The following is a 72,089-nucleotide window of genomic DNA, read 5'->3' as shown; positions in this document are numbered from 1 at the left end:
CTTGGTTTTGGATGCAGGGTTCTGACTACTAAGTGCTATAGTTGGAGTATTTCCATTTTCAAATGTGTAAGCACTGTCTGACCATTAACTCCATATGATAACTTGGAAATACATGTTATCTAAAGGAATTATCTCTATCCCTATCATATCATAACCTTAATGTCACCTGATGAAGAGTTCCTCATTTTAAACATGCCTCAGAAATGTTTGTAACTTTAAAGGAGTCCACAATTAAAAAAATTCCTCTTTTAAAAAATCATAGATTATTTAGAAATTTTCATTATTTTATCACTACCATTAGTAGCAATAATGGGAGGTTTTTAGGGTAATAAAGTTTTTGCATTATTGTTTTATAATCATGTTGAATTTCACCTCCACTGAGGACACTGTCATCAAACAGCAAGAGAGATCTTCACAGGGATATCCTTCTCCAATGCTCAAACTTCTCTTGTCAAAAATCCAAATCTTCAAAACCTATAAGATTGGGAGGATGGTTGTAGCTTGAAAAAAGGGAGAATTTGACTTCTGGGGCAGAGATCAGATGGCAGTACGAATCTAACAAGCTCCTGGAACTTTTCCCTACCAAAGATAAATAAAGCTTCTACTCTGACATTCAAACTATAGATCCCCACCAAGAAAAAGAGAAAATTCAAAGAAGTTTTCAACTGTAAACATCATGGAGGATCTTCAGTGAAAGTCTGTCCCTTTGAGGGGAAAAGGGGAAGTGAAGACCTAGAGGCTAGAAAGTGGGAAAAACAGTGGGAGGCTTTTAGCCACAATTCAATGAGGTCCTGACAGCTTAACAACAGCAGAGGCTGGGCAGCTAGATAGCAAACCAGCAGGGAGGACCTCAAACCAAACCAAAATCTGAAACCCAAGAACACCAGGGTAAAAGACAGGAATAGGTCGGGAACAAACAACTGCGAAGTCAGAACCTGGACATAAAGGAAGGAAAAAACCTCTGCGATGGCAAGGCCTGGATTCCATAGGTAACATCTTGGTCAATGACAAGTCAGGGATCAGATTCCAGCCCCAGTAAAAAAAAAAAAAAAAAAAAAAAAAAAAAAAAGCTTGGATCTATACTCCCTATATCCCAGGAGCAGAACTAAAACAACAGACAAAGATGATAACAATGCCATGTCTGAAGAAGAAAGCAGTGCAAAATCACTCAGAGGAGAAGTATCAAAACAAACTAGAAATTAGACTCAAGTACAAAAGCTCATTGAAGAATTTAAAAAAAAATTGAAAACCAAAGAAGAGAGGAAGAAGGAAAATGGGAAAAAGAAATGAGAGTCATGCAGGAAAATTATGAAAAATTGCCCAAAGAAATCAACTCTGTTAAAAATAAAAATAACCAACTGGAAAAGAAAACACAAAAGCAAATTGAAGAAAATAAAACCCTAAAAAATAGAATTGAACAAAACAGAAACCAATGAATCTATAAGGCTACAAGATTCCATCAAACAAAATAAAAAGGCTGAACAAATTGAAGAAAATATAAAGTATGCTTTAGGGAAAACCGATGACCTGGAAAATAGATCCAGGAGAGACAATCTTTGAATCATAGGACTACTATAAAGCTAGATCAAAAAAAGAACCTGAGCAACATCATGCCAGAAATTATAAGGGGAAAACTGTCCAAATCTACTAGAACAAGAAAACAATAAACCATTTAAAGAATCCACAGGGGGCAGCTAGGTGGCACAGTGTATAGAGCACCAGCCCTGGTCAGGATGACCTGAGTTCAAATTTGGCCTCAGACACTTAATAATTACCTAGCTGTGTCACCTTGGGCAAGTCACTTAACCCCAATGCCTTGCAAAAACTAAAAAAAAAGAAAGAATTCACAGAACCCCTCCAGAAAGACCCCAGGAAGAAAACTTCAAGGGCCATTATAGCCAAATTCCAGAACTCTCAAAGGAGAGAATACTGAAAGTAGAAAAGAGAAATCATTTAAAATGCAAAGGAAACACAATTAGACTTACACAGGACCTATCAGTCTCAACATTAAAGGATAGGAAGACCTGGAATACCATATATCAAAGAGCAAAGGACCTGGAATTATACACAGAAATGTACTACTCTGCAAAATTCAGCATATACTGTCAGGGAAAATGATGGATGTTCGACTAAATAGAGGACTTCCAGAGTTTTATGCCACAAAGACCAGAACTGAACAGAGAATTCAATCACCAAATACATGATTCAAGAGTTGCATAACAAAGGTAAAGGAAAAGGGGAAGGGAAAAAACTCAAAACAAAACAAATGTTGGTCAAGACCATCAATTATGTACCACCCTAAAAGGGAAGATATAACACTTCTGATTCTTTAGAACTTTACTTATCTTAGGATAATTAAAGGGTCAAATATAATTCAAGAGAATGGACTCTAAGGATTTGGGTATAGTTGGGTCTTATCTCTCCAATGAAGAGGTCCAAGGTAACATCACCATGTTTGAGCCAAAAAGCCCTGAAGAAAATTTTCAGGAGTGTTAACTTTAAACTCAAATGTCTCATTATACTTTGAGCCACTTTAATTCTACTCTGCTTAGCACCTTGGCTAATGAGGACATCATAAACTGTGAAGTCCTGATCAGTGTCTCCCAGTAACTTGTGATAATTTGTAAAGTTCTCAGGTGAGACCTCCAGAGCCTCCCAGTATGTAGAGATCTTTAAGATTCTTACAGTTAATTAGATCAGGGTTAGACTTAATCCTGTGCTTCACTTAACAAGGGGTTAAGTACCCTGGGTGGGGAGGGGGTGAAGTAAAGTGTGGGAGAAAATAGGCCTGGGGGAGAGGTAAAATAGTTCAAGAAATTATATGACTTTGGATGATACTTTTACTCATGAGGAGGATTGTGTGTACTTGAAAGATACTTGAAAAGGAGGGAAGGTAAAAAATGATTATAATCATAATTTGATGTAATTCGAGACAATGCTGCTCATCAATCAATCAAGGAAAAAGACCAAATCTTGTCAATCTCTTCAATCTCTCTGGTAGGTATAACCCTTGTGGCCACAACTCATAGACCTTCACTGCAGAATCTTTTGATAGTCAGGAAATCACTGCTAGAGGAAAAGAAACACAAAAGGAGAGGTAAGGTAGTCAGGAGCATTTGGTACAAATTCACATAAAGAAGTATACACTCCACCTGGACATATTTGGATAAGGAAAGAGCCTTCCCTCTTTCACCTGCTTAGCTAGAGTTACATCTCTTCTTGAAAACTGCATCCAGGTGATATCTATCAACTGGGAAGTTCCTCTTCTACTTAGTGTGACACCTTGTATCATCAACATTTAGAGTTCAACAAGTAGTCTTTTTGTAAGTCTTGTTATCATCACACAGAAAAAACTTCTAAATCAACATGGCCAGTATAAAGCAGTCAGAGGAAATCATTACAATTCTGTAGGAAAGTGAGGAAATGTTCACAGAGGATGACCTATGGGGGTCAAACTGGGTAATAGAAAGTCACAATTTCACATTCAGTCTTCATTTTCTACTCTTCTTTTTTCATTGAAATTTTTGTTTCTTAAATTTGCAGTAAAAAAGGAAATTAAAATGAAACAAATACATTGATCTATTTATACCCAAGAACATTAGTCTTAGTTTGTCAAATGTGAGCCATCAATCTTTGGAACCAAAGAAACCATCTATTCTATCCCTCTTACCCATTTATCAGAACCAACAGCAACCAGGTCTGAAGTTCCATAAATGATTTTTTGGAAACTTGGGAATGGCATTTAATTGATAATTTATGAAATTGGGGCAGGCATACCAAGTTCTTTGTGAACTCACTAGGAAAAACCAAGGTGGCAGTAAGAAATGGGACTGCAATCACACTTTAATAAGTCATAGAAGAAACAGACAAATAATGAAGGAGATAGAAGTGGAATGGTGAAGGGAGGCAGGTAGAATGGGGAGGAGGAGAGTCAAAGAGTATTACTCATATATTTATGGATTAAAGTTGGGAGGAATAGGAAGCACAGGATCTGATGAAGATGGAAGAGTGCTGGGTCATGTTTGTGGTAGCAAAGAATTGGAAATCAAGTGAATGTCCATCAATCTGAGAATGGTTGAACACATTGTGGTATACATACATATATATATATATATATATATATATATATATATATGTGTGTGTGTGTGTGTGTGTGTGTGTGTGTGTGTGTGTGTGTGTGTGTGTTATGGAACACTATTGTTCTATTAGAAACCAAGAGGGATAGTGTGAAGTTCCTGTTAGACTAGCTGCTCAGGAAGTGTTAGGTTCTTGCTGGCTAGCTTATCCTTACCCGGGCAAAAGTTGAAGGGCAGGAGACAAGGGAGACAAGAATAACAAGTTCTCCTTAAAGTTCTCCTAGTACTCCAAGATCTCCAAGTTCTCCATTTATTAAACCAAATACAAGTGCTTAAATATCCTCCCCAGTCTCTGGTCCACTCCTACTCCCATGGCACTCTACAATCAACCTGTGAAATAAGGCCCTGGTGCTTGAGGACACCAGGTGATGAAAGTTTACAGTATTACCACACACAACAGTCCCTTACAGGAAGGAATTTCAGAGAAGACTGGAAAAACTTGCATGAACTGATGTTGGCATGAAGAGTAGAGCCAGAAGAACATTGTATACCCTAACAGCAGCATGGGGGTGATGATCAACCTTAATGGACTTGCTCATTTCATCAATGCAATGATCACGGACAATTTTAGTGTACCTATGACAGAGAATACCATCTGTATTCAGAGAAAGAACTGTGGAGTTTAAACAAAGACCAAAGTCTACTATCTTCAATTTTTAAAATGAGTGTCTTATGTACTACATAATTTTGCTATCTCTAATATTTTATTTTCTCCTCAAGGATATGATTTCTTTCTCAATATATTCAATTTTGATCACTGTATAGTATGGAAACAATTTAAAGATTATCAGACCGCCTTCTGTGGGGGGGGGGAGGGAAAAGAGGATGGGAGAAAAAGTGTAAAATTTAAAACCTTACCAAAAAATATAGGTAGAAACTACTCATGTGTGTAATTGGCAAACAAATAAAATATTTTTTTTTAAAAAAAGGAAGAGTGTTGGAGTGGAGGAGGGGGAAGTAGAGAGTAGAAATTTGAAGTCTATTTTTAAAGATTTTTTTTTTGAACATTCAGTCAGTCTTTCAGTTCTGAATGACTCTTTGTGATCCCATTTGGGTTTGATTTTTTGGTTTTTGGTGGTTTTTTTTGTTTTGTTTTGTTTTTTGACAAAGAAGCCAGAATGGTTTGCCATTTCCTTGCCAGCTTATTTTACAGATGAGGAATCCAAGGCAAACAGGATTAAGTGAGTTACCCAGGAACACACAGCTAATAAATATATCTAAAGCCAGATTCAAACTCAAAAAGATGAGTCTTCCTGATTCCAGGTCAGGCTTTATTCACTTCATCACCTACCTAGTTTACCTTTTTTGGGAAAACAGACTCTTATCTACACATTAGGATTAATTCACTGATATATCCAAATCATTTCAGAATTGTCAGTAAAACTTTAAAGTTAATATACACTCATCATCTTAAAATTATCATCACTTTTGAAACTTTTGCTAATCTTGCAGTGGATGTCTGAAACTTGTCAGAGATTTAAATAGGGCCATGACTGCACAGCACCTAAATGGTTTCTGCTGATTCAGCACATATTGGCAGGATGTGAATTTTACTTGATATAAGAAACAATTTGTAAATTATGTTCCTTTGATCTTTGGGACAATTTTATGTGACTTCCAGCTTCTCCTTTTCAATATTTTGTCCTGTTACTTCTTCTTCATACTGGTTACTTACAAATTTACTTACCATACATACCATAGAAGTATGAGTGTATGTGTGTGTTTGTGATGGGTGTTGGAGGTGGGGGGTAGTCAAGATGACCAGAATAAGATACAGTTTTAACACAGGCACAAGGAAAAAGTAAAATTCAAGGAGATGAAGGGAAATGGTGGAGGAGTATCAAAAGCAAATAGAAAAGAGGGTCACTAAATGGTGCACAAGTATAATTGCAAGTACATATTTACTTAGAAAATTATATATTAACATTTAATGTTCTATTGTATTTTTATTTATTTTCTTAAATATTTCCCAATTATATTTCAATTTGATTCTGCTCCACTTGGGAGCTTTGGGCAGTGTGGTTGATAACTTCAGAATAGAGAATTTCAACAATACAGGGAGGGACATGGAACTGACTGGGTTAGGAGAACCAGGATTTCCAGGTTTATGGGTACTAGAAGTCAGTACTAGAAGTATTAAAGACAGGTGGATATCAAAGCAATATTTCATTCCCAACAATGTTTGGAAACTGTTATGCCTGTGGCAGGTAGTTTTTCAGATGTGACTTCCAGGTAATAGTAACTTCCTATTTGTCTTTTAGGGAAAGGGAAGAAACAACTATTTCTAACCTTTAGGAAGACAGTTTCCACTTGTGTTTTGGCATGGAATAGATAGAAGACTTTCATTTTACTCTTCTTACTTGGGCCCAAAACACACACACACACACACACACACACACACACAGATCCTACCCCACCCCCATATGCAATCACAACTTTGAGACATAGTATGACATAGTTGATAGAGCACAAGAAGACTTGAGTTCAGGTCTAAATTCAGTTACTTTCTAGTTATGAAACTCTAAGCAAGTAATTTAACCTCTGAGTGTCTCCATCTTTCTTATCTACAAAATGAGAAGATTGGGCTCATAAGCTATAATGTCCTATGTAGCTCTAATCTGACATCCTATCATCTTTCAAAAGATATAAGGGAAAATTAAAATGGTGTGGCAGAATTTTAGGAGTATAGGGAAGTCTTGGGACAGTTAAATAGTTCAACAGATAGAGTGTTGGTTCTGGAGTCAGAAAGACTCATCTTCCTGAGCTCAAATCTGACCTCACACACATTTTAGCTATGTGATCCTGGCCAAATCACTTAACCTTATTTTCCTTATTTCTCAGTTTCCTTATCTATAAAAATAAACTTGAGAAGGCTATGGCAAACCATTCCAAATCTTTGCCAAGAAAAGGCCAAGCAGGATCACAGAGTCAGACATGATTGAAACAATTGAGCAACAACAACAAAACTTAGAATACCATCTATATCATGACAAGTCATTTACTAAACAAGGCAAGGAGGCCTTAGACAATAACTAGACAAAATTCTTGATTTTAGGTGGGAAGCAACTAAGACCTAAAAATGGTGATGTAACTTGCCCAAAGCCACATGGCTAGGCAGTATCAGAGTAAGAATAAAACCAACATGGACAATTACCCTAAACTATCCAAATGACATTGACATTTCTGTAAATTAGGTTCTATTTTTTTTATATGACTTGAAGTCAGGTTTCCTCCACTTAGTCAAATGAGAAAGTTCTCATGATTGATAATTAGATCAAAGTATTTCTTTGGTTTGGTAATGACCTGTGCACCAAGAAAGGTTTGAAGTAGAGCAGGAGTTGAGTCCCTTTCTCCTTTCCCTCAATTTCAGACGTGAAAGACACAATATGAAGTTCTCCATAATAGCCACAATTGGTTATGTTACCCTCTGTTTTCCACATCTTCTCAATTAACTCCTCCCTGTTTATAAACAGCAGTTCCTTGTGAAAGTCATAGAATAGGAACCCAACTAGGCACTTGAAGCTTAATTGATCTGGATGATTAGAATCAAACTTCATTAACTCAAATTACCTCACTTTGCTTAATCTGTGCCTTCCCTCAGAAAACAATGATAAGCTTGATTTAACATTTTCTTAACTGTGGTGTTTATCATCATTGCTTCCTTCTTTAATTAAATCCTCCAGACTCATGTATTCAAGGAACATGGGAGGGTGGGAGGCATAGCTTTAGAAAGTATTCCCTCAGTACTGTTTCTATTAGTCATTCTAAAACTTGATGCTGTTGTTAGCATTGATATTCTTTCTCTAATCATTCACCATTTGTTCCTGGAAAAGATCCAGAAAGTTATTTTCAAGGGTATGAATGAGAATTTATTCTATGACCTCCAGTATATCACTTAAACTTCCTAAATCTTAGTTTTCTCTTGTATAAAATAAAGAGCTGTGCAAAATGATCTCTACCATTCAATCAAGTGTAAAATTTTATGATCCAGTGATATACAATATTAGGTATTCCCATGTAGGGTAAGGTCCTTCAGCTGTCCCAGTAGAATAATGACACCATGCTGGCTGCATCATACCTCAAAATGTGACATGCCTGTGGAAAAAGAGCTATAATTTTTAAAAATTGTACTAAATGTCTACACAGGAAAAACCAAGGGGTTGCAGAATATCTATTACCAGGTTATGACATAAAACTAGAATAATTCATGAAACTTGTCATAGAAGTGCATATTTACATAAATAGAGATGAAGAGATACAGAGATAGATATATGCCTAAATATATGTGTATGTGTGTATATATGTATGTATGTATTCAAATACATATACTATAGATATACAAAGGCCTAGTCACACAATCAGTGGTTTTATTTCCATACTACAATCTGACTCAAAAAACATATAAAGTCACGTGCTTTGAATTATAAAGAAATCATATATGATTTCTATCATGACACACAATACTCTTTTTAAGGTGGGGAGAAGAGGAAATCACTGTGATTTGATCACTTTTAGGTTTTTGATATGTTGTTATAGAGATTCCTCATCAACAATCTCAGAAGAATCTAAAGTATTTGAAATCAAGGATTATCTTTTCATCTTTGTTCCTGGAACATCTAGATGTAGAATAAGTTCCTGATGATTTAAATTGAAGAAATTGAAAACCCCCTCTATTAAAGCATATTAGCAAATCTAATTTATAATCTTATGTGTGGGTAACATGTTTAATTTTGCTGTTCTGGTTTTTTTTTATTTTTAATACAAGGGATAGGTTGCTTAAAGAAAAGTAGGAGAATATATTTGAAAATAAATGTGATTTAAATACTAAAGGTATCATTAAAAAAAATGGAGAAGAAAGATAACAGAGATAGCCTTGAATCCAGGGAAACCTGAGTTCAAGATACACCTTTGATACACATTGGTTATGTAACCCAAGGAAAATCATTTAGCCTCTCAGTTCTTAGGAAATTCAATAGGATTGTAAGGTACAGAAAAGATAACAACTTGAATTTTAGGGGGAGTTCCCTCACTCAGTAATTACTTATTTCTATTAAATCAAAATCCAGTAAATATCAGCTTCAGGATTTGAATGCATGTCTATTCTGAATCCAAGGCCTAGAGACACTGTTCTAAGTTTTCTCTTTTATAAATAGCAAGGGGCTCAATAATTTTTTTTAATTGGATTGTAATAATTCCACAAATTAAGTTTCTTTTACCTTTAGACATATGATACAATGTAATTAACACAATTAATCCTAGATAAGAATTTCAAAAGATATATGTTCACCCAAAATCAAGAAAGAACAATTTCTAAGAAACAAAGACACCCAGAGGCCTTCAGTTCAAGTTTACCTTGTTGTGGCTCTGGTGCTAAAAGCCACATGAATGAGGTTGCCATGATATCAACCCAGAGAAAACACTATTCTTCCCCACCCCCTCACTGAAATCATATAATGTCACCTGGAGAGTCCCAGTCAAGAGAGTACCAGTCATTGCATTCTCAACCCTGTCTTGGTGTTATGGAAAAAGGTGAAAAATATAACAACTTCACACCAAATCTCTTTTCACAGTTGGTCACCACATGACCAAAAAAAACCCCTGGAAATTCATGGTTTCCAAAAAACATCCAATCAATTCAGTCAACCAAAGACAAAATAGATTCTCAGAAGTCTTCTAGCAAGCTTTACTTTCATAGAATTAGCAAAATGATTGTGTTTGTATACAGCTTCATTTCTAGTCTTTGGGTATGATTCTCAGAATATGTCATTAAATCCCCCAAAATTTTGGAGGGTGGAGGCTATCTTTCCTCTCTCTGACCTGCAAAAAACAATTCTCTTTTCTCCCTAGGTCTTTTGTTTCTTTCATGTACCTATCTGTTTTGCATATTTGTGTTTCCTTTGATTCCTATTTACACAATGTAACCACTTTAGATTGATGACTTGGTGAACCATTGAAGTCAATCAATTATTAAATATCTATTTTGAATGAAGATCTATTTATACTCTGAGTTGAGAATAATTCTCAGATCCATAAGAAGAAAATGTCACTGGGTCCAGAAAATTATCCAATGTGTCCTGTTTAGTGAGAGGACTGTGTATTCTTTTCTCCCTAGTTTATTCTTAAACTTATTTATTTTAATTTTATGGAATAAAACAAGCATTTCTATAACATAATACAAGAAAAAAATGATTGCACTATGTATAGCTTACTATTTCTTTCAAATATACAAAAAAATATTATCATGCAAATTTTCTTTTTTTCTTTCCTCCCTTCAACCACCCTAAAAGATAGTTAACATTAGACTCAGATATATACATATGTGTGTGTGTCTGTGTGTATGTGTGTGTGTGTATTTACATATACTTCTAATAATTATTTTCTGGATGAAATCATTTTTCTTAGGACTACGTATTCTTTTTTTTAGGGTTTTTTGGGTTAGGTTTTTGCAAGGTAAGTGGGGTTAAATGGCTTGCCCAAGGCCACATAGCTAGGTAATTATTGTTTGAGGCTGGATTTGAACTCAGGTCCTCCTGACTCCAGGGCCAGTGCTCTATCTACTAGCACCACCTAGCTGCCCCAAGGACTATGTATTCTTGACCAGTTCTTTAGCCAATCCATTTGCAAGTATTTATTGAACTACACTATATGTTTTGTTTATATCTTTCTCATAACACTTTTACAATGATTTTTCCATTTCATTTTCACAAGAGCTGAGGCAGAGAATCTGGCCCTCCTGATCCATAAGCTTAGGGATTTTGAAATAATTTGTATTTAACTTTATTTTTACTTTAGTTATTAAAGTGAGAAATGACTATAAAGACAATTTTGTCTGACTTTGTTTTTGTTGCTGTTGCTGTGTGGTTTCATTCATGTCTGACTCTTTCTGACTCTTTTTGGGGGTTTCTGGAGTAGTTTGTTATTTCCTTCTCCAGCTTATTTTCACAGATGAACTGAGGTAAAAAAGTTTCAGAGATTTACCCAAAGTCACACAATTGGTCAGTTTTTGAAACCAGATTTGAAATTCAGAAGATGAGTATTTTTTTTAACATTGTCTTTAATATAAAAGAAATCATACATCAAATTCACACTGTCCAAGTGGGGATGAAGGAATTATCTGGACTGCAGAGATAAGGGAAGCATAGAGATAATGATTGACAAAAGATGCCCTCTTTTCAGAAGGGATTACCTCAGTTTTGTGGGAAGGCAAGATGAATAAATAGGTACATCTCTGGGCTATTAAGGGAGGAGATAAAATGAAGCAGCATAATTTCAGGAGTAGAGAGAATGAGGTTCTAGTTCTCCACCAAGGGACAATGCTGATTTTCTTTGTTGTGACCCTGATCCCAGGCCCATCCAGTGATCTTCAGAGGGTGTCCAGTTCCCAGAATAGCTCCTTCCTTGCGTTCTCCCACATTCTCATTCAGCACTGTGGTGTGTTTACTCTGCTGAGGCATAGAGGACCAGGGGAATTATCATCCTGCAGGGTGGTGAGCGGTGATCTCCCTAGGACCTTGCCAGAGGGCTTCCTTCTAGGAGGCCTAGAACCTGAGGAACAAGGAGTATCAGAGCTTCTCAAGAATTTGTCTGAGTCCTGGCTGGTCATTCGAACAGCTGGAGGCTGTTCTGTTACTTCTGTAGGATTTGCCTGTTTGCCAGAAACCTCAGTTTGGCTCAGGGAGGTCAATAGTTTCTGGTGTTCAAGGGCTAGTGGAGTATCCAGAGACAGGTCCTGTTCAGGCTGTGATGAAAGCTTCACAGGTAGGGCCAGTTCAGTGGAATGCTCTGATTTAGAGGCTTCAATCCCGAAGGCCTCACTAAGTTGCTTTACCAGCTGGTTGAGAGGGTCTACTGTGCTGGTTTTCATGGGTGTTTGGATAATACCAAACGAGGGAGAACGGGGATCTGAGTCCTGGGGTTGCTTCATAGCCTTGGTCCCCACTTCCTGCTGCTGTTCCATGGCAGAGGGACTTGGTTGTGGTGAGGTCTTCACCTGGATGGGGGTGCACAGGATGCCGGCGCTTGGGGGAACGCGGGTCTGTGACGTGTGCCAGGTGCTTGTTGCGAGGCGTGGGGCAGCCCGGGGTGGCCGGGATGGTTGGGACGCTCTTGGCCGACCCCATCCTCATGGCTCGGTTCAGGCTTTTCTGGCGGATCTGTTAACATTCGCTCCCGACTCCTCAAAGCTGGGTTTCAAACCTCCCGCCACGCCCCCTGGCTCTCTCTAGAAGATGAGTATTCTTGACTTGAGGCCCAGTGCTCCATTTCCTGTACCACTTAGCTACTATTTGTCTAACCTACTAATTTTATAGATGAGATCTAGTAATTTTAAGCAACTTGCTTACCCTTCATATCTCTGGTCCTATTTGTTCACTTCTTTGATTCTTTCAGTTAATACCATTTGCTTTTTTTTTTAATTCATGAATGCCCTTACTGATCTATTTCATCAAGAAGACATTCTAGAGAACTCTCATAAACCTTGCTGTGTAGACAGAATGACTCCTGAGGTACTTCTTATCCTTCCAAGCTTATCAGGAAGTTAAAAATGTCTGATATAATAACCTTTTTTTGAAGTCCTCACTATTTTGCAGTCCTGTTTGAATGATGAATCCAGTCTAACCATTACCAAACCATGCTTCACATTCAATCTGATCACCAGAATATTCAGAGCAGATAGCTTTCCATCTGTGCTGTTAGCAGCACATATTCTTCCCACTCCTGTTTTCCTATTGGGTCTTGTTCTGAGAAAAAAAAATGGAATTTCAATTCTACCTCTGCTACTAGATAAATATGTAGATGGCCACATACTTTACTATCTCTATTTTTAATATGTGATTCTGTGATTCTTCTAGATCAAAACTCCATTACCTGGCCGCTACTCCTCTGTTTGTAAGAGACTTAAATTCCTTGAGGACAGAGACCATCTCACTTTTGTCTTTGTACTTCCACCAACTGTCTCAGTATCTAGAATGTAGCAGACACTTAATAAAAGCTTATTACTTGCTTTTTGTTTACCTGCTTCCTTCCTTTCTGGAATTCACAAGGATTCATTGTTGGAAAGGGGCAGAAAAAGAAGGGAAGAGGAAAAGAGGAATGTTCATCCATTATAATAACCATAACTAGCATAACAAGAAGGTAGTACTTTTTCTATCAATGTACATTATTAGCATGCAGCTCTCCAAGTGCCTGACAATCCCTGAGAAAAATTATCTCTTTCATTTAATAAAAATTATTTTCCCCCCTTAAAATAATAACCAGATTGTTCATTGCAGAGAATGGGGATGGAAGAAGGGAGGGTGAGCTAAATTTTTCTCTCTCAACAGGTAAGGTAGAAATTGACTGATTGCTTATTACCTCAACTTTCCAATCTACACAATTCAGTAATTTTCCTTCACTGAAGTAACCCACCCTCATATTAAATTTTATGGACATTCATGTAATAGAGTTTTCTGGTTAAGGTATCATTAACTTCAAACAGCCATGTCTCTGTTACATGTAATTCCTCAAGTATCAGTAAACATGAAGAGAAAGCTTGGCTCTTTGTTGCTTCAACTCTTCTTGTTCTTTTGGAATCTCAAGCTGTTGTTCTGATTTCTCAACTGACTGTTAAACCTAATATATTCAAAAAACATGATGACTCTAGACTGAGTAGGATGCAGAGGAAAAACTAAAAACTTCTCTCAAGGGGTGGCTAGGTGGTGCAGTGGATAGAGCACTGGCCCTGGAGTCAGGAGTACCTGAGTTCAAATCTGGCCTCAGACACTTAATAATTATCTAGCTATGTGACCTCGGCAAGCCACTTAGCCCCACTACCTGGCAAAAAATAAAATAAATTAAAAAAATAAAAAAATAAGCTTCTCTCAACATACCAATCAATTTTTCATTTTGGTCCTTGGGAGAAAGAAGGAAAAGGGAAAGGGGGGGGGAAGAAGCAAAGGAAAGGAGGAAAGGAGAAAGGAAAGAGAAGGAATGAGAAGAGAAAAGGGAAAGAAGAAAGAAATTGAGACAAATACTACCAGTAGTCCTTTGGTATTGATGAAGAGCACAACAAACAACCAAATGAAAGAAGAAATTATTTGCATAATTATGCTTATTAATAGTGAGGAATATGCTGTGCAAGGCATCCTTCTCACTTGCCTTTCCAAGAATCATTTCACCCTAGGGCCTAATTTATAGGAAATAAGACTACTGGAGTTAACCTGGCTGCTGCAGGAATCTCTTGGTCTGTAATTGGATTTGATTCCTCCCACACCAGCAAGACACCATGGCATGACATCAAAGCCAGGCAAACACTAACCTGTGCTATGTGGTGACAGAATATGACTACCAAATACATGCAACTTGTCTTGGGCTCATAGGAGGGAATAGGAGGGGGAAGGGAGATAGAAAGAGAAAAGTAAAGAAGGAAATAGGTAATTGAAGTTCTCATGGGAAGAAACTGTCTTCACAATACATTTTCAGTGACATATTCTTTTTTTTTTAGATTTTTGCAAGGCAAATGGAGTTAAGTGGCTTGCCCAAGGCCACACAGCTAGGTAATTATTAAGTGTCTGAGACCAGATTTGAACCCAGGTACTCCTGACTCCAGGGCTGGTGCTTTATCCACTGCACCACCTAGCCGCCCTGACATATTCTTTTTTTAAGAACCCAAGGTCAAATTCAAATGTCAAAGCTACTATCCATTCTTTAAGTAGAAAATTATTGAAATGTATTGATTAGAAAAATGGAATGACCAATCAATCTATATGACATATTATAAAGAACAAAGATAGAATTGAAAGTCCTTGACCTTAAGGAGTTTATTGTCAACATGGGAAAGACAACCAGGTAGACAGAAAGGCATATAAAAATAGATGAAAAGTGATGGTAGTGTATCAGAAAAGGTTTGATGTAAAAAAGGGACACAAAAGAACATAAGTATTTTAAGAGATGGATATGAGGAATGCATGAATTAGATCACCAACAAATTTAATAACACTGTCTCTTATTTCACAATCCAAGTCATTAATGCCATAGAGAAGTCACAACTAATGATATAATGATAACAAATATTATCCAACATTTAAATATCACTTATTATAGACCAACTGTTTTGCAATTATCTTATTTCATCCTCATAACAATCGTCAGAGGCAGATGCTATTATTTTCCCCATATTATATATGAACTCAGGTCTTTTTGACTGCAGGCTTGACTGTCTATCTACTATTCCACTATGTGAGGATCAGTAAGTAAGGCAGTTGACTGGAACACAGAATATAAAAAAACGACTAAGCAGTAAGATCAGAAAGAAAGAATTTGGCCAAGTTGCTTGTAATTCCAGGGAGAAGTGTTTATGCTTTATACTGGAGTTGTTGGAAGTTATTGAGAAGGATTGAGATACAATCTCTCTTGACCTTAAGGGTATTTGAATTTCACTAAGGGATTTAAGAAAATCCTTCATCATATATTTGTAGAAGAGACAGAGAAACAGAGTTAGGGTGACATAGCTAGAAGAACATTCTTACCCAAAATATGCTTGCTATTTAATGGATTGATTTCAATCTGGAGGACATCTCTAATTGAATGTTCCAGGACATACTCCACAGTCCTGGCTTATTAAACAGTTTTATCATTCATGAAATTTCAACATTGGAAGAGACCCCAGATGTCAGCTAATCCTGAATGGGAAGCAACTCTAAAACATCTGAATGTAATGCCCCCACCCATGACAGAGTAATGCTATATTCAGGGAGATGTGATTTCTGATTGATGGAGAGGTCTTGGAGCCCTTGTTGTTGCATGCAATATTAGTGCAGGGGAAAGATTGCTAGAGAGGGAGAGAGGCTGGGTTCAAGAAGGAAAACATGAACTTTGAAATGGCTAATGGGGGTCCCTCAAGTTCTGGACATATAAGAGAAGTTGAATGCCACAAGAAATTACTTTATTCTCAACACCTCTACTCCTAGAAACTGTTTACATTATATGTCTACAGTGAAATTGTTTCTTCATTATGTAAACTGAAGTTTTATCCTGTTCTGTGCCAAAGAATCTACTCCTTTATTCTTCAGTATTTTGTCATCTGTAAAACTTCCCCAATTTCTCTTCGACTATTTGGGTAAATATGATTGCCCACTTCAAATGATTATTTTTTGTGTAGTAAGCATTTGGTGAGAGGGAACTGAGTTCAAGAATAAGATAACTCTAATCTTTTAGTTAACAAAGAAAAAATTACAAATAAAGTAAGCACAAAGCTGAAAAAAGAGAAATCCACAAGTACAGGATGGGGTATGTGTGATAGAAAGAATGTCACAAAAAATGGTGGTTTTCCTGTCTTGTAAGCTCAAATGAGTTAGTACACTAATGTGGGAATCAAAAAGAAAAAAAGCTAAGGCAACCTTCAATACAACTTAATGCAATCTTACATGAGTAGGAAAGTTATACTGAAAGTTTTAGTGGAAAAAATATTGGGTAGAGAAGTGAAATGAATCTAAGAGTCAATTGGGATTATTAGAAATTATGAAATCCTGGGTCATTCATTGATAGATAGACAGATAGACAGACAGATAGAAATAGGGTCAGATGGACAGAGGGATGGATGGAAAGATGGATAGATAGATGATAGAGAGAGAAGAAGGTAAGTAGGGGGTGGCTAGGTGGTACAGTGGATAGAGCACTGGCCTTGGGGTCAGGAGTACCTGAGTTCAAATCCGGCCTCAGACACTTAATAATTACCTAGCCGTGTGGCCTTGGGCAAGCCACTTAACCTCATTGCCTAGAAAAATCTAAAAACAAAACAAAAAAAAAAAAAACAAACCAAAAAAAAAAGAAGGTAAGTAGGTAGAGAAAGAAAGGAAAGAAACAGGGGGGGGAGGAGGGAGGGAGGGAGGGAGGAAGGAAGGAAGGAAGGAAGGAAGGAAGGAAGGAAGGAAGGAAGAAAAAAGCGAGTCTTTCTTAAACTCTAGGTGTAAAAAAACTACGCAAAGTAATAAAAATACAATAATAAATAAATTAGCTCCTGTCCCCAAAGTGCTTATGTTCTCATAAGGGAAGAAAGCACATAAAGAAATACTTAGTGAAAGGGAAAGACACACAAAGTGGAAAAGTGAGGTGATAGCAGGGAAGTGATGTGGAGGCATGAATCCCAATAAGAAAACATAAAACAATTCATCTATCAGTGCTAGTCAACCTAAAGGAGGGAAGAAATATTTCAATCTTTTGTCTCATCCGCCTAACAGTGTTCAGATTTTAAATCTGGGATCAAAGGAAATAGATTATATCATGCTCACTACTATTCTGGGACCAGAAAATAGAAGGGAGAATCCTTAGCAGGTGATAGAGACAATTCTTTCCTTATACAAAAAGAAAAGCTGAGAAGTTATTTTTGGAGTTGTCATACCACCACCCCAATCTGAACACAGTTTTGGAGAACTCCCTTCCCTAGTCTTCTCTATATGCCTCGGATGCTATATGAAATATCCTTTAACAACTCTAATTTGAACATGTCAGTCTTGAGCATGAATTTTTTCCTTTTTTCTTTCCTAGGAAGGACACTAAGTTACTATGTACTCATTCATTATGAGGGATACTTTTTGCCTATTTAAGAGTTGAGAAGGGTAGGATAAACTGATTAGTCTTCTCATTTTAAAACAACTGGAACTCACTAGAGAGAATGCTCTAATGAATGATTCTAATTCACCTAGTGACTGAGAGACAAGAATTCTGGTTTTGCTAAATTTATTATCACTAATTATCAAGACTGGTATAAGAGAAGCTTGCTCTTCTTCACACAAACATATATTTCTTTTTGTCATACTTACAAGTCTAAAGCCTCTAATGTATGATGGACCTTCAAATACTTGAAAATGAGCATATATCTAATAGTTTTTTTTTCTTTTCCAGGATAAACATCTCTAATTTATTTAACTGGTTCTCATCTCAAAGTCCTTGACCATTCTGCTTAAACTCCTGTGAACAGTCTTTATCTTATCCATATCTTTCCTAAAATTTGACTCTCAGAACTGAAAACATTACTCCAAAAATTATGTTCAATCATTTCAGTCATAGCTTCATGACTCCATTTGGTCTTTTCATGGCAAAGATACTGGAGTAGTTTGCCATTTCCTTCTCCAGATCATTTTTCAATTAAAGAAATGGAGACAAACAGGATTAAGTGACTTTCCCAGGGTCAAACAACTAATAAGTGTTTGAGACCACATTTGAACTCAGGTCTTTGTTCTCCAGGTCAAGTGCTCTATCTACTGAGTCACCTAGAGTACAGCAAAATGTCAGATATATACATCTTTGAACACATCCAAACCAGAAAAATACATTTTCTCCCTGCACAGAGGGAGAATTAATTCTATGACAGAGTTAGTGTCACTACTTTTCCCCAAACAGAACCCATCAATTGGATTCCTTTAAGGGAGAAGATAGGCAAACTTTTGAACATAGTATCTAATTTGAGTTCAGGTTACAAGATTGGAAACAAAGAAACCTGCAGCATTGATCATATGAGAAGGTGTCATACTTGCATGACCCTCCAAACATTCTGAACCAAACAATCAACAAATATTTATTAAACACCTCAACAAGGGGCAACTAGGTGGTGCAGTGGATAGAGCCCCCAGCTCTGGAGTCAGGAGTACCTGAGTTCAAATCCAGCCTCAGACACTTAATAATTGCCTAGCTGTGTGACATTGGGCAAATCACTTAACTTCTTTGCCTTAAATAAAAAAATGTTTTTTTTAAAACACCTCAATGGCCATAGACTTTGTTGAGTAATGGAGATACAAAGACAAAGATGAACTTCTTTGTACTCTCTCAGGGAAACAAGAATGTATTATCTGTAAATTGCATCCAATTAATATAATGGGAGAGACTATCAAATGAGCTGCATAGAAGACCCACTTAAGAGCATTGATTAATAATTGAAAATTAGATGTTTTTTAGGGTCACATCCAAGCAATAAAATATGAATAACGAGAAGATCCATGTACATGGTCATTATCATATTGTCCCTTTGCTTTTTTTTATTTAGAATTAATTATGTGTAAAATAAAGAAATTATTAGAACACTTCTATGTCAGGCATTATGCTAGGTATTGGAGATAAACATACAATGAGTGAAGCTTTCTGCTTATAATGAGAGAAAATCCTTTACAAACTGCCTCCCTTCTACTTTTCCAGTATTCTAATATCTTACACACAATCTCTTCAGTTGAATGATACTTTATATCCTTGTGTTCCTCAGACAAGAGACTCCATCTCTCAGCTCTGGACATTTTTTCTGGCTATCTCTCATGCCTGAACTACTCTTCCTCCTCATCTTCATCTTCTGGCTACCTTGGTTTACTTTAGTACCCAACAAAAATTACACCTTCTATAAAAAATCTTTTCTAATGTAGCATAATCCTTGTGGCTTCTCTCGGTTAAATTATGTCGATTTATATCTTATTTTCATGTTGTCTCCTCCAATAGACTGTGAGCTCCTGAAGACTAAGAACTGTCTTTTTCTTTTCTTTTCTGCATCCTGAGAGCCTAATATAATCCCTGTCACAATAGTAGTTAACTAGTAAATACTTATTGACTGATTGCTTGTATAAAGTATACAGAAGATTAAATATAAATATATGAAAAATAGTTAAATATAAGGTAGTATTTACAAGATCCCTAGTAGTTGCAGGAAATGAAGAAAGTATACAGAAGATGGTGCTTCGGTTGTATCTTCAAAGAAGAAAGGGATACTTGAAAATGAATGTAATCAAAGAGACTCATGAGACCATCATTGCAAAGATAAGGAGATGGGACATGAAGGAATCTTGAGTATGAGGAACACAAAGTCAATTTGAGTGCATCATGAAGTGTTTAGTGAGGCTAGATAGATAGGTTGGGGCCAGATGGTGAAGGATCTTAAAAGTCAAACAAGAGTTAATAGTTAATCCTAGAGATAATAGGAGATCATTGGAGTTATTTGGTAGGGAAGTCACAGTTTAGATTAAGGAAAAATCCTTTGGGATAAGTGTGTGGAGACTGGAAATATGGAGATCAATTAGAAGACAGTGACAATAATCTGGGTGAAAGATAATAAAGCTCTGGATTAAAGTAATAGTTGTGTGGATAGAGGAAAGGAGAGGCTCTTGGAGGGAGAAACTTTCATTTTTCCCTTGGTATCTTCAGTACTTAGTGTCTTCTATATAGGGTCTTCCATATAATGAAGACAAAAAAAACTCTTTTTTTCTTTTTTGCAAAATGATCCAGAGAAGGAAATGGCAAACTTGCAGTATCTCCTCCAAGAAAACTCTAAATAGGGGCGGCTAGGTAATGCAGTGGATAAAGTACCGGCCCTGGAGTCAGGAGTACCTGGGTTCAAATCTGGTCTCAGACACTTAATAATTACCTAGCTGTGTGGCCTTGGGCAAAGCCACTTAACCCCATCTGCCTTACAAAAACCTAAACAAAAACTCTAAATGGAGTCACAAGGAGTTAGACATGACTGAAATGTCTCAACAATGACAAGAACAAAACAGTTGACAATCACTTTCTTTAACAGGGGGTGGGGGTTGGGGGGGGCGATGAATTGCACCAAAGACTAGAAGACTTGTGTTAAAATCTGACATTACCAGCTGTGTGACCCTGGACAAGTCATTTAATCTCTGTTTGATTTAATACACCAAAGAGGGAAATGGCAAATCACTCCAATATCTTTGTTAAGAAAACTCATGGATAGTACAATCCATGGGGTCAAAAAGAGTCCAACACATTTCAACTACAACAAGATTATCATGGTCATCAACTACTATATTTTGTCTACCTAATATAAAACAAACAAACAAATTTAAAAAACTTGAGCCTATAAAACCCAGAACTGGGTGTTTACCCAAGAAGGCCAATAATACAAAGAACATTTCCACATGAATTCAAATATTCATAGCAGTACTAACTGTAGTAGCAAATAGCTGAAAGCAAAGAGGATGCCAGGAAACTGCGGGAAAGTTTTAGGAAGTACTAGTGTATGTTGTAATAGAATATTATTATGATCTAAGAAACATGGAAAGACTTGAAAGAATTGATGCAGAGTGAAACAAGCAGAATCAAGAGACTACTATATATATAAGGATTCTAATAATGTAAATAAAAACAATACTAAAGGCAGATGAGAAATTACAATGATCAGTCCTGGACCCACAGATAAAAATGGTGAAATATACTTGTCTTCTCTCTTTCTCCAAGTCAAAAATGCTGCACATACTCCCAGAAATGGTGCAGTGTCTGTTATTTTGTGTGGTTTTCCTCTACAGCAAAGAGGAAAACTCAACAACAGAGGACAAGTTATATCAGGAACAAAGTATTGATAAAGTTTTTCTTTAAAAATTAAACATGAAAGATGTCTCTCCTGCTATTTCTCCAGTAATTTTCCTCTTCTTCATTTAAAAAAAAAATCATGAGGCTGCTAGGTGGCACAGTGGAATAGAGCACCAGCCCTGGAGTCAGGAGGCCCTGAATCCAAATCCAGCCTCAGATACTTAATAATTACCTAGCTGTGTGGCTTTGGGCAAGCCACTTAACCCCATTGCCTTACAAAAACCTAAAAAGAAAAATCTACAAACTGAAATATGTCTTAGCGAGGAATCAAATTATACTTCTTTACTGCATTATTAGTTATTTCAAAAAATGGATTTTCAAAAATCCTACAAAAAATGAAGTTTTCCTCTGATAAATTCAATTATGATAAAGCAATAGTTTTCTGTCTTCATTATATGGAGGACCCTATAAAGAAGACACTAAATACTGAGGATACCAAGAAAAAAATGAAAGTGTCTCCCTGCAAGAAGCTTACAGATTCTCCCAGATCACGACATGTATATTTACATTATATACAAAATGAAATCAAAATAATTGAAGTAGCCGAGTGGAAAATTGGAGGATGCACTAGTAGCTGAAGGGATCATAAAAGTCTTCCATATATATGTTGTCCCTGAGTTTAGGGGAAACCTGGAAATTCTAATGGAGAAGCTAGGTGATGCAGTAGATACAGTACTAGACCTGGAGTCAGGAAGATGGGTTTTCCTAGGTCCAAATTTGCTCTCAGACACTAAGTTATGTGATCCTGAGCAAGTCACTTAAACTTTTTTTTGTAGGAATAAGTTGGAGAATGAAATGGCAACCCCACCCCGACTCAAGGTTTCTCTGCCATGAAAAACCCAAAAGGGATCAGAAAGGGGTGGACATGACTTTTAAAAAGTTGGAATTCGACTTACGGCCAAGATGACAGAGAGAAGCCAAGTACTGTCTTAAGCATGCATGGCTTTCTCTCAGAACTAACATGAACCAAGCACTTAACAGAATTTGGACCTACAGAACTCAGAGAAGAACCTAGGAAAAAATGGGGCAGCAAAGTTTGTCACAGGGGTGCTTGGGCAAGCCAGGATCATACAGCAGAGATCACCTAGCACAGGAGCAGTGGAGTGATGCCCAGGGACTAAACTGAGAACAACAGTAGAAGCTTTGGCTGTGTGAGTTTTATATATATATATATTAGGAAAATTGTCAGCATAATTGACGGTATGTATAACAAACCTAACAAATCATATGATAATCTCAATAGATACTGAAAAAGCCTTTGACAAAATATAGCACCCATTCTGACTAAAAACACTAGAGTGTAGGAATAAATGGATTGTGCCTTAGAATGATAAGCAGGATCCATACAAAATCATCAACAAGCATTATATGCAATAGGGATGAGCTAGAGGCATTCCCAATAAGATCAGGGGTGAGACAAGGATGCCCATTATCACTCCTAATATTCGATATTGTATTAGAAATGTTAGCTTCAGCAATAAGAGAAGAAAAAGAAATTGAAGGAATTAGAATTGAGAAGGAAAAAATAAAACTCTCACTCTTTGAAGATGACATAATGGTATACCTAGAGAAAAATCACCTTAAAAGCTACTGAAAATAATTAACAACTTTAGCAAAGTCTCAGTATATAAAATAGAGCCAAATAAATCCTCAGCATTTTTATATATTACTAGCAAGATACAATAGCAAGAGCTAAAAAGAGAAATCCCATTCAAAGTAACTTCAGACAATATAAAGTACTTGGGATTCTACCTGATGTTTTCTTCATTATTTTTGGTACCACCTTCACCAAGCTGCTGACTCAATTTTCATGATTTTTCTTCATCATTTTCATTTACCTTTCCAATTTTTCCTCTACCTCCCTTACTTGATTTTCAAAATCTTATTTGAGCTCTTCCATAGCTTGAGACTAATCCATATTTTTCATGGAGGCTTTGGATGTAGAATAATGAAGAAAATAGCATCTTAAAAACCAGTTTGACTCAAATAGGAAAAGTAGTCCAAAAGGCCCACGAAGAGAAGAATGTCATAAAAAGCAGAATTGGTCAAATAAAAAAGGAGATACAAAAGTTCCCAAAATAAAATAATTCCTTAACATGTAAATGGAGCTAAGGGAAGTTGATGATCATGTGAGAATCAAGAAACAATAAAACAAAACTAAAAGAATGAAAAATGAGAAGAAAATATGGAAAATCAGGGGCAGCTAGGTGACGCAGCGGATAAAGCACCAGCCCTGGAGTCAGGAGTACCTGGGTTCAAATCCAGTCTCAGACACGGAAATAATTACCTAGCTGTGTGGTCTTGGGCAAGCCACTTAACCCCATTTGCCTTGCAAAAAAAAAAAACTAAAAAAAAGAAAAAGAAAATATGGAAAATCTCATTGGCACAACAGATCCCGAAGAGATCATTTAAATATTATTGGGCTACCTGAAAGCCATGACCATAAAAAAGAGCATAGCCACCATTTTTCAAGAAATTATCCAGGGAAAATTGCCCTGATATCCTAGAAGCAGAGGGTAAAATAGAAATTGAAAGAATCCACCAATCACCTCCTGAAAGATCTCCCAAAATGAAAATTGCCAGAAATATTATAGTGAAATTCAGAACTCCTAAGACAAGGAAAAAATATTGTAAACAGCCTGAAAGAAACAATTCAAATATAGTGGATCTACAGTCAGGATTACACAAGATTTAGCAGTGTCTACATTGAGGGATCATAGGACTTGAAATATGATATTCTGAAAGGCAGAGAGATTGGATTAATACCAAGAATCAACTACCTAGCAAAACTGAACATACTCTTTCAGGGAAAAAGACAGGAATTCAATGAAATAGATCTGGAATTTTCAAAATTTCCTGGAATTGAAGGGAAAATATGATCTTCAAATGCAAGATTCAAGTGAAACATAAAAATAGGAAATAGGGGGGCAGCTAGGTGGCGTAGTAGATAAAGCACCAGCCTTGGAGTCAGGAGTACCTGGGTTCAAATCTGGTCTCAGACACTGAAATAATTACCTAGCTGTGTGGCCTTGGACAAGCCACTTAACCCTGTTTGCCTTGCAAAAACCTAAATAAAAAGAGGAAATAGGAAAGGTAAATCATAAGGGACTTACTGCTATTCAACTACTTATATTCCTGAATGGAAAAATAACTTACATGAACTTTCTCAATTATTAGGGAAGTTAGGAGCAGCATATTTAGAGGCACAGGGTGAGTTAATACTGAAGCTATATGGGGGCAGCTAGGTGCTGCAGTGGATAGAGCACCAGCCCTGAAGTCAGGAGTACCTGAGTTCAAATCTGGATTCAGACACTTAAGAATTACCTAGCTGTGTGGCCTTGGGCAAGCCATTTAACCCCATTTGCCTTGCAAAATCCTTAAAAAACTGAAGGTATAATATATAAAAGATGGAGTTAATGAGGAAGAAAGGAATACAATGGAAGAAAAGAAAATGAAAGGAAGAATGGGGTGTTATTTCACATAAAAGAAATAAGAAAACACCTTTGCAAAGGGGCAGAAGAGACGGAAGATGAGGGGAATTGAGTGAGCCTTATTCTCATCAGAATTAACTCAGAGAGGGAATAACATACACACTCAATTGAGCAAGCAATTTTCTTTTTTTCTCTTTTTCTTTTTTCTTTTTTCAATTTTTTATCAAAAATATTATTTGAGTTTTAAAATTTTCCCCCCAATCTTACCTCCAGCCCCCCATGGAACACAATCCGTCAGTCTTTACTTTGTTTCTATGTTGCACTGATCCAAATTGAGTGTGATGAGAGTGAAATCACATCCTTAAGGAAGAGACAAGAAGTCTAAGAGGTAACAAGATCAGACAATAACATATCTGGTTTTTTTCCTAAATTAAAGGGAATAGTCCTTGAATGTTCAAACTCCAAGGCTCTTCATCTGGATGCAGATGGCACTCTCCTTTCCAGACAGCCCCCAAATTGTTCCCGACTGTTGCACTGATGGAATGAGCAAGTCTTCAAGGTTGAACATCACCCCCATGTTGTTGTTATGGTATGCAGTATTTTTCTGGTTCTGGTCATCTCACTCAAAATCAGTTCATGCAAATCCCTCCAGGCTTCTCTGAAATCCTATCCTCCTGGTTTCTAGCAGAACAATAGTGTTCCATGACATACATACACCACAGTTTGCTAAGCCATTCCCCAATTGAAGGACATTTAATTGATTTCCAATTATTTGCCACCAAAAACAGGGCTGCTATAAATATTTTTGTACAAGTGAGGTTTTTACCCTTTTTTCATCATCTCTCCAGAGTGTAGACCCAATAGTGGTATTGCTAGGTCAAAGGGTATGCACATTTTTGTTGCCCTTTGGGCGAAGTTCCAAATACCTCTCCAGAAAGGTTGGATGAGTTCACAGCTCCACCAACAGTGTAATAGTGTCCCAGATATCCCATGACCCTTCTAACAATGATCATTATCCTTTCTGGTTATATTGACCAATCTGAGAAGTGTGAGGTGGTACCTCAGAGAAGCTTTAATTAGCATTTCTCTAATAATTAATGATTTAGAGCAATTTTACATATGGCTATGGATTGCATTGATCTCCTCATCTGTAAATTCCCTTTACATATGCTTTGACCATTTGTCAGTCAGAGAAATGGCTTTTTGTTTTAAAAATATGACTCGGTTCTCTGTATATTTTAGAAATGAGTCCTTTATCAGAATCATTAGTTGTAAAGATTGTTTCCCAGTGTACTACATTTCCTTTGATCTTGGTTACAGTGGTTTTATCTGTGAAAAAGGTTTTTAATTTAATGTAATCAAAATCATCTAGTTTGTTTTTGGTGATGTCTCCAAATCTTCTTTAGTCATAAACTGCTCCCCTTTCCATAGATCTGACAGGTAAACTAGTCCTTGATCTTCTAATTTACTTATAGTATTGTCTTTTATGACTAAGTCCTATAACAATTTGGATCTTATCTTGGTAAAGGGTGTTAGGTGTTGGTCTAATTTAAGTTACTTCCATACTAACATCCAATTATACCAGCAGTTTTTATCAAAGATGTTGTTTTTATCTGAATACCTGGACTCTGGGTTTATCAAACAGCAGATTACTATAATCATCTCCTGCTTTTTCACCTAGTCTATTCCACTGTCCCACCACTCTGTTTCTTAGTCAATACCAAACAGTTTTGATGACTGATGTTGTATAATATAATTTTAGATCAGGTAGGACTAAGCCACCTTCTTTTACACTTTTTTTCATTAATCTCCAGGAAATTCTTGACTTTTTATTTCTCCATATGAATTTACTTACAATTTTTTCTAACTCATTAAAGTAATTTTTGAAATTTTGATTGGTAAGGCATTAAACAGGTAATTTAGTTCTGGGAGCATTGTCATTTCTAGTACATTAACTCTACCTATCCATGAGCAGTTCATATTTGGCCAGTTATTTAAATCTGATTTAATTTCTGTGAGAAGGGTTTTATAATTGTTTAAAAAAAGTTTCTGAGTCTGTCTTGGCAAATAGACTACCAAGTATTTTATATTGTCTGAGATTACTTTGAATGGGATTTCACTTCCTAGCTCTTCCTGCTGTATCTTGCTAGACATATATAGAAAAGTTGAGGATTTATGAGGACTTGTTTTATAACCTGCAACTTTGCAAAAATTGCTAATTGTTTCCAGTAGTTTTTTGGATGATTTCTTCAGATTCTCTAGGTAGACCATCATGTCATCTGCAAAGAGTGAGAGTTTTGTCTCTTCCTTCCCAATTCTAATTCCTTCAATTTCTCTTTCTTCTCTAATTGATGAAGCTAACATTTCTAATACAATATTGAATAGAAATGGTGATAATGGATACCCTTGTTTCACCCCTGATCTTGTTGGGAATGCCTCTAGCCACTTCCCATTGAATATAATGCTTATTGATGGTTTCAGATAGATACTGCTAATTATTCTAAGGAACATTACATTTATTCCTGCACTCTCTAGTGTTTTTAGTAGCAATGGATGCTGTATTTTGTCAAAAGGTTTTTCAGCATCTATTGATATGATCATATAATTTCTGATAGGTTTGCTGTTGATATAATTGAGTATAACAACAGTTTTCCTAATATTGAACCAACCCTGCATTCCTGGGATAAATCCTACTTGATCATAATGTATTATCCTAGTGATAACTTGTTGTAATCATTTTGCTAACATTTTATTTAAGATTTTTGCACCTATATTCATCAGGGAGAAAGTTCTATAGTTTTCATTCTCTGTTTAACTCTTCCTATTTTTGGTAACATCACCATATTGGTAGTGAGTTCACCTTTTTCATTTATGATGCTAGCAATTTGATTTTCTTCCTTCTTTTTTTTAATCAAATTGACAAGAGGTTTATCAATTTTATTGGTTTTTTCATAATACCAAATTTTGGCTTTATTTGCTAATTCAATAGTTTTTTTGCTTTCAATTTTATTAATTTCTCCTTTAATTTTTAGAATTTCTAATTTGGTACTTAATTGGGGATTTTTGATTTGTTCCTTCTCTAATTTTTTTTACTTGCATGTTTAATTCATTGATTTCCTCTTTCTCCAATGTATTCATGTAAGCATTTAAAGATATAATATATACCCTTAGAGCCGCTTTGAGTGAATCCCATAGGTTTTGGTATGTTGCTTCATTATTATCATTATCTAGGATAAAATGGTTAATTCTTTCTATAATTTGTTTTTTGGTCCACTCATTCTTTAAAATGAGATTATTCAGTTTCTAATTAGTTCTGAGTGTATATCTCCTTGGCCCAATATTGCATATGACTTTTATTGCATTGTGATCTGAGAAAGATTTTCTCTGCCTTTCTGCAGTAGATCATTAGGTTTTTATGTCCTAGTACATGGTCAATTTTTGTATAAGTTTCCTGTACTATACAGAAAAAGGTATATTCCTTTCTATCCCCATTCAATTTCCTCCATAGGTCTACAATATCAAGCTTTTCTAACAATCTAGTTACCTCCTTAACGTCTTTCTTGTTTATTTTATGATTTGATTTATCTATATCTGAAAGCTGGAGGTTGAGGTCTCCAAATAGTCGAGTTTTGCTGTCTATGTCTTCCTGTAGTTCTTTCAACTTCTCCTCTAAGAATTTGAATGCTGTCCCATTGGGTGCTTATATATTCTTTATTGAAATAGCTTTATTGTCTATGGTACCTTTTAGGAGGATAAAGTTTCCTTCCTTATCTCTTTTAATGATATCTATTTTTCCTGCTGCTTTGTCTGAGATAAGGATTGCTACCCCTGCTTTTTTTTTACTTCAGCTGAAGCGAAATATATTTTGCTCCAACCTTTTACCTTACTCTTTATGTATCTCTCTGCTTCAAATGAGTTTCTTGTAAGCAGCATATTGTCAGATTCGGGTTTTTAATCCACTCTGCTATTCACTTATGTTTTAAGGGAGAGTTCATCCCATTCACACTAAAAGTTATGATTACTAATTCTTTATTGCCCTCCATGCTTTCTTCCCTCTGTTTGTATTTTCCGTCTTCCCCCCTTTATCCATATTCCCCAGTATTTTGTTTCTGAATACCACCCCCTTCACTGTGTTTCCCCTCCTGTATTAGCTCCTCCCCTCTTTTCCCTTTCCCCTTTTCCCTTCCCTTCCTTTTGTTACTTCTCCTTTGTTCACCACTCCCACTCCCTTTCTCCATTCCCCCCTCCCCTTTTCCCTGTTTAATACTTGAAAGGTTAGATAGTTTTTAAGTTAAATAAGTATGTGTAAGTTGACTTTAAGCCAAGTATGATGAGAAAAAAAATTCAGGTGTTTCTCATCTCCTCCTTTCGTCCCCTCTATTACCATAGGTATTTTGTACATCTTAGTGCAATGGGATTTACCCCATTCAATCCCCTCCTTCCACCTGTCTCATTCCTGGCCCCTTTTTAAGGAGGCAGTGTTTTTAGATCATTCTATCTAAGTCGTAGAAAATTCTGAGTATCTGTCACTTCTAGCTAAGTATCTTCTATCTAATAGAGTTAAAATTCTTGAGAGTTATTAGACTCTTTCTCCCAAGTGGGGTTAAAGACAGTTACATCTCATTGGATTGCAGTCTCATGGATAGGTCATGAATGTCCATCACTTCTGGCTAGGCATATTGTCTCTATTAGAGTTACAATTCTCAAGATTTATAAGAATCTTTTTCCCCATGCTGGAATACAGCCAGTTTTGGCTTATTGGATAGCAGTGTTTTTTTCTATTACCACCCCCCCCTTTTTTTAACCTTTTTTCATGTGTCTCTGAAACCTCCTGTTTGATGTCCAGGTTTTCTATTTAGCTCTGGTCTTTTCATCAGGAATTTTTGGACTTCTTCCATTTCATTATTTCATTAAATGTCCATCTTTTTCCCTGGAAGAGAAGGCTCAGCTTCGCAAGATAGCAGATTCTTGGTTGCATTCCAAACTCCCTTGCTCTTCGAAATATCTCATTCCAGGCCCTTCAATCCCTTAATGTTGATGCAGTCAGGTCCTGCGCAATCCTTACTGTGGCTCCTTGATATTTAAATTGTTTCTTTCTGAAAGCTTGCAGGATTTTTCTCTTTTATCTGATAGTTCTGCAATTTGGCCACAACATTCCTTGGTGTTTACATTTTAGGATCTTTTTCTGGAGGGGATCCATGTATTCTTTCTATAACAACTTTGCCCTCTGATTCCATGATATCAGGGCAATTTTCCATCACTATATCCTGTAATATTAAGTCCAGGCTTTATTTCTCTTTAATATTTTCAGGAAGTCCAATAATTCTCAGGTTGCCCTCCTCAACCTATCGTTGAGGTCATTGGTTTTGTTGATGAGGTATTTTACATTTTCTTCCTTTTTTTCTATTTTTTGATTTTGTTTAACTGGTTCTTGCTTTCTCATGGAGTCATTAGTTTCTGCAAACTCCATTCTTTTTTTTTTAGGGAGGAGTTATCTTCATTAACCTTTTGCAACCCCTTTTCCAATTGGTCAATTCTGCTTTTGAAAGAGCTTTCCATTTGACCAATTGAGGTTTTAAGAGAATTATGTTCTTTTTTTGCATTTGCCCAATTGAAGATCTGAGAAAAGTATTCTCATTTTGTATTTGTCCAATTGAGGATCTGAGAGATTTATTCTCCTTTTGTATTTGTCTAATTGTATTTTCTAAGGATTAGTTTTCTTGTTGCAAGGTAATAATTGTCTCTCCCCAATTTTCCAGTTGATTTTTAAACTCCTTCCTTATTTCTTCAAGGAAGTCTTTCTGTGCTGGTGACCAGATCATAATCTCCTCTGAGGTTCTCGGTTTTTCTGAATTAGGGTCTTTCCCTTCCAAGAATTATTCTATGGATACACCTTTCTGCTGACCCTTCTTCATTTTGCTAAGACCTTGAGTTGGGGAGGGGCTGGTTCACATGGGCTTGGGATCAATAGAGGCTTTAGTCACTGAGTGCAATTTCTCTGGATGGCCAGTAGGAGGTGCTGGTTGCTTTCTCTGGAGTGTCTGTGACCTTGATTGAGTCCTTCTCCCTTAGGTTGAAAGGAAGAGCTGGAGCTAATGAATCCTTTTGCCTTCAATGAATGGTGGGCTTTGGCCTAGCTTGAGGTGTTTCTTCTCCCTATTGTCAGCTGGGCTGGTTCTTCTGCTCACATACCTGTGCCTGAGGCAGAAGTAGTCTGCAATCATTTGTTCCTGGAAGAGGCCTCAGCCATAATGGAGGCTTGGACTCAGAGTTCCTCAGACCAGAGGAGCCCAGGGATGGTGTGTCTGCAGCTCTCCTGCACCTGAACTCTCCCCCCAGCCCTGTCGGCAAGCTCCAGAGGGACAACACCAACACTAGTGCCTCTGCTCCCTAGTTGACTCAAGCCCCTGCAGTCTAGTCCCACTGCTGATCCAACAGGTCTGGCTCTTGGGCTCTCAGACTCCCAGGCTCCAATTCAGCCTCTAATCTCGCTGATTCAGGGCTGATCGGCGGCTGATCCACCGAGACTCACCCACCCAAATTCGTCCAGTTCTGCTGAGGGAGACAAATTTTGAGATAGATGTTCTTTCTCCTGGCTTTTCTTTCTTGGTTTTGTGAGTCAGATTTCTGTTAAGATGTTTGTTTCATATGATAGATGGGGAAAGATCACAAGACTTTAGAACTGTGCCTGTCTTCTCTCCACCATCTTGGCCAGAAGGCTTTCTGGTAAGTGAATTTCTAGAAGAAAATAGGAGAGAAAGGGGAAGAGAGAGGGGGGAGGGAGCGAGGTGTAAAGGAGGGAAGATCATGCAAGAGGACAGTCAGATGCAAAACACTTTTGAGGAGGGACAGGATGAAAGGAGAGAAAGAGTAGTATAAATGAAGTAGGAGAAATAGGATGGAGGGAAATACAGCTAGCAATAGCAGCTATGGGAAAAATTATTGAAGCAAGTTTCTTTGAAGAAGACCTCATTTCTCAAAAAACCCAGCATTCCCCAATTGCTAAATGATCAAGAAATATGAACAGCTTTCTGATGAGGTTTTCAATGCAATATACTTAAGAATTGTTTTAAAATATCCTGACTATTAATACCTGAAATGCAGGTTAGAACAATTCTGAGGTACTATCTTACCCTACTTGATTGGCTAATAGGAAAGAGGGAGAAAATGAAAAATGTTGGAAAGTATGTAGGGAAATTAAGATATTGATGTACCTTTGAAAGAGTTGTGAAATGATTCAACAATTCTATAGAGCAATTTGTAACTATGTGCAAAGGACTAAAAAAACCATGCCTACTCTTTGGCCTAGTAATGTTACTGCTAACACTATATTCCAGAAGAGATAAAATATGGGAAGAAAAGAATCTATATGTGTAAGGAATATTTATAGCAGCCCTTTTCTAATAGCAGGGTCCTAGAGATTGAGGAAATGCCCAGGGACTGGGGAACAGCTAACAAATTGTGGGTGTGATTAAGGTGAAATACTGTTCTGTTATGAGAAATGATGAACCAGATGCTCTCAGTAAAAATCTTAGATGAGCAAATGCGTTAGGAAGTGCACCTTATACAAAGTAACAGTAATATTACAGGATAATAAATTGAATGACCTACCTTTTCTGAGCAATGCTGTGACCCAAGAAAACTCTGAAGGACTTGTGATAAATAATGTTATCAATCTCAAAGACAAAGTTGATGGTTTCTGAATAAAGACTGAAGCATGCTTTATTTTATTTTATTTTTCCCTGAGGTTTTACTTTTTGTGGGAGAAAATTATGTTTATTTTTTCAAGATGACTATTACAGTAATGTTTTTAAGGACTACACAGGTTTTTCCCTTTTTACCTTATTTATTTATTTATTTTTGAATTTTACAATATTTCCCCCCCTACTCTTGCTTCCCTCCCCCCACTCTCCACATAAGACAGTCTGATAGTCTTCACATTGTTTCCATGCTTTACAATGATCAAAATTGAATGTGTTGAGAAAGAAATCATATCCTTAAAGATAAAATAAAATATAGGAGATAGCAATATTACATAATAAGATAACTTTTTAAATTAAAGGTAATAGACTTTGGTCTTTGTTCAAACTCCATAATTCTTTCACTGAATACAGATGGTATTCCCCATCACAGATACCCCAAAATTGTCCCTGATTGTTGCACTGATGAAATGAGCAAGTCCATTAAGACTGATCATTAACCCTATGTTGCTGTTATGGTGTACAATGTTCTTCTGGTTCTGTGAATCCCACTCAACATCAGTTCATGCAAATCCTTCCAGGCTTCTCTGAATTCCCATCCCTCCTTATTTCTAAAAGAATTACTTCCATATCATACATATACCACAATTTGCTCATCCATTTCCCCAATTGATGGACATTTCCTCAATTTCCAATTTTTTGCCAGCAAAAACAGAGCTGCTATGAATATTTTTGTACAAGTGATGTTTTAACTCTTTTTTGAGATCTCTTCAGGATATAGATCCAGTAGTGGTATTGCTTGATCAAAGGGTATGTATATTTTTATCGCCCTTTGGGAATAATTCCAAATTGGTCTCCAGAAAGGTTGGATGAGTTCACAGCTCTACCAACAATGCCTTAATGTCCCATATTTTCCATATCCTTTCACACATTGATCATTGTCCTTTCTGGTCATATTGACCATCTGAGAGGTGGGACATGGTACCTCTGAGATGCTTTACTTTGCATTTCACTAATAATTAGTGATTTAGAGCAATTTTTCATATGACTATGGATTGCTTTGATTTCCTCATCTGTAAATTACCTCTTATCCTTTGACTATTTGTCAATTGGGGGATGTTTTTTCTAAACAAATTTGACAGTTCTCTATATATTTTAGAAATGAGTCATTTGTCAGAAATACTAGTTGTAAAAATTGTTTTCCAATTTGCTACATTTCTTTTGATCTTGATTACAGTGGTTTTTGTCTGTGCAAAAGCTTTTTAATTTAATGTAATCAGAATTATCTATTACATGATCTCGTAGTTGGCTTATAACATTGTCTTTATGTCTAGATCCTGTACAAATTTTGATCTTATCTTGGTATAGGGTGTCAGATGTTGGTCTAACTCAAGTTTCTTCCATACTAACTTCTAATTTTCCCAACAGTTTTTTATCAAAGAGACAGTGTTTATTCTAGAAACTGGACTCTTTGGGTTTATCAAACAGGAAATTAATGTAATCATTTCCTCTTATCTCTTTTGCACCTAGTCTGTTCCACTGATCCACGACTCTATTTCTTTTCTTTTCTTTTCTTTTCTTTTCTTTTCTTTTCTTTTCTTTTCTTTTCTTTTCTTTTCTTTTCTTTTCTTTTCTTTTCTTTTCTTTTCTTTTCTTTTCTTTTTTGGTTTTTGCAAGGGAAATGGGGTTAAGGAGCTTGCCCAAGGCCACACAGCTAGGTAATTATTAAGTGTGTGAGGCCAGATTTGAACTCAGGTACTCCTGACTCTGGGGCCGGTGTTCTATCCACTGCACCATCTAGCTGCCCCCACCACTCTATTTCTTAGCCAATACCAGACAGTTTTGAGGACTTACACTCTAAAATATAATTTTAGATCTGGTAAAGCTAAACTTCCTTCTTTTATACTTTTATTCATTGAATCCATGGAAATTCTTGACTTTTTAATTTCTCCTTATGAATTTATTAATAATTTTTTCCTGGCTCATTAATTCTTTGGAATTTTCATTGGTAGGGCACTAAAAAAGTAGTTTGATTTAGGCAGAATTGTCACTTTTATTATGTTAGCCCAGCCTATCCATGAGCAGTTGATATTTTGTCCAGTTATTTAAATCAGGTTTTATTTGTGTGAGAAGTGTTTTGTAGTTGTTTTTATGGAGTTTCTGAGTCTACCTGGGTAGGTAGACTCCCAAGTATTTTATACTGTCTGAAGTTACTTTGAATGAGATTTCTCTTTCTAGCTCTTTCTGTTGTATCTTGCCAGTAAGGTGTAGATAAGCTGAGGATTTATGAGGGTTTATTTTATATCCTGTGACTTTGCCAAAGTTGCTAATTGTTTCTAGTAATTTTTAAATGATTTTTTAGGATTCTCTAGGTATACCACCATGTCATCTGCAAAGAGTGAGAGTTTTGCTTCTTCCCAATTCCAATTTCTTCAATTTCTTTTTCTTCTTTTATTGCTGAAGCTAACATTTCTAACACAATATTGAATAGTAGTAGAGATAATGGACATCCTTGTTTCATACCTGATATTGGAAATGCCTCTAGCTCATCCCCACTGCATTTAATGCTTGTTGGTGGTTTCAGATAGATACTGCTAAACATTCTAAAAAACAATATATTTATTTGTGTGCTCTCTAGTGTTTAGGTTTTTTTTTTTAGGTTTTTGCAAGGCAAATGGGGTTAAGTGGCTTGCCCAAGGCCACACAGCTAGACATTTATTAAGTGTATGAAACCGGATTTGAACCCAGGTACTCCTGACTCCAGGGCTGGTGCTTTATCCACTGAGCCACCTAGCCACCCCCTAGTGTTTAGGTTTTATTAGGAATGGGTGCTGAATTTTGTCAAAGGTTTTTTAAGCATCTACAGAGATGATCATATAATTTCTGATAGGTTTGGTATTGATTTAGTTAATTATATTAACAGTTTTCCTAATACTGAACCAACCCAGCATTACTGGGAAAAATCCTGCTTGGTCATAGTGTATTATCCTAGTGATAACTTGCTGTAATGGCTTTGCTAAGATTTTATTTAAGATTTTTTGCATCTATATTCATTAGGGAGGCAGGTCTATAATTTTCTTTCTCTGTTTTGAAACTTCCTGATTTATGTATCAGTACCATATTGGTGTCAAAGAAAGAGTTAGGCAGAGTTCTATCTTCACCTATTTTTCCAAAGAGTTTATATAGAATTGGAATCAATTGTTCCTTAAATGTTTGATAGAATTCACTTGTGAATCCAACTGGCCCTGGAGATTTTTTCTTAGGGAGTTCAATGATGGATTGTTGAATTTCTTTTTCTGTGATTGGGCTGTTTAGGTATTTAATTTCCTCTTCATTTAACATGGGCAATTTATATTTTTGTAAATATTCATTCATTTCACTTAGATAATCACATTTATTAGTATACAGTGGAGAAAAATAATTGTGAATTATTACTTTAATTTCTTCCTCTTTGGTGGTGAGTTCATCTTTTTTATTTATGATACTTAGCAATTTATTTTCTTCTTTCTTTTTTTAAATCAAATTAACCAAAGGTTTATCAGTTTTATTGATTTTTTCATAAAACCAACTCTTGGTTTCATTTATTAATTCTATAGTTTTCTTGCTTTCAGTTTTCTTAATTTCTCCTTTGATTATTAGAATTTCTAATTTGATATTTTAGTTGGGGATTTTTAATTTGTTCTTTCTCTAATTTTAGTTGCATGTTTAGTTCATTGATTTCCTCTTTCTCTTATTTATTTATGCATGCATTTAAAGATATAATATCTCTTCTGAGAACTGCCTTGGCTGTTTTCCATTATTTTTTTTGTATGCTGTTCCATTATTGTCATTATCTAGGATGAAATGATTAATTCTTTCTATAATTTGTTGTTTGATCCACTCATTCTTTAAATTGAGGTTATTTAGTTTCCAATTAGTTTTAGGTCTATCTCTCCATGGTCCATTATTGTATGTGACTTTTATTGCATTATGATCTGAGAAGGACTGGCCATTTCTGTCTTTGTATATTTGATAATAATGTTTTTATGCCCTAGTACATGATCAATTTTTGTGTAACTTCCATGTACTGCAGGGGGAAAAAAAGTTTATTCCTTTTTATCCCCACTCAATTTCCTCCAAAGATCTATGTCTATATTTTATAACATTCTACTTATCACCTTAACTTCCTTCTTGCTTATTTTATGGTTATATTTATCTAAATCTGAGAATGGGAGGTTGAGGTCTCCCACCAGTAGAGTTTTGCTGTCTATGTCTTCCTGTAACTCACTCAACTTCTCTTCTAAGAATTTGGATGCTATGCCACTTGGTGCATACATATTTATTATTGAAATTGCTTCATTGACTAGGGTACCTTTTAGGAGTATATAATTTTCTTACTTATCTCTTTTAATGAGATCTTTTTTTTTTTGCAGCTGCTTTGAGATAAGGATTGCTACCCTTGCTTTTTTTCACTTCTCTGAAGCAAAATATATTTAGCTCCAACCTTTTACCTTTACTCTATATGTGTCTCTCTCTGCTTCAAATGAGTTTCTTGTAAGCAGTATATTGTAGGATTTTGATTTTTAATCCACTCTGCTATTTGCTTACATTTTATGGGAAAGTTCAACCTATTCACATTCAAAATTATAATTACTAACTTTATTGCCCTCCATACTATCTTCCCTCTGTTTTTATTTTCCCCTTTTTTCATTTTATCCATATTATCTAGTATTTTGTTTCTGAATACCACCACCTTCAATGTGTTTGTCCCCTTATACTCAACCCCCCTTTCTTTCCCCTTTCTCTTTGCCCCTTCTTCCTTCTCTTTCTTCTGTTACTTCTTCTTTTTTCCCTCCCCCCTCTCCCTTTCCCCTTTTAATACTTGAAAGGTAAGATAAGTTTCTTAACTGAGTGTGTGTGTATGTGTGTATGTGTGTGTGTGTGTGTGTGTGTGTGTGTATAAGGTAACTTTAATCCAAGTCTAATGAAAGTAAGATTCAGGCAGTTCTCACTCCTCCTTCCTTTCCCTCTATTGCAATAGGTCCTTTGTACCTTTTTATGTAATGTGATTTACCCCATTCAATCTCTTCCATCCTCCTGTGTTTTTACTGTCCCTTCCCTTTTTAAGGAGATATTATTTTTAAATGATTCTATCAGTTTGATGGATAAGTCATGATTGTCCATCACTTCTGGCTAGGTATATTCTCTCTAGTAGAGTTACAATTCTCAAGAGTTGTGAGAATCCTTCTCCTAGGTGGGTATATAGCTAGTTTCATCTTATTCGATAGCAATTTTTTTTCTTTTTCCCTTTTCTTAACCTTTTCATGTATCTCTTGAGTCTCCACTACCGACTAGCCATAAAATAAACAAGAAAGAAGTTAAGGAGGTAAATAATTTTCTATTTAGCTCTGGCCTTTTCATCAGGAAAAGTTGGAAGTCTCCTATTTCATTAAATGTTCATCTTTTTCCCTAAAAGAGAAGGCTCAGTTTTGCCAAGGAGTGGATTTTTGGCTGCATTCCAAGGTCCCTTGCTCTTCAGAATATCACATTCCTGTCCCTTCAATTTCTTAATGTTGACTCAGCCAGGTCCTGTGTAATTTTATCGTGGCTCATTGGTATCTAATTTTTTTCTTTCTGGCCGCATTCAGGATTTTCTCTTTTATCTGATAGTTCTGGAATTTGACCATAATATTCCTTGGTGTTTTCATTTGGGGTTCCCTTTCAGGAGGGGGTCAATGTATCCTTTCAGTAACTATTTTTCCCTCTGGTTCCATGATGTCAGGGAAATTTTCCATCTCTAAATCCTGTAATATTGAGTCCAGACTTTTTTTTCTCTTCAATGTTTTCTGGAAGCCCAATGATTCTTAAGTTGTCTCTTCTGGATCTATTCTCAAGGACAGTTGTTTTGCAGGATGAGGTATTTTACATTTTCTTCTATTTTTTTTAATTTTTAGGTTTTGTTTAAAAGACTCTTGTTGTCTCATAAAATCATTAGTTTCCACAAATTCCATTCCTTTTTTGAGAAGAATTTTCTTCATTTACCTTTTTCAACTCCTTTTCCAATTGGTCAATTCTATTTTTGAAGGAGCTTTCCATTTGCCCAATTGAGGCTTTGAGAGAATTATTTCCTTTTTTGCATTTGCTCAGTTGAGGAATTGAGAGACTATTTTCTTTTTGCATTTGTCCAATTGTATTTTCTAGTAATTTGTTTTCATGTTGCAATGTATTAATTTTCTATTGAGTTTCTTTTCCCAGTGTTTCCAATTGATTTTTAAACTCCTTCCTGATCTCTTCTAAGAAGTATTTCTGGGCTGGAGACCAAGTAATATTCTCCTAAGAAGTTCTAGCTCTCTCTGAGTTAAGGTCTTTGTCTTCAAAGTAGCTTTCATTGGACCCCCTTTCCTATGGCCTTTCTTCATTTTCTTAAGATCTTCTGTTGGGGGAGGGGCTGTTTCTCAGATCTTTGGTTTTGAAAGCCCTATAGGCTTTCCCCACTGGATTTAGTAACTCTAACTGGGCCAGTCAGTAGGGGGTGCTAGAGGCTTTCTCTGGAATGTCTGTAAGCTTGATTTGTGGTTCATTACCTAATCCTGGGGTGTGGGGTGAAGGGAACAGCAGGGTCTGAATTATCCTTGACCATTGTGGGCTGGGCCCTTGGGATATTTAGTTAATCTCAGTACTGAGAGAGATCTGCTACCCACACCTGAGCCTGGTGGGGTGTCGAGGTTGTTATAGTGTTTGTTGTAGGAAGAGTCCCTTTGTCTAAAAGAGATGGGGGGAGGGACTCAATTGGACACAAGGGGACTCTACTGAAAATACAAGGCTTGGGGCCCTGGTCTTCCAGGCTGGTGGAGCTGGCTAGATTGATGTCTAGCTCCCCTGCCCACTGTGCTGCTCTCTTGCCTGCTCACAAAACTGAAGCTTCCAAGACTTCTCTGCATTCCCCTGAGACAGACCTTGTTGGTAGATGTTCTTCTTTGCTCCTTCTGGATTTTGTGGATTTGAATTCTGTTAAGAGGCTTAATTCATATTAATTCTGAGGGGAAACCAGGAGACGTTAGCACAGTGCCTATATTCTCTCTGCCATGTTGGCCAGAAGTCATGACTACACACTTTTAACCTACACCAAATAACTTTCTTTCTCAATGAAGGGAAGAAGAAATGAAGGGAGAGAATTCAGAACACAAGGTTTTGAGAGTAAATGTTGAAATTTGTTTTTGTTGCTGGGGGGAAGGGGAATTAAAAGTTTTTTTAAAAGGAAAGAATGAACAAAATATAAAAATAAAACAGTGAACCCCCCAAAAAAATCTTCCTTCAATAAGCCTTTGGAAGATACCCTCCAGTCTTTTGTGATTTTGTGCAAAAATAAGGAAAGAATTAATGGGGAGGTAAGCTGAGATCTTTGTATAGCCCATCATGAAAACAAATTATCCTAAATACAATGCATTTATTTGATTTAGGATACACTTTGGCAAACTTTGCTAAATATGCATAATACAAGGATCATCCAGAGTTGCCTTTTTAACTTCTTCATGATCATATGGAACCTTTAGGGCTATGCTGTTACCTAGTGTTTTTGTTATAACTTGATAAATTTTGAAGAATATGTGGTTGTCCTCACATCCTGTAACAGTGGTATGGGTCAGGGAGTAGGGGTAGAATGTTGCATCAGATAACAGAAGAGAAAAATTCTGGCTTGGTTCTTTTTGCTATAACTTTACAATTTGGGAATTAGAGCACTCTGTACCAGGAGTTCATGATCTTTTCCGTGTCATCTAACCTTTTGGAAGTCTAATGAAATCTATGGGACCCACAGAATAACATTTTTATATACATAAAATAAAATCCATTGGAAGATTACCAAAGAAACTAACTAACTAACTAACTAAATAACTATATATATATATATATATATATATATATATATATATATAATCTTCAATTTCCAACTTTTTACCACTATAAACCTTTTTGCAGATGTAGTGAATTTATTTTTAAAGTGGTAAAATGTTGGAAATTGAAGAGAAGTCCATCAATTGGGGAATGGCTGAATAAGCTGTGGTATATAAATGTGATGTAATACTGTTGCACAATAAGAAAAGATGAATAAGAAGATTTCAGACTTTTATGAACTGATGAAAACAGAAAAAGGCAGAACCAGTAAATCAATGTACATAGTGACAGCAACACTGGATGATGATGGTGTGAAAGAGCCATCTCTTCTCAGCAACACAATGAATTATCCAAGACAAATACAAGGGACTCAGAAAGGAAAATGCTATCTATATTCAGGTAAAGAATGATGAACTCTGAATTCAGGTCAAAGCATATATTTTCAATTATGTTTTCTTGCTCATGGTTATTTTTCCTTTTGATTTATTTTTCTTCTACGTCAGAAAATAAAAAGGAAATATATTATACATGATAGCATATGTTTAAACTATATCAAATTGCTTGCCATTTTCAGAAGAGGAGAGGAGAAGAAGAGACAGAAAAATTTGCAACTCAAAATCTTGCGATTATGAATGTAAAATTTTTCATAATATGTAACTGGGGGGGTAAAATATTATTTTTTTAAAAAAAGTTAACAAGCACCAAACTATGAACATCTGCTACATTCTCTATGAAAAAAGATGGGAGGAGGATGGGGAAGGAAATGACCTGTTCTTTTATCTCATAGTCCATCAATTTTCCCTAAACATGCATGAATTTAACTAAATGAGCTTATACTTTGAATCCTGACTACCTCTTCCCCTTTTTCACTTCTTTCCCTGAGTACAAACAAACAAAACAAAAAAAGCACTTGTATATAGACAGTCTCCTGCATTTGAGAGGTCCAGAATTTCAACAAGTAGAACAGACTGGTTAGTACAGAAAGTGTCTATTTTGGAGAGGATTCGAATCTTCTAGTACCTGTTCCATTAATTATCACTCCTCCTCTTTGCAACTTTTACCTTTTCATACATTGACCCCTAAAATGGACCATGGCAGAAGTGTCCCCAGACTGGCTGTATTGCCAACAGAAAGGAAACAGAAATTATTTGAACCACTGTTCAAGCCAAGGTCAAATGCAAAATTAGCTGTTGTGAAAAGTATGTTCTGATGAAGTTTAAATCAGTTTCCCAGTTTTTTGCAATAATCTAATGAAGTTAACTAGATTTTACTTATTTTCTATGCCATTGGAATTGTTCTATGTTTATCATTCCTTTTTTTGTTCAAGACTAAATGCTATTCATTGACTTTATTCCTCCCAACCCCAGTCTTTTGAGAGAAAACCTAGATGTGAGCAATAAGTTATAAATAGAACAGCAAATAAGGTGCCAGGGTTAGAGGTTTAATAAGTCAATGATCAAGAAGGCTATTGATTCATCAGGATAACTGGGATCAAAAGAGATAATATTTGTAAAGTCCATAAGGATAGTGTCTGGCCCATAGTAGGCATTTAATAAATATTTGTTCCTTTCACCTTCCTCATTAGAGGTCAGGGTCCTAGAATAAAACCTGATAGGAACCACATTCTAACTGTATATAGAATGAGGACTATACACTACACCAAATTGAATAGGAGATAGAAAGAAAGGCTTGGTCCAGACTAGGAATTTCAGTAACATGAGAAACTCCTTCAAGCTAAGCAATTCATCTGCAACTCACAGTCATTCAGAATTGTGTGGGACACTGAGAAGTTGACTGATTTGCACACAGTCACATGGTTTTAACATATTAGTCAGTACTTGAACCCAGCTCTTCTTAGCAATCTACTCCTTGATGCCTCTCAAATTTAGTCATTTACAATTGACTGAATACAATGTTTCTGCTCATTTCTTTGAAAAGCTGAATAGATGTGTAAACTTTCTTCTGGGAGGTAGCCTCTTTTCAATGAGAAAATCAGTTTCCATTTCTATTATTTTATCTTACAATACTTTTTCTGACAATGCAATCCACTGAAATGTGAGGACAGCTAATATAGACCTTAAAAATGTACACAAAATCAGCATTGTACAAACACAAATCCATTGAAATAATTTGGAATGAAAATGTCACATAAAAGCAAATTACTATTCTAAATTACTGTGTAACCTTTGTTATTTTCTCTTTGCATATCCCTGGGTTTTAGAGTCTGATTTCGACAATCTGCAACCAGAATGCTTATAAATCTGTTAATCTAAAGACAAAAGACTTTACACTGTGGAATTTGTTTTATATTTCCTTATATTGATAGTTTGCAAAGTTGTAATCCCAGTGATGTTTGTCCTTCCCCCAAAGTCATTGCTTTATTTAATTCAATCAAAGATTCATTAAAATAGATGGATTCAAAGAATGAAAAGCAGAAAACTTTGCACTCATATATGTATATATACATATATTTAAGTTTTTCAAAACCCTTTCTGTCAGGGCAGCTAGGTGGCACAGTGGATAGAGCACTGGTCATGGAGTCCAGAGTACCTGAGTTCAAATCCAGCCTCAGACACTTAATAATAATTACCTAGCTGTGCGGCCTTGGATAAGCCACTTAACCCATTGCCTTGCAAAAAAAAAAAACTTTTCTGTTACCATTGTCCACTATTTCTTTCTTCTCAGCAATCTCTGAGAGAGAGAGGTAGACCCTCTCCTTTACTCTCCAAATTTAACACTTGCTACTGTACTGTGACTTTGATCCTAGCCCTTTCTGATTCTTATTCTAGGAATCATTTCCTAACCTATTCTTTAGCATTTTTGATGTCCCTCACCTGCTAGCTTCATCCATTTGACCTTTAAACATGTTCAGGTAGCCATAAAAAAAATTATTTCACTAGGATGTGTACATTTGGTTGAGAAGCTAGTAAAGGGGACAGTCAATTATGGAGGGTGGTATGGGAAGTTAGAGACAAGTAAGGAAGGAAAGCATAGCTTCCTAGATTTAATCTCTACAATAAAACCCTATTTGCCCTTCATTAATTCTAAAACGTAAAAATAAAATAATTAGGGGTGGCTAGGTGGCACAGTGGATAAAGCACCAGTCTTGAAGTCAGGAGTACCTGGGTTCAAATCCGGTCTCAGATGAAGTTAACAATTACCTAGCTGTGTGGACTTGGGCAAGCCACTTAATCCCATTTGCCTTGCAACAACCAAATAAATAAATAAATAAATAAACAAATAAACAAATAAATAAATAAGATAGACAGATAGATAAATAAATGAATGAATGAATGAATGGATGAATGAATAAATAAATAAATGAATGAAAGAATTAAAATCTACTCTTTCCATTTGCCAACAAACTTCTAATCACCAAAAACAGTATTTGAGTACTCTTTGTTCTTGACATCTTTGTAACTTTTGAATCTTTCAGCTTCCAAGACATTTCACTCTCCTAATTTTATTCCTAACTTTAACTATTCCCCTTAGAATGCTATAGAATTAGGCATATCTGAACATGTTTTCATTTGCTTCATAGTTTTGTTGATATTGTACTCAAAAGTTTTATATACCATCAATAAAAAAACACAAGTTCACCAAAGTTAAAAAAAGAGCTTAAATGAAAAGACAAAAAAGCAGAATTGTGTTGATAAATGTTTAACAACTGGATTTCTAGAAAAAAATAAAGGATTAGGAAAATACTTTGTTTAATCTATGTTATTAACATTTTCTCCATCTTAAATCCTGGCAAATCAACAAAAAAAAATGTAAAGCCCTGATTTGTGGCATTTGTTGATTTCCAAGATGTAATATTCACCCCCCAAATTTAACAATCATCCAGAGAGCCCAATGGACCTAAACCCAGAATACCTATGTGAAATCAAATCATGTACAGTTTATTTTACAATGCTAGTGTTGACCTCAATGAAATAACTAGAAGAAGCACTGCTGTTTTTTCTTTCTGTACTTTTAAAATTTTTTCTACAGTTATTTTTGTGCTGATAATCAATATACAGTTCTAATTCTATTGTCTTAATCCTGCATCACTTTATACTTTCATACTTTATAATATTTATGAAACACTAATATTCTTTATTTATATACCACAGTTAATATACTTGTTCTCAAACTTTGAGTTCTACAGTTTATTCCATGGTTTAGGGTTTATTTGTTGGTTGGTTTGGATTTTTTTTGTTTTATTTTGCAATTGCAATTAAAGCTACTGTGAATAATTTTCTACAGATACTGTTTTCTCATTTAATAATACCCTTAAATTATACTCCTATTAGGTCAAGTGATAACATATTGCCATATTTCTGTCCAAAGATTGTACTGGTTCACAGTCCCTCAGATAATGTAACAGTATACCCTGTATGCCAACACTAAACATTTTTGTTTTTAATCATGGCTGTTAATTTCATTGGTCTAATGTGGACTTCTGAGTTCCTTGGCAACTTCATTCAAGTCATATCCTTACTGACACTGAACTTTTAAAATCTGGACTTTAGAAAAAGGGGGCAGCTCTAGATCTCACCAAAATATGGGTTATCAACAATAATTTTCTTAATAGTCAAATATCTCTCACCTCTATTTTAAAAAAAAAGAGTTCAGTAAAACAAGTACTTTTCTAAAAATAAGTAGTCTGTAATGTAGAGTGCTGAAAGAAATAATGTTCAATTAAGTAAGTCTGGAAATATAGGTTGGTACCAAACATTGAAAGTTTTCAAAGAGCAAAATGAGAGTTTTGCATTTTATCTTAGAGGCAATAGAAAGCCACCAAAGATGACTTCTCAACATGTAACACATTAATAAGACTTCTGTCCATTACAAATATTCTGAAGAAAAGGAAAGGAAGGCATGCTGGTCTAGAGCTTGTCGGCATTCATTAGGCTCTCTCCTAATTCTATGACAATAAAGAAGAAATGAATGTTAGTTGCAAACTTTCCCACATTTATTACATTTGTGATGTTTTCTCAATGATGAATTCTCTGACAGTCAGGAAGGCTTGTGTTCTGACTAAAGCTCTTCTCAGATTCATTTTATTTATAGGGTTCTACAATTACAGAATTTCAGGTATCTGGGATGGTGCCTTGGCAAAAAAAAAAAACTTTTTTATTGTTAATGTTTAGTTTCTCTTGATTATGAACTTTTTGAGGTGCAATAAGAACTGAAAGAATCTTCATGGACTTCTGGCCAAGATGGTGGAGAGAAGACAGGAACAGTTCTAAAGTCTCCACATCTTTCCCCATCTATCACATGAAATAAACTTCTTAACAGAAATCCAACCCACAAAACACAGAAAGAAAAGCCAGGAGAAAGAACATTTACCTCAGAATTTGTCTCCCTCAGCAGCACTAGACGATTTCAGGTGGGTGAGTCTGGGCGGATCAGCCACGGATCAGCCCCGGATCAGCAAGATTAGAGGCTGAATTGGAGCCTGGGAGTCTGCGAGTCCAAGAGCCAGACTTGTTGGATCAGCAGTGGGACTAGACTGCAGGGGCTTGAGTCAACTAGGGAGCAGAGGCACTAGTGTTGGTGTTGTCCCTCTGGAGCTTGCCGACAGGGCTGGGGGGAGAGTTCAGGTGCAGGAGAGCTGCAGACACACCATCCCTGGGCTCCTCTGGTCTGAGGAACTCTGAGTCCAAGCCTCCATTATGGCTGAGGCCTCTTCCAGGAACAAATGATTGCAGACTACTTCTGCCTCGGGCACAGGTGTGTGAGCAGAAGAACCAGCCCAGCTGACAATAGGGAGAGGAAACACCTCAAGCCAGGCCAAAGCCCACCATTCATTGAAGGCAAAAGGATTCATTAGCTCCAACTCTTCCTTTCAACCTAAGGGACAAGGACTCAATCAAGGTCACAGACACTCCAGAGAAAGCAATCAGCACCTCCTACTGGCCATCCAGAGAAATTGCACTCAGTGAGTAAAGCTTCTATTGATCCCAAGCCCCTGTAAACCAGCCCCTCCCCAACTCAAGGTCTTAGCAAAATGAAGAAGGGTCAGCAGAAAGGTGTATCCATAGAATAATTCTTGGAAGGGAAAGACCCTAATTCAGAAAGACTGAGAACCTCAGAGGAGAATATGATCTGGTCACCAACACAGAAAGACTTCCTTGAAGAAATAAGGAAGGAGTTTAAAAATCAACTGGAAAATTAGGGAGAGACAATTTTTACCTTACAACAAGAAAACTAATCCTTAGAAAATACAATTAGACAAATACAAAAGGAGAATAAATCTCTCAGATCATGAATTGTACAGATACAAAATGAGAAAAAATCTCTTACATCATCAATTAGACAAATACAAAATGCGAATAATTCTCTCAGATCTTCAATCGGGCAAAAGCAAAAAGAAAATGATTCTCTCAAAACCTCAACTGGGCAAATGGAAAGCTCTCTCAAAAGTAGAATTGACCAGTTGGAAAAGGAGTTGAAAAAGGTTATTGAAGAAAATTCCTCCCCAAAAAAAGAATGGAGTCTGCAGAAACTAATGACTCCATGCAACAGCAAGAGGCAGTTAAACAAAATCAAAAAAATAGAAAAAAAGAAGAAAATGTAAAATAACTTATCAACAAAACCAGTGACCTCGACAATAGATCAAGGAGGGGCAACCTGAGAATTATTGGACTTCCTGGAAATGTTGAAGAGAAAAAAAAAAGCCTGGACTAAATATTACAGGATCTAGTGATGGAAAACTACCCTGATATGATGGAACCAGAGGGAAAAGTAGTTATTGAAAGAATACATCGATCCCGTCCAGAAAAAGATCCTAAAGTGTAAACACCAAGGAATGATGTGGCCAAATTCCAGTACTATCATATAAAAGAGAAAATCCTGCAAGCAGCCAGAAAGAAAAAATTTAAATATCAAGGAGCCAGAGTAAGGATCATGCAGGACCAGGATGCATCAACATTAAGGGATCAAAGGGCCTGGAACAAGATATTTCAAAGAGCAAGGGAGCTTGGAATGCAGCCAAGAATCCACTATCCCACAAAGCTAAGCCTGCTTTTCCAGGGAAAAAGATGGACATTTAACAAAATGGAAGAATTCCAAAAATTCCTGATGAAAAGATGAGACCTAAATAGAAAATTTGGACATCAAACATGAGGTTCAAGAGACACATGCAAAGGTAAAAAAAGGGGGGGGGAGAAAAACAAAAAAAACTGCTATCCAATAAGTTGAAACTGGCTACTATATCCCAGCATGGGGGAAAAGATTCTCATAAATCTTGAGAATTGTAACTCTAACAGAGAGAATATACCTAGCCAGAAATGATGGACATTCATGGTCTATCCATGAGACTGCTATCTAATAGGATGTAACTGGCTTTAACCCCACTTGAGAGAAAGACTCTAATAACTCTCAAGAATTTTAACTCTATTAGATAGAAGGCTAGAAGTGACAGATACTCAGAATTTTGTATAGCTCAGATAGAATGATCTAAAAAACACCACCTCCTCAAAAAGGGGGACAGGAAAGAGATGGGAGGCGGGAGGGGATTGAATGGGGTAAAGCTCATTACACTAAGAGATACAAAGTAACTCTGGTAATAGAGGGGAAGAAGGGAGCAGATGAGAAACACCTGAAACTTCTCATCAGACTTGGCTTTAAGTCAACCTACACATACTAATTTAAGTTATAAAACATCTAACCATTCAAGTATTAAAAGGGGAAAAGGGAAGGGGGGGGGGACAGATAAAGGGAAGGGGATTGGGGAAAAAGGGAAACTAACAAAAGGAAGGGAAGGGAAAAGGGAATATCGGAAAGGGGAAAGAAAGGGGATGGGTGATATAGGAGGGCAAACACATTGAAGGAGGTGGTATTCAGAAAAAAATACTGGGGAATATGGATAAATGGGGGGAAGGGGGGAAATACAAACAGAGGGAAGATAGCATGGAGGGCAATAAAGAATCAGAAACCATAATTTTGAATGTGAATGGGATGAACTCTCTATTAAAACATAAGCAAATAGCAGAGTGGATTAAAAACCAGAATCCTACAATATGCTGCTTACAAGAAACTCATTTGGAGCAAAGAGATACATTTAGAGTAAAGGTAAAAGGTTGGAGCAAAATATATTTTGCTTCAGCTGAAGTAAAAAAAGCAGGGGTAGCAATCCTTATCTCAGACAAAGCAGCAGCAAAAATAGATACCATTAAAAGATATAAGGAAGGAAACTTTATCCTCCCAAAAGGTACCATAAACAATAAAGTCATTTCAATACTGAATATATAAGCACCCAGTGGGATAGCTTCCAAATTCATAGAGGAGAAGCTGAAAAACTACAGGAAGACCTAGACAGCAAAAACTATCCTAGTGGGAGACCTCAACCTCCAGCTCTCAGATATAGATAAATCGAATCATGAAATAAACAAGAAAGACGTTAAGGAGATAAATAGATTGTTAGGAAAGCTTGATATTGTAGACTTATGGAGGAAATTGAATGGGGATAGAAAGGAATATACTTTTTTCTCTATAGTACAGGAAACATACAAAAATTGACCATGTACTAAGAAATAAAAACATAATGATCAACTGCAGAAAGGCAGAAATTGTGAATACATCTTTCTCAGATCACAATGCAATAAAAGTCATATGCAATATTGGGCCAAGGAGATATACACTCAGAACTAATTAGAAACTGAATAACCTCATTTTAAAGAATGAGTGGACCAGAAAACAAATTATAGAAAGAATTAACCATTTTATCCTAGATAATGATAACAATGAAACAACATACCAAATCCTATGGGATTCACTCAAAGCGGCTCTAAGGGGATATATTATATCTTTAAATGCTTACATGAATAAATTGGAGAAAGAGGAAATCAATGAACTAAACATGCAAGTAAAAGAATTAGAGAAGGAACAAATCAAAAATCCCCAATTAAATACCAAATTATAAATTCTAAAAATTAAAGGAGAAATTAATAAAATCAAAAGAAAAAAAACTATTGAATTAATAAATAAAACCAAAAGTTTGTTTTATGAAAAGAACCAATAAAATTGATAAGCCTCTGGTCAAACTGATTTAAAAAAAATAAAGAACACCAAATTGCTAGTATCAAAAATGAAAAAGGTGAACTCACCACCAATGAGGAGGAAATTAAATTAATAATTTGAAATTATTTTGCCCAACTCTATGCCAATAAAATTGATAATCTAAGTGAAATGGATGAATATTTACAAAAATATACATTATCCAGGTTAAATGAAGAAGAGATTAAATACCTAAACAACCCTATCTCAGAAAAAGAAATTCAACAAACCATCATTGAACTCCCTAAGAAAAGATCTTCAGGGCTTGATGGATTCACAAGCAAATTCTACCAAACATTTAAGGAACAATTGGTTCCAATTCTATATAAACTCTTTGCAAAAATAGGGAAAGATGGATGTCTGCCTAACTCTTTCTATGACACCAATATGGTGCTGTTACCTAAACCAGGAAGAGTTAAAACAGAGAAAGAAAATTATAGACCTATCTCCCTGATGAATATAGATGCAAAAATCTTAAATAAAATCATAGCAAAATGATTAGAACAAGTTATCACTAGGATAATAAATTATGATCAAGTAGGATTTATTCCAGGAATGCAGGGTTGGTTCAATGTTAGGAAAACTGTTATTATACTCAATTATATCAACAGCAAACCTATCAGAAATTAAATGATCATAACAATAGATACTGAAAAAGCTTTTTGACAAAATACAGCATCCATTCCTACTAAAAACACTAAAGAGTGTAGGAATAAATGTACTGTTCCTTAGAATAATTAGCAGTATCTATCTGAAACCATCAACAAGCATGATATTCAATGGGGAAAGGCTAGAGGCATTCCCAATAAGATCTGGGGTGAAATAAGGGTGCCCATTATCACCACTACTATTCAATATTGTATTAGAAATGTTAGCTTCAGCAATTAGAGAAGAAAAAGAAATTGAAGGAATTAGAATTGGGAAGGAAGAGACAAAACTCTCACTCTTTGCAGATGACATGATGGTCTACCTAGAGAATCCCAAGAAATCATCCAAAAAACTATTGGAAACAATTAGCAATTTTAGCAAAGTTGCAGGTTATAAAATAAACCCTCATAAATCCTCAACTTTTCTATATATGTCTAGCAAGATACAGCAGGAAGAGCTAGGAAGTGAAATCCCATTCAAAGTAATGTTAAATAATATAAAATACTTGGTAGTCTATTTGCCAAGACAGACTCAGAAACTTTTTGAAAACAATTATAAAACCCTTCTCACAGAAATTAAATCAGATTTAAATAACTGGGAAAAATGTCAACTGCTCATGAACAGGTAGAGCTAATATAATAAAAATAACAATTCTACCAAAACTAAACTGCTTATTTAGTGCCCTACCAATCAAAATTCCAAAAAAATTACTTTAATGAATTAGAAAAAAATTGTAAGTAAATTCATATGGAGAAATAAAAAAGTCAAGAATTTCCAGGAGCTTAATGAAAAAAAGTGCAAAAGAAGGTGGCTTAGCCCTACCTGATCTAAAATCATATTATAAAACATCAGTCATCAAAACTGTTTGGTATTGGCTAAGAAATAGAGTGGTGGACCAGTGGAATAGACTAGGTTTAAAAGCAGGAGGTGATTATAGTAATCTGCTGTTTGATAAACCCAAAGAGTTTAGTTATTGGGATAAAAACTCCCTCTTTGATAAAAGCTGCTGGGATAATTGCAAGTTAGTATGGAAGAAACTTAGATTAGACCAATACCTAACACCCTTTACCAAGATAAGATCCAAATGGGTACAGGACTTAGACATAAAAACAATACTATAAGTCAATTAGAAGATCAAGGACTAGTTTACCTGTCAGATCCAATGAAAGGGAAGCAGTTTATGACTAAGGAAGAGTTGGAGAACATCAACAAAAACCAATTACATGATTTTGATTACATTAAATTAAAGAGCTTTTGCTCAGATAAAACCACTGTAACCTAACCGGTGCAGACGGCCGACCACCGCTTCCTGAGCCAAGACGGCCGCCTGGTGGAGCGGCCCGAGCCCGCCACGGGCTACACACTCAAGTTCCCCTCCGGCAAGGTGGCTTTCCGCGACTGCCAGGGCCGCTACCTGGTACCGTCGGGCCCCAGTGGCACACTCAAGGCCGGCAAGGGCACCAAGGTGGGCAAGGACGAGCTCTTCGTGCTGGAGCAGAGCTGTCCCCAGGTGGTGCTGCGGGTGGGCAACCAGAGGAACGCCTCCACGCACCAGTGAATGGATCTCTCTGCCAATCAGGATGAAGAGAGTGATCAGGATACTTTCCAACTAGAGATCAATAGGGACACTAAGAAGTGTGCTTTCAGAACCCACACTGGCAAGTATTGGACCCTCACATCCAATGGTGGAATACAGTCTACTGCTTCAACCAAGAATGCCAGTTGCTACTCTGACATAGAATGGTGTGACAAGTGGATCACTCTGAAGGCTGCAAATGGGAAATATGCCACCGCAAAGAAAAGTATTACTATTAGCTTCATGCATGATGGGAAAGGGATAGACACCGCAGCTTAGGGGTTGCTAAGCTTTAAACTTGGGGATAGAAGCCTAGCCATTTATTAAATTTTCTGCTGGCTCAGTACCTAAACCCTTGGAGCTGCTACAGGTGCCTTAGAAGTAATGGGCTGAATACCTTTTGGTTGAAAAGAGCCAAGCTGACTTGTGTTTTAGTTTCCTTCTCTCATTTTCCAGGAATAATGGTTGAAATTGCAAAAAAGAAGGTAAAATTTCCATTTGTAGTTCTAAAATCTTGCTTGGCGAACTTTGCACAGTGGTGGTGGTTCGATCTTTTTTTTTTTAATGTGTTGCTTTTTTTTTTTTTCTTCCCCTTTATGTTATCTGCTGGAAACCTCTCTAACCTAACTGCACATATTTTGTTTTAATTGCTAGATGCCCAGTCCCAATTGTAGCTACTCCACTGCCCAGTGGCTGAAATGCTCTTGGGTATTCAATCCACCCTTATTTTCCCAGCCCCCCTCCCCCCTTTCCCAGGAGCTCTCCCTTCTGCAATGATGGCATGAAAATATCCTGTTACTGGATGCAGAGAAATGACCAAAACAGTATATATATATATATATATTTATATATATATATATATATATATATATATATATATATGTATGTATATATAGACATACATATATATATATTTATATTTATATAAGCTCTCTGTGGCACTATCAGAATTGTCTGTAATTGGTCTTCATTAGAATATAACAATGTGAACATCTGTAAGAGGTGATGCTGAACCTTCAGAGTTTATGCAGGCACTGAGGAGAGACCCTTCTTTATTGGAGGGCTTCTCAGAAAGCATTGCTTCTCCATCTATCAATTCCCTGCCTGCTTGCTCTCTGTGCCTCCTCTCCCCTCTTGGCTGCCTCCCTTCATCAGCTAGAGTTGGAATGTGAACTCCTATATCCCCTTTCCAAGCTAAAAGTAGTTGTAATCCCCTCTTCCTGCTTACCACCAGGGGACTTCTTTTTTTGCTGCCCCTTTCCTTTTTTCTGGTGGGCTCAACTGGGACCCTCCCCTGACCTGCTTCATCATCAAACCTTGCCTAGCTCTCAAGTTGGGGGGGTGCTGATTACCTTCATGGCCCTTTCTGCTTGAGGGTCAGGAAGAAACTTGCTGAGAGAGGATTTTTCCCTAAGTTTGGGAGAAAGACACAGAATGCTCCCTTAGAAGCCTTATACCTTTGTTGCTATTACAGAGGTTGCCTCTTCCCCTCTGAGTCGGTGCTAAGTGTCTATAACTGGAATCTGAAATTCTTGTGAATGGGGATGGAGCAAAACTGGCTCTTCTTGGTTTTTCCCTTCCCTGTTGTATGTTGTCAGCCCCTTGGATCTCCAGGAGCTTCAAGACAGAATTTGTGGGAGACCAAAGCCATGTCTGAAAGAGAGAACTTAGGCAACCATGTGCTTTCTGGCCTTCCTTTGCCTTCAGCTCTGTGCACCCCACCCCCTCCCCCTTCCGTCCCCCCACACCTTACCTATACTTTCCCAAACAACCATCTGGCCCCCTGGTTGCCTCCTTACTGGCTTCTCCCTGTGAAAGTAGGTTGAGAATCCTTTTTTTCCTATCTCTTGTATCAGATGTTGTGACTCCAAAAGCAGTCCATTCGGGTGGTAAATTTTCAGTTAAAATTTTTTTTCCAAGTGCCATTTGTATAACTTAAATCACAAATAGCTTCAACTGGAAAATAAAAAAAAGTTAAAAGGACCAAAAAAACCCCACTGTAACCAAGATCAAAAGAAATGTTGTAAATTGGGAAACAATCTTTACAACCAATGATCCTGACAAAGGACTCATTTCTAAAATATACAGAGAGCTGAATCATATTTTTAAAAGGAAAAGCCATTCCCCAATTGACAAATGGTCAAAGGATATGCAAAGGCAATTTACAGGTGAGGAGATCAAAGCAATCCATAGCCATATGGAAAATTGCTCTAAATCATTAATTATTAGAGAAATGCAAATTAAAGCTTCTCTGAGGTACCACCTCACACCTCTCAGATTGGCCAATGTGACCAGAAAGGATAATGAACATTTTTGGAAGGATTGTGGGAAATCTGGGATACTGTTACACTGTTGATAGAGCTGTGAATTCATCCAACCTTTCTGGAGAGCTATTTGGAACTATGCCCAAAGGCCAATAAAAATGTGCATACCCTTTGACCCAGCAATACCACTACTGGGTCCATACCCTGAAGAGATGATGAAAAAGGGCAAAAACATCACTTGTACAAAACTATTTATAGCATCCCTGTTTGTGGTGGCAAAGAATTGGAAATCAAGGAAATGTCCTTCAATTGGGAAATGGCTTAGCAACTGTGGTATATGTATGCCATGGAACACTATTGTTCTATTAGAAACCGGGGTGGGGGCAAGATGGTGACAAGACTGGATCCTGTCTTAGGTGCTCTCTCATAAAACTCATAAGCTAAGGACTATAACTAAATTTTCAAGAGACAGAACCCACAGAGGGAAACAGGGAGGCAGTTCTCCTACTCAAGGTAACCTGGAAAAGAGCAGAAAGGCTCTGCTCCCTGGGGTCAGAGGGGCAGCCTGCCAGAGCGAAAGAACTTCAGCCTCCGGGAGGCAGCCCCAGGTTGCTGGGAGCCGTGGCTCACAGCAGTGGGGGAGTCTTCTGAGCTACTCCCCAGGGAGCATCAAGCACAAAATGGGGGAACAGCAGGGGACCTCTACCAGAGTGAGCATGTGAAGCCCAGCCCTCAGGGCACACAGAGAGCAACATGGCCTCAGCAGGGCACATCCAGGAACAGAAGCAGGCAGAGCCAGTAAGCAGGAGCCCCCAGGGCATGAGCCCATTGAACCTAGGGAGGGGAATAAAAAGAGATAGAGACTGCAGAGCTCTCTCCTCTGCCCCTGGAACAGGACTCTGGGGCTCTGACCACATTCAGATCCTGATCACAGTCTAGGCCCCCCCCCATAGAATAGCAGGGCCCCCCCCACCTCAGCCCTGTGGCAGAGGGGGGCGCATATGGTCATTCACAAACCAGGAGGGAGGACAGAGCCTCACACACTGAGACCCTTGTGGGAGTGTTCCAAAAGCTCAGGAAGCACCCCAAAAACAGGCTTAGGCTGGGAAAATGAGCAAGCTGAGAAAAAAGAGGAACACCATTGAGAAATACATTGTCTATGATCCGAAGAAGGATCAATATACTCAGTCTGAAGATGAGGAAACACAAGCTCCTGCATCTAAAGACTCCAAGAAAAACAGAAATTGGGCTCAGGCTATGACAGAGCTTAAAAAAGACTTTGAAAATCAAATGAGGGAGTTAGAAGAAAAACTGGGAAAAGAAATGAGAGAGAAGCAGGTAACACATGAAAATAAAGTCAGCAGCCTAGTCAAGGAAATCCAAAAAAATGTTGAAGAAAATAGCATGCTAAAAACCAGCTTAGGTCAAATGGATAAAACAGTTCAAATAGTTATTGAGGGGAAGAATGCTTTTAAAAAAGCAAAATGGACCAGATGGAAAAAGAGATAAGAAAACTCTCTGAGGAAAACAAATCCTTCAGACAAAGAATAGAACTCAGGGAGATTGATGAATTCACCAGAAATCAGGAATCAATACTTCAAAACCAAAAAAATGAAAAATTAGAAGAAAATGTGAAATATCACATTGAAGAAACAACTGATATGGAAAACAAACTTAGGAAAGATAATTTAAAATTTATTGGAATACTTGAAAGTCATGATCAGGAAAAGAGCCTTGACATCATTTTCAAAGAATTGCTACAGGAAAACTGCCCCTGATATTCTAGAAGCAGAGGGCAAAATAGAAATGGAGAGACTCCACCGATCCCCCTGAGAAAGAGATCCCAAAAAACCAGGTTCCCAGAGTCTCTTGAATATTGGGTGATGACTGTTGGTGGAGCTGTGAACTCATCCAACCTTTCTGGAGAGAAATTTGGAACTATGCCTAAAGGGCAACAAAAATGAGCATACCCTTTGACCCAGCATTACCACTACTGGGTCTATACCCTGAAGAGATGATGAAAAAGGGTAAAAACATCACTTGTACAAAAATATTCATAGCAGCCCTGTTTGTGGTGGCAAAGAATTGGAAATCAAGTAAATGTCCTTCAATTGAGGAATGGCTTAGCAAACTGTGGTATATGTATGTAATGGAACACTATTGTTCTATTAGAAACCAGGAGGGATGAGATTTCAGGGAAGCCTGGAGGGATTTGCATGAACTGATGCTGAGTGATATGAGCAGAACCAGAAAAACACTGTACACCCTAACAGCAACATGGGGGTGATCATCAACCTTGAAGGACTCACTCATTCCATCAGTACAACAATCGGGAACAATTTTGGGCTGTCTGCAAAGGAGAGTGCCATCTGTATCCAGATAAGTAGCTGTGAAGTTTGAACAAAATTCAAGGACTATTCCCTTTAATTTAGAACAAAACAGATATCTTATTGTCTTATCTTGTTACCTCTTAAACTTCTTGTCTCTTCTTTAAGGATATGATTTGTCTCTCATCACACTCAATTTGGATCAATGTACAACATGGAAACAAAGTAAAGACTGACAGATTGCTTTCCGTGGGGGTGGGGGGGTGGGGAGGGAAGTAAGATTGGGGGGAAAATTGAAAAACTCAAATAATATCTTTAGTAAAAAAATTAAAAAATTTGTAGCCATGAAAAACAAATAGTCAAGCTATAAATGTAAACATGCCCCTCCTTTCCACAAATAAAGAATAAAGAAAAAACTCAAGAAAAATAAAGTGAGGAAAAAAAGTAAAAAAAAAATCTTGGTCTCTCATTTTTCCCTATCTAATCCATTCTACCAATAGTTGTCCTAGTAATCTTACTTAAGCTTATATTCTATCATAACCCATCTTTTTCAAAAACTTTCAACATATCCTTACATGTGTGTATGTGTATATATGCATCGGTTGGGTATGTATGTTTGTTTGGATGCCTACATGTCTGTATAGTGACTTAACCTGGTATTCAAGACCCTCCATCACTGGTCCCTAGCTTGCCTTTCCTGTCTCCCCATGCACATTTTCTGCTCAGCTAAATTGAGCGATTTTCTGTTCTTGAACATGTCTTGAACTTTCCTCTCTCTGAGCTTTTATGATTATTATTATTCCTTCATATAAATCATGAAGGTCTGCTTTAACCCTTTGTCACTAATCTCTGGCTTTCTAGATTCTAGTCATCCTTTAAAACCTAGATCTGGTAGTATCTCCTATTTGAATCTTGTTGTCACATGAAAATTTAAATATAATCACCATTTTCCTGAGACAATAGGTCATGCAATTAGCTGAATCTTTTGAATTTAGCACTGGTTAATGATGGAAAAAATTTTATTTGGTTGAGACATCTAACTCCAGATCTATTGCTATTTGATTAATTCTTGCTCTGTCTACAAATTCCTCTAGTCAAAATCCATTTGTCTTTGCTTATCTAAGTATTATTTTACCTTGTGATTTTATTTTTTTCTTATGTATATCTTTGCCTCTCACTTTGTTCTCTGTAAAAGTCCAATTTTACCCCCTCCTGACTTATCTTTTACAATATTTTGGAAAATGCTACTTGTGGTCCATTTGCTTTTATATACCATGGGACTATTCTTCAAGCATATAATAAACTAGTTGTAAAATGTCTTTATGATTGGCAATAATGTCTATGAATATTTGAATATATGAATATTTTTATAACCCATGACTTCTTTTCAAAAAGAAGTGAACTGGTTCTCCTCTGACCCTTTATAACTCTGTGACTTTTAATTTTTTTTTTTGTATAAGCATTTTATCTTGTTGCTTGTGGGCATGCTTCTTTCCATCTGAAAGACTGTAAGCTTTAAAAGAACATCCATCAGCTGTGTCAGCATGCCTCCTCCATAGTTCTAGCCCATTATCTATTATCATTATTCTGCAGGAGACAGCTTTGCTTTGGCTTAAAAAATCTCAATCTCTACTACCATTCATTTAAGGATATAGAAATCTTCAAGGAATTAGCCTAGATAGTAACAAAAGACTTGCCACATGAAAAAAAAATTGTTCTTTGTATGGCTAAGGTCCTTAAATGAGGACTTCACTTTGTACTTTACTTCTAGAAGCCATTTATCACAAGACATCTCTTCTCCTCTTCTCTTTCACCTCAAATATCTGTCAAATCATCCTTTGTTCTCTCTTCACTTATTCCAGACTTTGATGAAAAGGTGGTCTTGCTCCTCATCAAGGTTAATCCATCTACATATGTCCTTGAATCCATCTCCTCCAATAGACTCTCCTGTCAATCATCCTACCTCTATCTTTCTCTAATCTTCTATTTCTCTTTATCTAGTGATTCCTTTGCTCTATAAACAACTATACCCAAGTCTTTCAAAACTTTAAAGGAAACAAAAAATTTACTAAGTTCTTTGTAGCTATTCCAGATCCAGTTCTCCCATGATGAATCAGATCTATGGAAAGAAGGGGGCACTGACCCTATTTTCACACTGTCATGTAGAAGACCTCCAATCTTAAGAATGTAGACTTCAGCAAGCACTATTACTATCTCCAGAGTATTACATGATCCAGGCTAGATTTCTTTTGCAATAGCAACCTTTTGGGGACCTGCTTGTTTAATAAGAAGACTAAGTTCACTGCTGCTGATGACATCTGTAATGGGAACCTGGAGGATATCCAGATCCATCAGCTGATGTCTTCCCATGTCTGGGGAAGTTGCTTTTGGAAAACATTGACAACCTATAAGGAAAGTAGAAATGTACCTTGAAGAGCCTTCATAGACACCATGTTAACTGAGTAGTTAACCTCGGGATTCTTTGGAAGTGACTTTTTAGACCCCAGTCCAATAGAAGAACTCATCTAACAGTCATGCTGCATCCAGATGCAATGATATTATTATTATTATATAGGAACTGAGCTAACCCAGCCCTACAATTCTCTTTCCCAACAGACAAAGGTGATATAAAAGAAATTAAGTGCTGTGAAAACCATTTTTACTCTGTTCTAATAATATCTTTGAAGTAAATATCTCTTTGTCCAAGTTAATAGAGACATTAGATAAATGAATAGAACTGAGGTACTTGTAATTAGTCCATAACAATGGAAAGCTACATGGATAGAGTGCTGGGCCTGGAGTAAGGGAGACTTGAGTTCAAATATAGACTCAGAAACTTTACTGATTGTGTGACCTTGAACAAACCACTTAGCACTGTTTGTCTCCGCTTCCTCATCTATAAAATAAACTGTTGAAGGAAATGACAAATTACTCCAGTACCTTTGCCAAGAAAACCCCAGAAAGGGACCACAAAAAGTCATAACTGAAAAATGACTGAAAACAACAATAAGAAGGGACTGAGCTGGTAAGGGCTAGAATTGGTGGCATTAGAAAAGAGATATCCCACCACTTAAGTCCACCCATCTTAGGAGTAGATATTACAACCTGGTTCTGGGCTTGACCATTAGATTACTCACATATTGTTGTTTTTCTTATATTATTTTTTAAAGAGACCAACAAAATCATGGGGTAATACCTTGACTTACATGTGAATTAGAGTTAAGTGAGGCATAGTTTCACAAAGCCTTCATCCTCATTCTCTCTTCCAGTCATCAAAGTCCAGTAGCAAAACAAAAGTCAAGATGACTGGTGGTAGCACAGGATGCAGTGGATTAACTTGGTGTCTTTTAATATCAGACAAGCTTCAACCATTTCCATGTCAATGGAACAAATTGTTCTCCTATACCATTCTGTCAGGGAAATCTTCACATAATTGGGGTAGGCATCCCCCTAACTCACCAATAGGTTTGAGAATTGTTAGCTAACTTCAATCTGCTTTGGTTCATTTGCTGAGACAGTTTTATGAGGATATGACCACTGTAGATGCTACAGTTTTTTGGTGTTACAGGTGAGAGTTGGGTAACAGATGGACATCAAAGGTGAATGAGTCCTAATAGGGTATGCCAAAGAATCCTTCTCACTTGTCTTTACCAGAACCATTCCTCCCCATGGCCTGACAGATGGGAAATAGGACTATTGGTTATGATCTGGTTGCTTTGGGAGACTCTTGGATTTGAATTGGTTTCTCTTCTTCCCATTTCAGCAAGGCATTATGGTATACCATTAATGCCAGGCAAACATCAAGAACATGTGATATCTGGTTGACAGAATGTGACAATTCAATATATCCAAGTCCATCTCTCATTGGACAAGTTATCAAAACAGTCTTTCCTCTTGAACTTTCCACTTTTGAGTTACTCAGTAGTATGGTAGGATTGGCAACAGCTTTTAACATTAGGACAATGTCAGTTTGCCATTTATAGGACTATATTACTCTGCTCTGTCAGTTCACTCCTTGAATGTCTAGATAAAGTACCCCATGCCAATGCTCATCATACCCCAGAAAAGGTGTTGGTTGATATAGACAGCAGAACAGTGGCCACAGAAGCCAGAATCCACTAAGGAGTGTGTAACAACTCACTTGCTGAATCAACTAGTCCTGAAATGAATGGTTGTTGGAGTGTTGTATCCATACCCAACCTTCCCTAGTGATGCACAAGCTTAACAGGAACAGACAAAAGCAAGGACTTTTGAGTCTCGTCAGAGGCTAGGTCAATACTAGAATAAGACCCACTAAGGTGGACCTGGAAGCCTCAGGCATGACTGGAGCAAAAGTAGAGAAGTGTTCCATGTGAATAACAATTGAACATGAGTCAGTAAGTCAAGTACCATTCTGAAGGTACAAGTGATGGCCTCAATTGCCTTCTGCCTTCCAAAAATGACTCAGATTTAGATTCCAGAACTGAAGTGGCAGAGATAGGCACTGTGAAGCATCCAATGGAGTAACAACCAATCCTGGAAAAGTCTGCCAGAGCCCAGGGGAAGAGTTCTCTTTGTGAAGGGCAGGATCACCCTGGAATGAATTTGCCTCAAGTGAGGTACCCTTGCTTTGGAAAAAGGAGCTAGTCCTCCCTGATCACTACATTCAAACCAACCTGTGTACTATGATTAATTCTCAGCTAAATGTTGTCATTTTTCTCCCAGGTAGCACTATGGTTAAATGTGCATTTGAATACAATCTGGGGGGAAAGTCTAGAAGCCAGAACTCATGTATATAGAAATTACACTGCAGTGTTATACTGCAAATTATGCCACAATAATTCTGCACAATCCTGAAATTAAAAAAAAAAGCCAAAAGTAAAGTTACCTTAAAACTCTATGAAAGTGGGAGCAGCTAGGTGGTGCAGTGGATAGAGCACCAGCTCTGGAGTCAAGAGGACCTGAGTTCAAATCTGACCTCAGTCACTTAATAATTACATAGCTATGTGATCATGTGACCATAGGCAAGTCACTTAACTTCATTGCCTTGCACAAACAAAAAAAAAAAACTCTATGAAAGTGATCTCTGAAAACAGAACTGTAATAAATATTGTAACTTTAGTAGGAATTATTGATAAATCAAAAATATGGATAAAGCAGATTATTGTACCTACCACTAATACAAAGACCATGAGGAAATGTTGGCCACATGTACTGGGTAGCACCAGCACATTAGTAAACCATTCACAAAGATCACCCAGATTGAACAAGATCACTTTCATTATTTCTTGGGATCTTAAAACTGGGAGTGTCTTATACAGTGGTTGTAGATTTTTTTTTACTGCATTGCCTGCTTTTTGGCACTTGTCTTTGTGCTCATTGTTTCTCATTTGTTACCAGTATATTGGGTTATGTTTTACTATGTTCTGACCAGAAATCTCAGAAAAGATTTTTATTCAGTGCTGAATTCAAGTTCAAAGTGATTCAGTTTGCAAATGTGGATGGAAATTGTGCTGCTGAACATCATTTTGGTCCTCCTCCAACTGAGAAAAGAATCCAAAACTGGCTATGGAAAGAAGAAACCCAACTGAAAACACCACTGCAGAAGAAGGCCATGAGAGACGAGTCAGTCAAATGGCCAAGTTAAAGAAGGAATTGAAGATGTGGATTGAAGAATAAAGGATTATTGGAATTCCTGTGTTCACAAAGATGATTCAGCATGAGGCAAAAAGAATTGCTGATGAAAAAGAAGTGGCTGATTTCAAAGGAAACACAGTTGGTGCTTCAGGTTCATGAAATGGAATGGACTAAGTGTACTTGCCCAAAAGATGCCTGAAAGCTTTGAGCAGAAGGTCCTTGAATTTCATGATGAATAAAATTTGAGTTCAATAACTTTATGTAATGTATTTTTTTTTTCAAATTTCAGGTCCCAAAATTAAGGTGTATCTCATTCCTAAGGAAATACAGTATGTTTATGTTCTCTGTATACAGGAAAGATTGGAGGAGTAAGATATTTGAGGTGGAGGAAGAGTGAAAGAGTTAAAAAACCCAGTAAAAGGGTTATTAAAATAATGCATGTGAAGAAAGATTAACAAAAGTGATGACTGTATAAGGAGGAAATAGAAGTAAACTGAGAGAGCTCATTAAAATAGAAAAGACAGGCCGTAACAACTGATTATTTATACAATAAATGTTCCTATCACTGAATATACTACAGTACAGTTATGTCCACATTTATATAAAAGAGTAGCACACAAATTTCTTAGTAAGGTGTGGGATTTGCCAAATTGCCTCCTCATGTCCCACAGCAGAGTCCTGGAGGAGCTCCCTTATTCCACTCACCCCAACCCACCCTCACTGGTGACTAACAATCACAGACCATTATTTCAGGGAAACTCAAGGTATGCTTCAATTTACTCCCTCCTCTCTATATTTCTCCTAGACAAATTCCTACTCTCCTGACCTCTAGCTCTGGAATCATAAAATAAAACTCTCATTGTTCTTGGATGGTATGTGTCAGTCTATTCCTCTATAGCCTCTCTTTCCCTGAAATTTTACAAATCAAGCATCTCACTGGTAACTTCCTTTGTGTTGTCACCCTCTATTAGAATTTAAACTCCTTAAGGATAAGAATGCTTCATACAGTAGCTGGCATGGGTTACATGGCTCAATTTTTTTTTTACATTCAAATTGAATTTCCTAACTACTTTGTCTTTAACTCAACAGAGACTTTGCTATTAAAAGTCAATATGACAGTTTAAAAGGTGACTTCTAAATTTAGTTCCTCTAAAACCAATAAGCTCCATTCTGACTAAAAAGTTGTTTAGAAAACAAACAGGAAACAGAGGTGGTGAAACTTGAGAAGGAGCTACAGTTCTTTCTGACACAAGAATGCTGCGGTTGGTTCCCAGCTAATCTAGTAAATCTTGTTTTGGTCTGATTTTTCTTAATTCAAATAGTCTATTAGACAAGTTGATGCAAAGTATGTTGTGATAGGAAGAATACTAGATTTCACATAGCATTTAAAGCTAGAAGAGACATTAGAGATTATATATATATATATATAACCCAGTCTCTTCATTTTATAGAGATTTGAAAGACTTGTCCAAGGTTACAAAGTTAGAAAAATAGGATGGGACACATTCTCTGAAGGTCAGAGTCACTTTCTTTTTCCACCAAATCTTGGAGAGCCGAGATGAGTTAGAAACAAAGTCCAAGGAAAAATGATTTTATGGTTGACAGACAAGAGGTTCTGAAAAACAATATGGGCAACCCAGAGATCAGATTCTAACACTGGGTATGTCAAGTGTGACTGCAAAAATAATAGAAGAGAAGGAGCACAAGAAGCTATTGATGTCTATGGGAGACCAGATCATGATCTAAACAGAAGTGACATACATTCTGAATGACAGACACACCAAAGAGCATCATTAAAGGAACTGCCAAAGGGATTAAGCAAGCAAAAGCTCAAAATAAGGGTAGACTCATTATGTACATAAAAAACTAACATATCACCAAAGGTATGATTGGCTGCGTTAACAAGTAGAAAGAAGGGGCAGCTAGGTGGCACAGTGGATAGAGCACCAGCCCTGGAGTCAGGAGTACCTGAGTTCAAATTCGGCCTCAGACACTTTAATAATTACCTAGCTGTGTGGCCTTGGACAAGTCACTTAACCCCATTGCCTTGCAAAAAAAAAAAAAAAGGTAGAAAGAAAATGGCTGGAAAATAAGCAAAAATAAAGATATTGCCCACAGAGACCACTTCACTAAGATGGATAATATGATAGGAATGCTGAGTGGTAACATGTACCTATTCATTCAAAAGTTGAAGACAATGCTAAAGGTAAAAGATGAGTCAGAGAAGTAACTAAAAAGGAGTGAGAAGACTCAATCAATACTTGCAGATGTTGAAATTTAGTTTAAGTGTCACTGTTTACATAATCTCCAAATCATTTTCTCTTTCTCTTTTTCTACTCCTGCTAGAGCTGTATTCCAAGACTATTTTTGTCCATTTTCCTCACATGCTTCCTTGGTTTTCCTATTAGTATTTTAATTTTCTTTCATGATAAAAAGAAATGCATACTATAAATAACTGAATAAATTGTTCAAATGTACTACTAATAATAAGAGAAAGACATATATATTCATCTCTACCAGGTCCAACTGAACTCTGACTTGATCAACTCTTGCCCCAAGCAATCCAGATTGCTTGACTGTTTATATAACTTGGGTTAATGGAAGAGAATATGAACTATGAAACTATGAAACAAACCTTGCCATCTGTCCTGACATTGCTTTCTAAGGATCTAAGGCTTTGCTCTTGTCCTGCTTTTATGTCCTATAGTTTCCCACTATCATTTGACCTAATGACAATCTAAATATGCCTGCCTGAGTCATGCTATATATCCTTCTGGTGCATTCCTGTGACTTTTAAATTTAAGAACTTTTAAAAAGTTTTTTTTTCATTTACACAGGAGTTGAATTCTCTAATATGCTGTCTTATACTGTACCCCTTCCATTCCTCTGCCTACATCTTTCCAATTGTGGATTTGACCATAAGAAGCTTTTCTCTAATTGTTACACTCAGTGCTGCCTATAGCACTTACAACTTAATAGGAATAGGATTTCAATAAATGTTTTTTCATTAATTCATAATGTTTGGTTTGTGGCTACCCTGACCTTTCCAATATCTACTCATTTTTACTTTATGAAACAAATGCCTCTTTTTTTCATATAAGAAAATTCTTGAATATTTCACAAAGGTAGAGGGGGGAAATCAGCAAAAAAGGAGTGCCTTTGGCTCAAAAGGATATCTGATGATATTCTGATCAGAAAATGATGTCAAATATTTCACATTTAAAATTTGTTTGTTTTGGTAAAATGTACTTTCTTTTTACAATCCTAGATATTGGTTACTCTTGGAAGTTTCTAGAAGTCTCTTATAAATTCTAGTTGTCATAATGAAATAATTTAATTGTTCCTGAGTAAGAGAACAAACATTTATTAAGTTCTTGCAATTTGTCAAACACCATGCTAAGTTATTTATCTCATTTGATCTTCACAGCAACTTTGTGAGGTAGATATGATTATGCCCAATTTTTTAGGTAGAGGTAAAGTGACTTGCTCATCACCATACCCTTACTAAGTGTCCTAGGACATATTTGAACTCAGGTCTTTCTGACACTAGGCTTATGCCACTTTTCAAAATCAGAGGTTAGGAACTTTGGCTCCAGTATTTATTTACTGACTGTGTGAATTAAGATCATCTCTAAGGTCTATTCCAACTTGAATATTTTATGATTCAATAATTTCATACTCTTCAAAATGACCATGATGCATTTGATATTTTCAATGGTTTCTTCCATTTCTATATTTAAGGTATGATATGATATATGACATCATATATAAAATGACAAGCATCTCTCAGTGTCCAGGCAATCCCCCAACACATTGCAGATCTGAAACGATCAAGGGAATTTCTCCACCGGGAATCTTACACTAATGAAAACTCACATATAGACAAAACTATGGTATATGTTATGATATGATATGAAATGATATAATATGAGAAATAGAATATCATAATCAAGAGAATTTTTTTAACCTGCCTCCCATACTAGTCATTCATGTATTAATACACGAGAGGGCAGTGTTTCACAGTCCTATGGCTTCTTAAGACATGAAAATAGGCAAGTATTATCATCAGGAAAGAAATCCGGTTGTACTGAGTTTTTTTTTCCTTAGCTAGAATATTTTAGAGTCTCTAGGAAGATGCATTTTAATGACTCCAGGGCACCGATTAAATTAAATACATTATCCTGGATTTTTCTCCTCTATCCTTCCTCCCTCTCCCCATGCCCTTCTCAGCTATGTGTTTCACAAAAGCTTCTACACAGAATGAACCCTGTCACAGATCTCAGAGGTGTCCCACTGGGGCAAGGTTGCATCTGGTGGTAAAGAAGGAAAGGAAAAGAAGGAATCTCACTAGCTAGATCTATTCCTCCAAGGTCACCTTCCAACAAAATAAACTGGGTAAATGGTGTTGCCACTGACCTACAAGTAGATGCTGCTTTTCATTTTAAGCACAGAGATTAACTCATCATCTACATACATTTTCCTTAACCTCATATTATCCTAGGGGAAAACTTCATCAGTATTTTAAGGGAGTAGATAATTCCTAGCTATTGGGACTCTGGCCATCATATAACTTCTCAACTCAGTTTTCTCATCTGTAAAATAGGGATAAAACCAGAACTTACCTTCAGGGTATGAGATAATGTATGTAAAGCACTTAACAGATCTTAAAATGCTTTTTTAAATGATTTAAAAAATTTTTTTTAAATCTAGCATTTTTTTTAAATGCTAGATTACTGGGTATTATTATCATTCAACCCTGTATTGCTCTTGTTAAAAGAAATTTTCCTATCAGAGTATTAGGTGAATCTCTAGCCTTCACCTCTCCTTACTTTAAGCCAGTTCTTCATATCACCTCCACTCCTTTGGCTAAATTTATGATAATTGGGGTTTTTAAGAAGAATGAAAGTTGAATAAATGTTTCAAACAAAGGGGGAAAAAATCTGGATAAGAATGGAACAGCAAGGATAAGAATCCTTTCCTATAATAAATATTAGTAGTAAAAAGTCTGAAAGCAAGGTGACCTGGGCTTAGTAGAGTGCTGGTAAATGTTTCAAAATAGGCCCACAACAAACAAGTTTAATCTGAATTGCTAGCATGACTTTCTTAAGTTTAGCACAAAAATAAAGAAGGGGGAAAAAAAACAATAAATGAAGTTCTAGTTTTTACTATTTACCATGAATTCATTCAAGCTGGCTCCAATACACTCTTGCCTGGATCCAAGTAATAGCTCTCACATTCACTAGATTTGTTACTTTGGGCATGTTCCTGAATTTCTGAGCATCCATTTCATCAGCTGTATGATAACACCTACCTGGGTCAAAAGACTGATGAAAAACAAATGTGATAATGAATGAAATGGTGTCTTAGTACTGTAATATACCATGGAAATATAAGACATGGGGCTAAAAATGGTGATATTACAGATTCTAGTCAAACGGTCTCTTAAGGATACCTATCCCACACTAAAGAAGAATGCCATATGGAACAACAGAACAAAGAAAAATCACCACTGGATTTACCTAGTCCTAAAAGGACAACACAAGGAAACAGGACCAAGAGCCCCTGGTAGATGATCTCACAAAGAAACCAGGCAGAATGATGGGGTCTAAGGACCACCTTGGAGACTATATTGATGATATTATGATATCTTTGTGGACACAGAGCTAAACTCATGTATCTCCAGTAAAAGACGATAAAAGGTCAACAGACAATGTGATGAGGGAAGAAAGATTCCCAATGAAGAATTGGAAACTGCAGACTTCAGCAGGATATAGGGCTTGGCCAAGTTCAGTAGTTGAGCATAAACCAAAACTACAATCCAAATTAGGTAGTGAAATAAGGTAGCTCTTCATCCTGTGGTAACCTACCACAAAGAGACTAGATTGGGAAATGGGGGTCACAATATAGACACAGGCAGCAGCCTCTGGAATGCAGAGGGAATGGGATTTAGTTCTAGGACTGTCACCACTCTGTCCAATAATGTGGGATGGAACAACTCCTCTAGTAAGTGAAATAGCAGACATAAGAAAACAGAAGAATGAAGTAAAAAAGAAAATACTGTGTATTAAAATAATTGCAAGATAAAATGTCAGAGGAAGGAAATAACTTCAAAATAATCAGAATGCAATCTCAGAAAAAAAGAATGGATTAGTCACAAGAATTTATAAATTGTGTGGAAGAAATGTAGAGCTGATAAATGAAATGAACAATGAAAGTAGAACACTTGGAAAGAAAATAAGTAGCTTAGCATGAAAATTATTAACTTATCTCAGTTGACCAACATCCTGAAAAACAGAATGGGGCAAATAGAACTAAATGATTCAATGGTGCAAGAAATATTAGAACAAAGTCAAAGCTGACTGTTCTGGAAAACAGAAGGAAATATCATTTAAGAATCGTAGTACTCAGGTTTTTTTTTGAAGCAATGGAAAGAGTATCCAATGTCTTAGGAGAATAAAGACTCCTGGTTCAAATTTTATCTCTGAGGCTTACTTTTTGTGTGCTTAATAGACCTCATTAGGCTCTGAGTTGTCAGATTCAGTCCCAGTTGCTTAGGAATATTCTATTTTTAGGTCACTTTTTGAAATAGTAATAGATTCAGGAACTTAGTATGCTGTGATTACTTAGTTTATTGGATATAAAAAGGAAAATAGATAATACAATTCTCTGTGGAGACATTTGTCACTAACAACAATATCCATTTAAAAGAAAAAAGAATCACTTTACTACCTGAACCTCAAAATCAAAGAAGCAAAAAAAAAATCATCTATTTATCAAATTCAAGAAATTCCAAAAGAAAAATATCCAGAACTAAAGGACAAAGTGAACATAGAAAAAAATCTGCCCATCTTCTGAAAGAAACCCCAAACTAAACACACCCAGAAATGTTTTTATCAAAAACCCAGTTTCCAGGTCAAAGAAATAATACTACAAACAATCAAGAAGAAAATGATTAAGTACCAAAAAACTAGATTGGGATCAGACAAGACTTTGTAGCAACTCATATATTACAAAAGAAAAGAAAATAATGCAATATGCCAAAGGATGAAAGAAAAAGTTTTATAATCAAGTACAACATCCTAAAAAAAAGTATAAATTTACAGAAGAAAAATGAGACTTTGCCATTGAAGAAAAAAACAAAGATGATAAAGAAACCGTATTTGAGCAATTTGAAGGATTTGTATGATTAAGTGCCACCTAATGGCCAAGTAAAAGAAATTATTATCCCTTCAAAATTTCATATCTTCAAAAGACAAAGGGAAAACAAACAAACAAAAAAATTAAGCTACTGTCCAGGTTGGGATTTTTGTGTTATTCTGTTTTATTTAAGAGAATAAAGAAAAAGAGAGGAAAGAGGAATGAATTAGGTAAAAATGAGAACTTATTGGAGCGGCTAGGTGGCGTAGTGGATAAAGCACCAGCCTTGGAGTCAGGAGTACCTAGGTTCAAATCCAGTCTCAGACACTTAGTAATTACCTAGCTGTGTGGCCTTGGGCAAGCCACTTAACCCCATTTGCCTTGCAAAAACCTAAAAAAATGAGAACTTATTGTTTCTCATAACCAGGATATCTCAAAACAAATAATATACAAACATAGGAATAAGGATGGGAAAAGCTTGAACTCCTCTTTTACCTGAAGTGGGAAAAAGAAAGTTGAACAGACACACATATATACACACAATTTTTTTTTTGTTTTTTCTTTTTCTTTTTGCAAGGCAATGGGGTTAAATGACTTGCTCAAGATCACACAGCTAAATTGTAAAACTCAAAATAAATAAAATCTTTCTTTAAAAAATTTCACAGAGCTAAATAGGAATTAAGTGTCTGAGTTCAGATTTGAATTCAGATCCTCTTCACTCTAAGATCTATCCATTCCATCACCTAGCTGTCCCCTACGATTTTGCTTAGAAAAATATTAAAAATCCACCTGGAAATACACACACACAAAAAAAAAAGGCAAAGAGAGGGATTTAAGAGAAAGGGTTAATACACCCAAAGGGCAACAAAAATATGCATACCCTTTCATCCAGCAATATCACTACTGCATCTATACCCTGAAGAGATGATGAAAAAGGGTAAAAATATCACTTGTACAAAAATATTCATAGCAGCCCTGTTTGTGGTTGCAAAGAATTGGAAATCAAGTAAATGTCCTTCAATTAGGGAATGGCTTAGCAAACTGTGGTATATGTATGTCATGGAACACTATTGTTCTATTAGAAACCAGGAGGGATGGGAATTCAAGGAAGCCTGGAGGGACTTGCGTGAACTGATCCTGAGAGAGATAAGCAGAACCAGAAAAACACTGTACACCCTAAAAGCAACATGGGGATGATGATCAACCTTGATGGACTTGCTCATTCCATCATTGCAATGATCAGGGAAAATTTTGGGCTGTCTGCAATGGAGAATACCATCTGTATCCAGATGAAGAACCGTGGAGTTTGAACAAAGACCAAGAACTATTACCTTTAATTTAGCAAAAAAAAAAAAACTAATATCTTATTGTCTGATCTTACTATCTCTTATACTTTATGTTTCTTCCTTTAAGGATATGATTTCTCTCTCACACCACATTCAGTTTGGATCAATGTATACTGTGGAAGCAATGTAAAGACTGGCAAATTGCCTTCTGTGGGAGGAGGGAAGTAAGATTAGGGGAAAAATTGTAAAACTCAAAATAAAAAAATCTTTAAATAAAAAGAGAATGGGTTAAATTAGGAAATAAAAACCTAAATGAAATCAAATATACAACAATATTGTGCTCAGTAAATTGAAAGGCATTAGCTACTGCAGTTAAATTAACAAAAAATTAACTGCTCAGAAATCTGGAAAGTAGCACTGAGCTTGGAATCAGAAAGATTCATCTTCCTAAATTCAAGTATACTGGGTGACCCTAGATAAAACACTTAATCCTGTTTGCCTCAACTCTTTATCTATAAAATGAAATGGAGAAGGAAATGGAAAACCACTCCAGTATCTTTGTCAAGAAAACTTCAAATGGGTTGCAAAGAGTTGTATATATCTGAAATGTCTTAACCACTACAGTAGTCTAGCAGAAGTCAAGTGTAGACTACCTAGCAAATTATAAGATGACTACACAACCTAATTAAAAGATCTCATCTTAAAAAAATAATAAAAGGGAAACAGATACTTTCACAAATACAGATAGATTAATAAAATAAAAGTTGATTCTTAAAAGAAAAATGGATAATTTAAATTTTATAGCATGTAAAATTTCTACACAAGGGAAAAAAGCAGTTAAAATTGGAAGGGAAAAAAACTTTTTGGAATACATTTCTGAGGGAATGAGGCAGCTAGATGGCACAGTGGATAGAGCACAGTCCCTGGAGTCAGGAGTACCTGAGTTCAAATCTGACCTCAGACACTTAATAATTGCCAGCTGTGTGGCCTTGGGTGAGCCATTTAACCCCATTGCCTTGCAAAAAAAAAAAATCTAAAAATAAATAAATAAATTTCTGAGGGGGCAATTAGGTGTCACAGTGGATAGAGCACAAGCCCTGGAGTCAAGGAAGAACCTGAGTTCAAATGCAGCCTCAGACACTTAATAATTGCCTTGTTGTATGACCTTGGGCAAGTCACTCTTAACTCCACTGTCTTAAATAAATAAGATTTTTAAAAAATTAAATTTCTGTTCCCTTCTGCTTTCCCTCTAAGATTCCCTTCCATTTGTAATGTATGTATCTTCTTTCTCTCATTTGTTTGTTTATTGTCTTCCTATTAGAATTTAAGGTCTTTGAGAACAGAAATCATGTTTTTATCTTACTTTATATCCCAAATGTTTAATACAATTCACAATGAATAATAAACAATAAATGTTTAATAACTGACTGATAAAAATCTATTTTCCAAAGTGTAAAATATTAGAATAAGAGTCATATATCAACAGATCAATTTTGGTAGAAGGACTTGGCCAGGCAGAATTAAAATTTAAAATATATAAGCTTCTCAAAGTCATAAGAAAAAGTCAGAGTTACTACTAATAAAGGCAATTCTGATGACAAAGAATAGACAATTTCAAACTGTACCCAATTAAGTGACTTTTGGGGAATAGTTTGAAATTGTTTACCAAAATGATTGAACAATTCAATTTCCATGACCAGTGTATTAATATTCA

The 72,089-nt window shown here is 36.4% G+C and overlaps 2 pseudogenes; one reads left to right on the top strand and one right to left on the bottom strand.

The window, feature by feature from the left end:
- Positions 1 to 11,231: 11,231 nt before the first annotated feature.
- Positions 11,232 to 12,256, bottom strand: LOC141520316 (cell division cycle-associated protein 3 pseudogene; annotated as a pseudogene).
- Positions 12,257 to 32,005: 19,749 nt separating this feature from the next.
- LOC141522863 (fascin pseudogene) lies at positions 32,006 to 52,024 on the top strand (annotated as a pseudogene).
- The last annotated feature ends 20,065 nt before the right edge of the window (positions 52,025 to 72,089 follow it).

The sequence above is a fragment of the Macrotis lagotis genome, chromosome 4, assembly GCF_037893015.1.
Source record: "Macrotis lagotis isolate mMagLag1 chromosome 4, bilby.v1.9.chrom.fasta, whole genome shotgun sequence".
NCBI lineage: Eukaryota > Metazoa > Chordata > Mammalia > Peramelemorphia > Peramelidae > Macrotis > Macrotis lagotis.
Note: the sequence above shows the minus strand (reverse complement) of the source record. Positions and strands in the feature narration are given on the sequence as shown.